At 49.6% G+C, this 69,831-nt stretch overlaps 2 protein-coding genes across 3 annotated transcripts in view; both read right to left on the bottom strand.

Moving 5' to 3' along the window:
- IL6R (interleukin 6 receptor) overlaps positions 1 to 10,576 on the bottom strand; it is a 23,095-nt gene extending 12,519 nt beyond the window's left edge. The window contains exons 1-3 of the mRNA XM_081891662.1: positions 10,366 to 10,576; positions 3,067 to 3,318; positions 1,979 to 2,102 (exon numbers count right to left, since the gene is read on the bottom strand). Coding sequence (XP_081747788.1) covers positions 1,979 to 2,102; positions 3,067 to 3,318; positions 10,366 to 10,543 — 554 coding nt within the window. The 5' untranslated portion in view covers positions 10,544 to 10,576. The remainder of the gene's footprint in view (positions 1 to 1,978; positions 2,103 to 3,066; positions 3,319 to 10,365) is intronic.
- A 2,806-nt stretch (positions 10,577 to 13,382) lies between these two features.
- On the bottom strand, positions 13,383 to 66,520 carry ATP8B2 (ATPase phospholipid transporting 8B2). 2 transcript variants are annotated; one of them, XM_081891338.1, is made up of 28 exons: positions 66,388 to 66,520; positions 56,236 to 56,303; positions 53,575 to 53,633; positions 50,478 to 50,591; positions 50,209 to 50,307; positions 48,648 to 48,709; positions 47,446 to 47,518; positions 44,822 to 44,892; positions 41,992 to 42,071; positions 40,874 to 41,032; positions 39,201 to 39,289; positions 38,297 to 38,493; positions 34,654 to 34,862; positions 33,285 to 33,328; positions 31,220 to 31,385; positions 29,955 to 30,143; positions 29,317 to 29,432; positions 28,679 to 28,843; positions 27,088 to 27,199; positions 26,317 to 26,422; positions 25,136 to 25,280; positions 23,979 to 24,162; positions 22,981 to 23,204; positions 22,457 to 22,540; positions 20,838 to 21,068; positions 18,603 to 18,741; positions 17,501 to 17,631; positions 13,383 to 16,079 (listed from the first exon to the last, which is right to left on the bottom strand). In XM_081891338.1, the coding sequence occupies exons 2-28, from the start codon at positions 56,264 to 56,266 to the stop codon at positions 15,774 to 15,776; spliced, it is 3,585 nt and encodes a 1,194-aa protein (XP_081747464.1). In that variant the 5' UTR covers positions 56,267 to 56,303; positions 66,388 to 66,520; the 3' UTR covers positions 13,383 to 15,773. The 2 variants fall into 2 exon arrangements, with proteins under 2 accessions (XP_081747464.1, XP_081747463.1); XM_081891337.1 differs by lacking the exons at positions 56,236 to 56,303; positions 66,388 to 66,520 and adding an exon at positions 54,344 to 54,479.
- Positions 66,521 to 69,831: the final 3,311 nt, after the last annotated feature.

Raw genomic sequence — 69,831 nt, 5'->3', positions numbered from 1 at the left:
AGGGGACACGGGGGGGAAGTGTGATAGGAATTTTGAGGTCTTAGATATATGGCAATGTTCATAACTGCATGTACATAGATCAGCACAGGAAGACCGACCTGAAGCCATTTTGATTCCTAAACTGAGCAAATGTTTTCTACGCAGGGTCAAAGTGGAAAAGCCTCCCCATTGTCTTTTCCTTCACAAATCCTGTCTTAAGGGTATGTCTGTGTTTGAATAGGGTGTGAGCCTGTGACCTGGCCCAGGAACTAAGTATTTATCGCTGCAAAAGAATGGCCAGGCTCCCCAGGGTATCCAATCAAGTAACCTGCCAGACAGGAGATAAACAACAACAGGAGAAAACAATATTGAAATTTCTGTTTTAGACCGCCTTTTCTGTGATGTAGGTGTGATGTATCTGAGGGGTGGTCTTAGGTTGCACCCCTTCTGTGATGTATGTATGATGTTTCTGGGGGTGGTCTTGATCTACAAGGTGGCAATTTCAAAAGTCTTTATAAGGCCTTGCACAGCATTTTTCTGGGTCCCTCCTCTCTCCTGCGGATGAGGGGAGTACCCTGTTGCAACAGATCAGTAAAGATCAAGCTTACTAGCTGCTTTGCTTCTCAATATTCTCTGGTAGGTCTCTGTTATTTTCTCCTACCAATAGGGAACCTATGTAAGGACTCTATATGGGCTCTTGGATATCCCATAAGGGAAAAGGGCATTTTTTATTTACAACAAAAGAACACGGAATGGTCAGCCGGAGGAAGGGAAGACATTGGATCTCACAGCGATCGAGCATAGCTACAGCGCATGACAGCGGCCAATGAGCAGACCCTGCCTTGAAATTAACGGGTGCGCTGACAGAAGGCCGGTTGATTTCAACGGATCTTCTCTGCGGGTGATCAAGGCTGGTATGCACTGTGCATTTAAAGAACGTGTGTGTGTGTGTTTTCTATTCATCTTGCACTTAACAGCAGACCCACCTAATCTGCACTTCCCAAAACAATGTACCAATTGAAACACAGCCATGCTTTTGAAACTTGCTCTTCTCCAAATTTGGCAACGGGAACAAAAAAACCACATATACTGTACTTCAATAAGGCATGGGTAAAAATGCGCACACTGGCGAAATCGTCATGCATAATTGTACCATTCCTTTGTGCGCTCAAAAATAAAATAAAATGTGCCTATTAAGGAAAATTACATACTGTGTAATTTCACTATACTGTGCATATTAATCGCCTTCTGAGCTACCGTCTCAAGGAGATTCACACATCAGGTAAATTAAAAATAGTTAAAAGCACAAAACAACTGATGCATTTCAAACTGATACATTTCAAACAAGACGGAGACCCTAATAAACGGACCCTTGTGATTCAAGACCCGTTGATCTAGCAGGGAAAGCCTAACAGAACAAAAATGTTCTGACTCTCCTTCCCTGAAGATTCACAGTGATCAATAACTTAGTCAGTAGAGCATGAGACTTTTAATTTCAGGGTTGTGGGTTCAATTGGATACCCCATAAGGAAAAAGGAGCAGTTTTTTCCTTTTAACAAATTCTATGATTCTAACTTCTAGGTGATAGATAAGGCAGTCTGTGGCGATCACACAGGGTCTCCGGACGTTTCACCGTCTATTGATCCCTGTGCCACCACTTTATTTCTCGCTGCCACCACCCAGGCCCTACCTGGTACAATACGAGTCCAGTCAGGGTTAAAATGGAACATAAACTTCTGTTTATTTATTGCAGTTTAACAAGTGTGTGATATCACAGTCTCTCTGGTGATATCTAGTAGGGTAAATTAGCACTGGAATACGGAAGAATTCCCACCAGGATTTACTTTATCAGCGCACACTGATGTGGAAATATAGAAATGCGAACTCAAGATCGGGGTGGGAATGACAGGGTGGCCCATTGCTAACCCAACAACCCCGACATCCCTCATATCCCTCATTTAAACCCCACAGTTTAAATGTTTTCCCAGCCTCCACTCACTTTTTCTGCACCCACATCCTGGCTTTGGTGTGGGTGGACATCCCACGAGGCGTCTTCCACTCGCAGAAAATGTCCTTGGCTAAGCTCTTTCGGAAACAGGTGAAGTTTGGCGCCTCTGGCGGTTCTGAAAAGGGGGAAGAGACTGTTTACGTGGGGGCAGGATACACAGCCTTCCGCATATGCTCAGGAACTCCGGTACTGGCTAGTTAGTTCAGTTTAACAAAGTTCACCGGATTCCCTCTGTATATGCAAAGGTCTGGCTTGTTTCGTTCCACATTTCACTTGCATGCGCCACCTTCTCAAAGCTAAAACCATGCGCAAGGCTGCTTACCCTACGGGATTTATTTTTTATTTTTACAAAATTACAAAAGCATTCCTAAAGAACAAACCAACCATCAAAAAGTGTGCAACCCAACAATTTGCACATGAATCACAGTAAGATCCAAGATAAAGATATGGAACAAAGTGTATCAATAAAAGGAAAAAACAACGGTCAACAACGTTCTCCCTCGGGAGGCTGTAGACTTCTTCGTCAGAGATTTTTTAAGTAGAGGTTGGGCAGCCACCCATCATGGATGCTTTAGTCACACGGGGTGGGTCTAGATGACCCTCAAGGTCCCTTCCGATTCTACAATTTTATGATTCTATAATACCCCAGTCCAAGAGTCTGTTCAGCAGCCTCAGCTTCTGTAGCTGGAGGCAGTCAGGGTCCCAATTTGTCTATATAGAAGCTTTATTCTCTATAATGATGAAACCCACAGGTAGAGAACACTTTTATTTTTAATAATAATAATAATAATAATAATAATAATAATAATAAAAATAATAATAACCTGCCCACCCAACGGTTGCCCTAGCCATTCTGGACAGCTTCCAACAAATATAAAAGCATAATTTATTTGTTTATAGATGGAGAGGCTTGGGGGACCACATTGGGCCTGAGACCCCCCTGCCCTGGCTCAGGCCCTGAGAAATCAATTCCAAGGAAGAGGGAGGGCAGTAAATGACCCAACCGGGCGACAACAAAACCCAGGCAGAGGTGCGGCTGAGCAAAAAGGGCCCTAACCCTCTCGAAGCGTCTCCCTCACCTTCTACCATCAGGCGCAGGGAGCAAAGGAGGCGGTGGCTGTCGGTGTAGCAAGCGTAGCGGCCAGAGTCACTGAAATATACCGACGGCAGGAAGAGGCTGGGTCCGGATATCACCTGCCTGCCGGTGGACGCGCTCAGGTTCCTTCCATTGAACGTCCAGTGCACCTGAGTGATGTTCTCTAGCTCCCCCTCCAGGCAGGGCAGGGTAACGTTCATCCCGGGCTGAACCAGAATCGTATTGGGAGACACAGCTGGGGGCGGAAATAATGAGGAAAGAAGAGAGAAAAATGGTCGTCAGGTTATTTCCTCAGAGATGTTTATCCTCTCTTCCCTGAGCTGAACCAAATAGAGTAATACCTCGGGTTACATACGCTTCAGGTTACGCGTTTTCGGGTTATGGGCCGCCGAAACCCGGAAGTACTGGAACGGCTTACTTCCGGGTTTCGGTGGCCGCGCATATGCAGAAGCGCTAAATCGCACTTTGCGCATGTGCAGAAGTGCCGAATCACAAGCTGCGCATGCGCAGACGCACTGCTGTGGGTTGCGAATGCTGCGTGCTGCAAACGTGCATCCCACACGGATCACGTTCTCAACCCGAGCGTCCACTGTATACAGAAATCATAGAATTGTAGGGCTAGAAGGGACCCTGAGGATGGTCTAGTTCATGAATATGCAGCTGTCCCACACAGCAATGGAGAACCGGGCGCATCGAAAGAAGAATGGCAGACGAAATTAATGGACTATGCAGAATTGGGCAAAATGACAGGAAGGATTCGAAACCTGCTGGACCAGAGATTTACAGAAGACTGGAAGAAGTATATGAATTACTTGAAGAGCAACTGTAGTCAACAAATTATGCTAGTAGGACTACAAGAAGTAGAAAAAGATAGAGATGTTGGTTATGAGTTTGAAATGTCATAGGGAAAATAAGAAATGCAGACTAAGAGATTAGACTGGAAAATTTTCAGACAGGACTGATGGAAGTCCAAAAATTGAATAAGATGTAAAAGTATGTTTAATTACTGTTGAAAACAGTATGTTAAAAAACTAATAAAAATTAATATTAAAAAAAAAAACCGAGTGGGGAAAGTGTTGTTGCGCTCATTTCCTGTTTACATCTGTAGGCATCAGGTTGGCCACCGTGAGAACAGGACGCGGGCCTCGGATGGGCTGCTGGCCTGATCCTGCAAGCTCTTCTTCCTATTTCTAAGCTGGAGAAAGGGGCACAGCTAGCAGGCAGCTGCCATCATGAAGCAGAAGCTGTCCCAGGAGGATATGCTGCAACATTTTGTTGCAAACCCCACTTTCCCACACAGTTACATAAACAGGCCAGGCAGATTCATTCATTCTGGCTGGTTGGTAACCTGTTTGTGTGTCGGGGGGGAGGGGGGGCACAGTCACCTCTGCACTGCTTTGCCCACCCAGTAAATATTGACAAAAGCTACCTTCACCTTTCCAGGAGTGGTTTCCTAGCAACAGGAAAGGACACGCAGTGCGGGGAAATGCACCCCCCCACCTTGCTCTATGGGGCCCCTCCAGTGGCGAAATCCACCACTTAGCACGAGTGGTACCCAGGTTGCATCAGAGAGCCTCATCCACAGCATACAGTCCAAGCATATTTCATGCACATAGCTTCCCCAAAGGGATTTTGGGAAATGTAGTTTACTCTGCATATACAGGACACGGGTGACGCTGTGGGTTAAACCACAGAGCCTAGAACTTGCCAATCAGAAGGTCGGCGGTTCAAATCCCCACGACGGGGTGAGCTCCCGTTCCTCGGTCCCTGCTCCTGCCCACCTAGCAGTTCGAAAACACGTCAAAGTGCAAGTAGATAAATAGGTACCACTCCAGCAGGAAGGTAAACGGCGTTTCCGTGCACTGCTCTGGTTCGTCAGAAGCGGCTTAGTCATGCTGGGCACATGACCCGGAAGCTGTACGCTGGCTCTCTCGGCCGATAAAGCGAGATGAGCGTCGCAACCCCAGAGTCGGTCATGACTGGACCTAATGGTCAGGGGTCCCTTTACCTTTAGTTAACTCCATATAGTTAAAGCCCAGTAATGATGTATGGAAGTGAGAGCTGGACCATAAAGAAGGCTGGTCGCCAAAGAATTGATGCTCTTGGATTATGGTGCTGGAGGAGACTCTTGAGAGTCCCATGGACGGTAAGAAGATCAAACCTATCCATTCTGAAGGAAATCAGCCCTGAGTGCTCACTGGAAGGACAGATCCCAAAGCTGAGACTCCAATACTTTGGCCACCTCATGAGAAGAGAAGACTCCCTGGAAAAGACCCTGTTGTTGGGAAAGATGGAGGGCACAAGGAGAAGCGGATGACAGAGGACGAGATGGTGGGACAGTGTTCTCGAAGCTACCAGCATCAGGTTTGACCAAACTGCGGGAGGCAGTGGAAGACAGGAGTGCCTGGCATGCTCTGGTCCAGGGGGTCACGAAGAGTCGGACACCACTAAACGACTAAACAACAACAAAGTTTACTCTGCACAGAGCTACACTTCCCAGCCCATTAACAGACTATCGCTGGAAGAATTGCAGCAGCTGCCAATCAGCAATTGAAGTAAGTTCTACAGTAGATGCCGGTCTTGGCGGATAAAGCTCGGAACAAGGATACCTGAAATATTGTCTAATGTTGTTGTTGCCATATGTGACTGAATCACTGAAGGCAGTTATGTGAGAGAAAGAGCAGCCTGGATTAATAATAATAATGATTTATTATTTGTACCCCGCCCATCTGGCTGGGTCTACCCAGCCACTCTGGGCAGCTTCCAACAAAGATTGAAAATACATTAAAATGTCAAACATTAAAAACTTCCCTGAACAGGTCTGCCTTCAGATGTCTCCTAAATGTCAGGTAGTTGTTTACTCTTTGTCATCTGATGGGAGGGCGTTCCACAGGGCAGGTGCCACTACCAAGAAGGCCCTCTGCCTGGTTCCCTGTAACTTGGCTTCTCACAATGAGGGAACCGCCAGAAGGCCCTCGGCGCTGGACCTCAGTGTCCAGGCAGAACGATGGGGGTGGAGACGCTCCTTCAGGTATACTGGAGCCTCCTAACAAATGACAGCTCTCAGGATTCTTCGGGGACGGCCGGGGGTGGTGGTGGAGAACCATGCCTGCTTAAAGCGGTATGATACTGCTTTAAATGTATAGTGCAGACAGGCCTCTCCTCTCGGTCGGAGGCCTGCAGGTTTCTTGCCCTTTCTTGCAGTCTCTCCTCCCGTTGCTCCTGAGCTGAATTAATCTGCTTTTTGGGAACCTGGCTGCGCTGTCGGGGGGGGGGGGGGAGTGATTAGCATCTTGGGGGAAAGGTCATTGGGGGGTGTATCTATCTCTGAGCGAGCAACACGGCCCGCACTCCCTCCGCCTTTCCTTGCTGCGTTGCCGAAACCCGGGACGCAACGAAATGTCAACAGCCCAAAGCAAACAGTCCGTTCACCTCCCTGGGCTGGCCTCTTGGCCCTTCCTGGTCCACTGCCAAGAACAGTCGGTGCTCAGCCACGGAAAGATCACGGTGTTCTGCTAATCCGGGAGCTTTCGTCGCATGGATTTGGGGAGGAGGGACACGGTGCCCACAACCGGGCTTAGGCCCAGACTAACTGAAAGACCGTATCCTCTCATACAGACGTGCCAGGGCTCTGAGATCTTCAGGAAAGCCCTTCTCTCAGTTCCATCAGCCACACAGTCCCAAAAGGTGGGGATGTAGGACAGGGCCTTCTCAGTGGCTGCCCCCAAACTGTGGAACTCAGTTTTCCTCGGGAAGCTAGACTGGTTCCCTCCTTGCTGTTTGCCTGCCAGCAAGCAAATGCTGTTTTATTCCACTAAAGGTAAAGGTAAAGGGACCCCTGACCATTAGGTCCAGTCGTGGCCGACTCTGGGGTTGTGGCGCTCATCTTGCTTTACTGGCCGAGGGAGCCGGCGTACAGCTTCTGGGTCATGTGGCCAATATGACTAAGCCACTTCTGGCGAACCAGAGCAGCGCACGGAAACACCGTTTACCTTCCTACCTATTTATCTACTTGCACTTTGAGGTGCTTTCGAACTGCTAGGTTGGCAGGAGCAGGGACCGAGCAACGGGAGCTCACCCCGTCGTGGGGATTCGACCCGCCGACCTTCTGATCGGCAAGCCCTAGGCTCTGTGGTTTAACCCACAGCGCCACTCACGTCCCTTTATTCCAGTAGGGCTCGTGAATGTGCTTTTAACAGTCTTTTAAAAAGATTTGGGGTTTTTAAAAAATATATTGCTTTAATTTTATGATTACTCTTTGATGATGATCTTTTATATGTTTGTAGCTTTTTCATTTTTTACCTGTGTTGTTTTTCATTTTCCTAAGCCACCTTGAGCCCCAGTCTGGGGGAAAGGCTGTGTATAAATAAATATCAGCTGGATAGCTCAGTTGGCTAGAGAGTGGTGCGGATAATGCCAAGGTTGCAGGTTCAATCTGTGTAAGGGACAACTGCCTTGCAGAGGGCTGGACTAGATGTCCCTCAGTGTCCCTTCCAACTTTATGATTCTATGATGATCAATATCAAACAGGTGTGGGGAGGCTCTGGCCCTCCAGATGTGCCTAAACTACGACTCCCATCATCCCCTGCTATTACCAATGTTGGCCTTCTTTTAAAGCAAAGGCCTTTTTTTAAAAAAAGAAAAAGGTTTTAAAGTTGTGCTGAACTGTTTGGACACCTCTTCTTATTTTAATAGATTTTGTTTTATTTCGTTTTAATTCTGTTACGGCTTAATTCTTTTTAAACGAACCTCTTCTACATGTTTTTATCCCTGTTGTTTTTAATTTGTGTAAGCGGCCTCGAGTCCCGGGACTGGGAAGGATGTGAATAAATATAACAGCAGCAGAAGCTGCACGGTTTTCACAGTATGATTTGGGGCTTGATCCTGGCATATTAGCTACAGAAAGACAACACAACTGCGGTTTCGTTATCAAGAGGAGCCACACAGAAAGATTTTTTTTTAAAAAAAAGGTTTCTAAATCGAGACTCCTGCCTTCTTCCTGCTGTTGGTTTTCTTTCTTCAGAACTTAAAAGATCTGGTTTGCATGCAGGAGGTCTTGGGTTCGAATACCGACACCTCCAGGTAGTATTAGGGAAAGACTTCTAAAACCCTAGAGATCTGCTACCAATGTAGACAGAGAGAGATGGACCTGTGATTTGATCATTTTTTTAAAAAAATGGTTCATATCAATATAATAATGAGAATAAATAATAATAAATAATTCTCAAGTGCAGCAGGTCTGAACACATGTCATCTCTGGAAGCAGAGAAGGTCACTTTCCATTGACGACTGGAATATGGATGAGTCAGTTAAACTGGCAAATGTAATTAGTGCTGGAGAAAGTTGTTCAGCTGTCTGAACGGCTTAGGAGTCAGAAAACCCGTTGCTGGTTCTGCAGCAAATTGTCCTGAGATCCACCAGTTTCTGCCTGTCCTTAATGTAGTTTCATTGTTCTATAGATAAGTCAGGCAAGGTGGCGTACAACACACATCTCCCCCAAGAAAAGAACCTGGAGAACTGTAGTTTTAAGGCGCTGGGAACTGTAGGATTGTCAGAGGCAATCTACGGCTCCCGGGCTTCTGCAGGGAATGCTATGTGGTTTAGATATTTGGTGCGCCCGCAACCACAGAGAAGATAGCCCTTATCTTCCTCTATCCTGCTGCAACCACCATTCGGAGCGGCGCGATCATTCAAGAATCTCAAACCACTTCTCCCCTCCAGCCTATTCTCACAGACCGAAAACTCAGAGGTGTGTGGTCTTCCCAAAGGTGATCCCCGGACCCCATTCCGCTCTCAAGCGCTAACCACTAGGCGCCACATCTGTGCCACCGCCTCCATCCAGACCCCTAAACGCCAGCCCCTTCCCCAAGGCGCAACGACAAGTTATAGGAAGAAAAAGAAAATAGAGAACCAACAATTCAGTTTCTCCAAACTTTTGAGGGGTGGGTGCACACACAATTTGCCAGATTAAATGTGCCAAACTGAAATTGCGGAAGCTTCACCGTTCCATTCACTGCCTTATTATCCCAATAAATGCCCACCGACAGAAAGCCCATTTGAAGGAGCGTGGTGTAGTGGTTAGAGCAGCGATGGGGAGAAAAACCTGGGGGCACCTTCCATATATACCCAGGCTGCAACTCAACTCGTGTAAGAAATCAATATTTGAGCCTGGCAGCGTCTGAACTTTCTAACTCCCTGCCTATTGATGTTACCCGTTTGTTTTACTCTTTTCGGCACCTGCTATGAACATTTTTGTTTTAGTCAAGCCTGTCTAGAAACGCAGAACGTTGATGCACAAGTTTGAATCTGCTTTTTAGCTTATCGTTGGTTTTAACAATTTGTTGAATATTTTTGGATTTTTGGCTCTTTTTAACTGGCTGTTCTTAAGATGAAACATCACCCAAGGGTAAAATTGTCCTGAGGCACTTCCTTAAAAATTTCATTCTGTCAGCTTAGCCTGCGTACGTCCTTGCTGTGAGGGTCAAACGATGGAAGAAGGAACAGAGAGATCGATCATAATAAATTTAATTAAGTTCATCCTGACAAGGCAGACAATCTCTTGCTCTTAAGAAGAAACATACCCCCCAGTTAGCGTTTCCCTAACACGCCATTTTCTCTCAGCCTAACCTACCTACAGGGTTCTTGTGAGGATTAAATGAAAGGATAAATAAATCTAATAAATAAATTTAATACATTTCCTCCTTACAGGGCAGGCACCTCTTCTTCGAAACATGCCCCCAGGGTAAAAAAAAAAAAAGGGAGATCCCCCTAATTTTTCATTCTCTAAGACTAACCTACCTCACAGGGTTGTTGTGAGGATTAACCGAAAGGAGAAATAAATCTAATAAATAAATTTAATACATTTCCTCCTTACAGGAGGAACTGTTTGAAACGTGCCCCCAGGATAAAAAAGGGAGACCCCCCTAATTTTTCATTCTCTCAGCCTATCCTACCTCACAGGGTTGTTAATAGGATCAAACGAAGGAAAACATAGAAAAAAAGCTTTAAAAATTCATCTTTACAGGGCAGGCACCTCTCGTTCGAAAGATGCCTCCACGATTTATTTTTAAAGGAGATTTCCCTTTATTTTTTTCCCCTTCTCTCTCAGCCTAACCTACCCTGTGAGGCTCAAAGGGGACAGATCGCAGGGCGCAATCGTTGCAAGAAGCGCATTTTTGCAGGGCAAAGGAATGGGGGTCTGGCTCGTTTCCACAGCATCGCGCAAATATTTAAGCCGTGCCAACCAGCCATGCAATGGGCGAAACAATTCTCTTTTTCTCACCCGGCTTCGGGCACAGCTGCTCCTGGTCCACCAAGCCGCTTGCAGCCGCGACCAGCTGCGCCACCCAGGAGACCCCGAGCAGCCACATGGTGCCAGGCAGGTGCCAGCTGCTGCCGCCCCCCCGGCTTCTTCCAGCCAGACCCCGCGGGCTGCCGTGCCACCTTCGCCTTGGCACCATCCTCGCTCAAGCAGCGAAGCCTTTGAGGAACTGTCCCGAGGGGAGGCTGCTGCTGCTGCCTGCCTGGCAGGGTTGCTCTGGTTGGTTGTGCAAGCCGGGGCGGGGAGGTGGGTTGTGCAATGGGGTGGAGCTGAAAGGGGAAGCAGGGCTGGGGGGGGGGGCAGAGTGACAGCTATGGGGTGGGGAAGAACCCTCCGCAAGAGAGGCCGCCCCAAACCCCTTGGCTCAGCGTTTTCTTTTTTAACTTCTGTTTTTAAATTTGAAAGGAGAGGCGCTAGATCTCATGGAGGAAATCTGGGAAAGACCTCCTGCCGCCCAGAACCATAGAATTGCAGGGTTTGAAAGAAGGGCCGTCTAGTCCAGGAGTCAGCAAACTTTTTCAGCAGGGGGCCGGTCCACTGTTCCTCAGACCCTGTGGGGGGCCAGACTATATTTGAAAGGAGAGGCGCTAGATCTCATGGAGGAAATCTGGGAAAGACCCTGCTGCCCAGAACCATAGAATTGCAGAGCTAGAAAGAAGGGCCGTCTAGTCCAGGGGTCAGCAAACTTCTTCAGCAGGGGGCCGGTCCACGGTCCCTCAGACCTTGTGGGGGGCCGGACTATATTTTGAAAATAATATATAAATGAACGAATTCCTATGCCCCACAAATAACCAAGAGGGATGCAGGTGGCGCTGTGGGTTAAACCACAGAGCCTAGGGCTTGTCGATAAGAAGGTCAGCAGTTCGAATCCCCACAACGGGGTGAGCTCCCGTTGCTCGGTCCCTGCTCCTGCCAACCTAGTAGTTCAAAAGCATGTCAAAGTGCAAGTAGATAAATAGGTACCGCTCCAGCAGGAAGGTAAACGGCGTTTCCGTGCGCTGCTCTGGTTCGCCAGAAGCGGCTTAGTCCTGCTGGCCACATGACCCGGAAGCTGTATGCCGGCTCCCTCAGCCAATAAAGCGACATGAGCGCCGCAACCCGAGTCGGCCACAACTGGACCTAACGGTTAGGGATCCCTTTACCTTTATAAATAACCCAGAGATGCGTTTTAAATAAAAGCACACCTTCTACTCACGTAAAAACACCAGGCAGGCCCCACAAATAACCCAGAGATGCATTTTAAATAAAAGGACATATTCTTCTCTTGTAAACGCCACTAGCCAGACCATCCGCAGGCTATATTTAGAAGGCGATTGGGCCGGATCCGGCCCCTGGGCCTTAGTTTGCCTACCCATGGTCTAGTCCAAACCCCTGCAAGGCAGAGAATCTTTCACTCAATATAGGGCGTTCAAACCCTGAGATTTTAAGAGCTTCCTGCCTGCTTTATTAACTGAACTCGACCCACCTAGAAGAGGGCAGCTGCATATAATAAAACTGAGCTGCCTGCTTTCCGAAGGCGCAGGTTTGCCCTATGTGAAGCCTCCTTGGGCAGTGGCAGTGTACCTCCACACAGGCTTATTGGCTGGGAGTGGAAGTGCAAGGGGTATTTGCAACTGTGATGCTGCTCGAAACAGTCGCGGCTCCCCCTCCCCAGAGAATCCTGGGAATTGTAGTTTATTAAGGGTGCGGAGAGTTGCTAAAGGTAAAGGGACCCCTGACCACTAGTTCCAGTCGTGACTGGCTCTAGGGTTGCGGCACTCATCTCGCTTTACTGGCCGAGGAAGCCGGCGTACAGCTTCTGGGTCATGTAGCCAGCATGACTAAGCTGCTTCTGGCGAACCAGAGCAGCGCACAGAAACACTGTTTACCTCCCCACTGGAGTGGTACCTATTTATCTACTTGCACTTTGATGTGCTTTCGAACTGCTAGGTTGGCAGGAGCAGGGACCGAGAAACGGGAGTTCACCCCATTGCGGGGATTCGAACCGCCGACCTTCTGATCGGCAAGTCCTAGGCTCTGTGGTTTAACCCACAGCGCCACCCGCATTAGGAGACCCCTATTCCCCCTCACAGAGCTACAATTCCCAGAAGCGAGCAGGTGTGCCAACTTGAATAAAATATTGGGCAGGGCTGGTAAAATGGAGAGGGAGAACTAAGAACACTCTGCTAACCCAGAACTAGTGCTTCAGATTAAGAAATTTGCTTCAGGATGAGAACAGAAATTGGGCTCCGGGGGTGCGGTGGCAGCAGGAGGTCCCATTAGCTAAAGTGGTGCTTCAGGTTAAGAATAGTTTCAGGTTATGTACGGACCTCCGGAACGAATTAAGTACTTAACCTGAGATACCACTGTATAAACTTGGCCTGATCCTGGCGGGGGTTTCCCTTGCGCTTCTCCCTCCTCCTCTTGAGTAGCCCAACATGCAGGAACAGTGCGGTAATAAATCTCCAACCTACTTTGCTGCCACGAGATGGGAGGGTGGGCGAGAGCTGGCAAAGAAGCCTACCCCCAGTTGAAATCTTAAAATCGCAATGTCCAGATTCGATGGTTCTTCAGGGTTTCCGTCAGTGTGTGGGTCTGCTTGGGACATAGGTGCCAGCTCCCTGGGTGCCCAAACACCCACAAAATTCCCCACGAAGGTGCCTGGCACCCACAAAATTTGGTACCAGGGCCATGCACATCACATTGCACCCAGAGCAGGCCTGGAGAACCTCCGGCCCCCCAAAGCTCTCCACCCGGCCCTCAGGACTCTCCTGAGGCCTCCACCACCCAGCAACTCACTCTCCTTCTGGGTTTCTGGCTGAAATGTGCCCTTGACAGCATTTAGCAAAAACCATTGACTGCCAAATGAACCCCCCACCAGTTTATGCCAACAGCCAGTCGAAGGAGTGACCGCCTGAGATTTGGGGCAGATGTGCCTTTTGCCCCCTTTTCTGGACTTCCTGTCATTTAAGCAACAAACACAAAAAGACACGACGATAGCTTTTTTTGGTCTTTTTTAAGAAAATGCAATTTCTCTTTATACCCATAAAATGATACAATTCTGCCAAGTATAGAAATATGTAATAAATTATATGGAATGTCCCTCGGTCCTTGCACGGCACGGCTGCCCTGCTTATAAAGCCCCTCTCACCCTGCAACCCCCCCCCCCAAAAAAACCACACACAATAAAAATAAGGTAGTCCATGGCAATCCTCTCCCCCCCACCCGCCGTCCCCCGGTTCCCAATGAACTTTTCTCTTTGGTATCGAAGTCGGGTTTTAGGCAAGAAGGGGGACGGGTGAGAGGCAGACCTAAAATGTTGCCGCTGCAAAAACTAGCCCCCTGCCTGTGCCTCTGAGATGGGGGGGGGAGAAAGAAAATTTGAGGGATATGCTAGGAAACTTCAAAAACTGGGTGGGAGGTGGCCCAAAGTCACACAGCAGAGTAAGGAAGGAACCCACCCACAGAGAAATCTTAAATTTACTGGCTTTTCCTTATCCCGACAGTGGCAAGGAAACCTGAGGCCTCCTAGGCCCCAACATTTTGGCCTATGAGGCTGTTGGGACTGTTGTTGTGGTCAAGACTATGCATGTGTGTCTATATAGACACGACAGAGGTGTATGTATTTTAAAATTTGCCATTTAGGATTGAAGTGCAAGCCAGTGAGAGAATTACATGCTCGAAGCAGAATTTGAGGCTATCAAATCCTGACTTTCAGGCCCTGCTGGCGATCCTCTTTGTATCCACTCCAGAGTCAGACCGACTGAAACGAAATGTGCCTAAGCTGGTCACAAACATTCGCTTCAGTAGGTCTACTCTGAGTAAGGCTATCCTTACATACAACGCCCCAGTTCCTAGCATATCTCTGGAACAGTTCCACGAGGCGTGTCCTCACACAGCGACTCGCCACAAGTGCCTGGATTTATTTATTTTAAATAAACTTTTGCAGGACAAGTAAACTTTTGCAGGATGTTTGCCAGAACAAATGTTGCTTTGTGGGAGGGTGGTGAGGAAACTGGGTGCAAAGGGCTTGACGCCCTCTCACATCCTCCGCGGGCTGCAGTAGCAAAGCCCCGAGCCGAGCGCAAGGATGGGGGAAGCTGTGGCCTGAGCCCAGCCGATTCCTCATCCTTGGCCAGCACAACAGGTGAAGTCCCTTGCCGTCCCATTCTCAGCTCAACATTTGCGCCATCCAGGTAGCTCTGCTGTGATGGGTGGGCTTCTGCTGGTGGAAACCAGAAAATCGGCAAAGGTGGTTGGTTGGGTGGGTGGTTAAGAGGAGGGAGCCTGCTTGCAAGCCGAGGTCCTACGTTATATAAAAATATTTTTTCCTTTTTCTTAAACTATTTCCTGCCTTGGGAATAACAGACCCAAGGGTGTAGACTCTCTGGGGCGCAGACAAGAGGGCAAAAAATAACAAACCAAGCAGGTCCTTCGAGGGGGGGGGGCCAGAGAAAATAGCCGATGTGTTTCAAAGCTTCCCCCCCTGCAACCTCCCCCCCCCCAAAGGCAATCCATGCTCCAGGCATCTTGCTGGAGGCTAGCAACCTCGTGCCCGAATTCTTCTCCCTCGCACTTTGGGTGGCACAGCTCCTGCGGAAGCGGGAACCACGGATCTCCCAAGCCGTGCCAGTCCAACCTTGTCCTTTAAACACCGCCGCCCTGTGCCCGAGGGAGGCACGCCTAGAGAACTTCCAATGCCAATGTGGAATAGAAAAAAATAATAATCTTTTTTTTCCTCCTTTTTTTTTTTTGTAAACGTGGATCGTTTTCTTTCATATAGATCTGTATATATATATATATATATTAAAAAGACACGATTAGATGATAGGAGGACAAGGCATGGAGGGGGGGTCGAAAGCGGGGTGCAGGGCGCCCGCCCCCCAATCTTTCGCCTGCCGCCTCTTGACGGGAGGCTCCAGCCTCCGACGCACCTTTAAGCGCCCCCAACCTTCTTGCGCCTCCAAGCCAGATACATTCATGTGCGGTTCAGGGAGATGTCACTGGGTTTTTCATTCTTGGAAGAAGAAAAAAAAGACTCCCTTTTGCACAACAGTTCAGGGTAACATCAGTCTGAGGGTTGTGTGTGTGTGTGTGTGTGTTTGGGGGTTACACCTGTGCACCCCCTAACCCAGCCAGTGACCTGTTTGCCACTGTAAGCCAGCAGTCAATTATTCTTATGATTATTATCATCATCATCATCATCATCTTTTTGGTTATACGGCCACAAGCCTCCTAGGCCTCCTCGATCCATCCGGTAAGATCCGCATCTCTGCGGCTACCGGGGGAGGGCCCATTTTTGGCCCGTGGGGCAGCCCTCCCCGCCCCTCCTGAGGCAGGGAGTTCCGTCCGTTGCGTGTGTCTATCTGTCTGTCCCGGGACCTTCCTCCTCACACCTTCAGCGTCTTGTCAGGCCCACCCCCACTAGGGCTGCTGGCCACGCTGCTGTCGCCGCCGCCGCCACCGCTGCCCTTCTTCTTGCGCAAAGTCTCAATCCAGCTAGCGCTGGGGCGGCCGCTGAAGCTGGAGAGGGCGAGGGAACTGAGGCGCATGTTCTTGCCGGACATGATGAGCTCTCCGAAGCCCTCCTGGTGGGAGAAGGCGTAGCCGGAGCGGCGAGAGCCTGCCCGGCCCACCCTCCCCATGCAGCGGTGCTGGGCTTTCTGCTTCTTCCTCACCAGCTGGGTGTAGCGCACCTGAGGGGGGGGAAATGAGAAAGCGGGGAGGAGGGGAGAGTCAGAGGCAGCAAGGAAATCTGTTTCCCCCCCTCTTTCGTGGGGGCACCCATCTGCCTCCCCGTCCCCATATTCCTCACGACAACCCTGTGAGGCATGTCAGTTTGAGAGAAAGTGACTGGCCCCAAGATCACACCTGGGGATGAGTGGGGATTCGAACCCAGATCTCCCAGGTTCTAGTCTGAGACTTTTAACCACTTTTAACCCAGGCCATTGTGTCTGTAACTCTATGGGCGTGCCGGCTAGAAACTCATGGGAGTTGTAGTCGAGAAATGATCGAGCCAGCTGGGGCTGATGGGAGTTGAAGTCCACGCCGATCAGGGAGGGTGATGGGAGATGTAGTCCAAAACTTATGGAGGGCATCCGGTTGGCTGAGGCTGGCCTTGCCCAATATGGCTGCCAGCAATATCCCCAAGGATTTGGGCTGCGGACTTAAGTGAACTGGCACCTCTCAGGGCAGACAGATGAGACCTGCTAGAAGCAGAAGCTTTAATGTGGGATTATAGAATGCTTTATGATCTGGTTGGAAGAGCCTTTGGGCATTTTCTGCATGTAGCTACCTGGGCAAGAGTGCCGTCAGAACCCTTGATGTGCCACGATGGAGTGGCAAGGGCGGGTCACGAAAAGCGTTGGATCCAAAACCTTACAGATGCCCTGCTTTACGTCAGTGTCCCGTGTTATTGAGACCCTCAATAGCCACTGTCGACATAATAGATAACAACTGAACGCAAGAATGGCACTTCTTCTTTTATTCCAATCTCTCTGCGCTCTGGTTATGCTTGACAGGTGTTGAGAAATATTGAGTTGGAAGGGACCACGAGGTTCATCCAGGCCACCCCACCCCACAATGCAGGATATTTTGCCCAATGTGGGACTTGAACCCGCAACCCTGAGATTTAAGAGTCTCATGCTCTACCTGCTGAACCATCTCATTCTTTTTTTTGCTTGCATCAAAACGTATTCATTATTAAAAAAAATAATACCGTATTTTTCGCTCTATAAGACACACGTTTTCCCTCCTAAAAAGTCAGGGGAAATGTGTGTGCGTCTTATGGAGCGAATGCAGGCTGTGCAGCTATCCCAGAAGCCAGAACAGCAAGAGGGATTGCTGCTTTCACTGCACAGCGATCCCTCTCGCTGTTCTGGCTTCTGGTATTCAGAATATTTTATTTCTTGTTTTCCTCCTCCAAAAACTAGGTGTATCTTATGGCCTTAGAGTGAAAAATATGGTAATTAAAAAGAGAAGGAAATTTGGAACCTGAGTTTGCCAGGGAGAGTAGGGGCTGGCAGACAGACAAGGTGTCTACCTCGGGGGGGGCGGGGAAGGAAGGAAGGGCCTCCACCCCATCTTCCATTTGGGATCCCTCTGCACCCAAACTCACCGTATCCGAGAGCTCAGGCTTCAGGTCCAGCTTGAGGAACCGGAAGGCGACCACAGGCATGATGCAGACGACGGTGGTCAGGGCAATGGTCAGCCACACGGCAGGTTGGGCTAGTGTGTTCTGGGCATTGCCTGGGCAGAGGAAGGAAAGCAAGAGGTCAGGGAGAGAGGGAGAGATTCAGAGGCACCTCTGATCTGGGAAGCAGGGGAGCTCACGACAGCCTGGACACCAAGTCCCCCTGCCGTCCCCTCCCCTGTACAAAAGTGTAAAGGAACTTTCCCATAATGCACCTTGGCCCCCTCGCAGAAATGTCCCCTTTGTGGCTTTGGGCCCTCGTATTTACAGGACGGCCTCTCCTGGTTTGCCCCGCAGAGGACCTTAAGGTCCATGAATAATCATAGTTTAGAGGTCCCGGGCCCTAAGGAAGTTCAATGATCCTCTACCAGGGCCAGGGCCTTCTCAGTGATGGCTCCGACCTGGTGGAATGCTCTGTCCCATAAGACCAGGGCCCTGTAGGATTTAACTTCCTTCTGCAGGGCCTGAGCTATTCCGCCTGGCTTTCAACTTAGCTTGATCTTTTATTCCCCTTCCTTCCCTCCCCCTCCCCTTTTTATGAAGATTACCAGCTCTGGGATCCCACAGCTAATTCTCCCTTGGTCTCCATGCTGGCCCAAATAGGACTAATTTAGCCAGTTAGCCCTGGTGATCATCTAATGTTTATTGGATGGATTTCCCCCCTAAATTGATTTTTGAATTCTGAATTTATTGTTATTCACGTTTTATACTGTATTTTATGCTGTTTTTTGTTGCATCAGTTAAGTGTTTTAAATTTGTTGTTAGCCGCCCTGAGCCCGGCTTTTGAACCGGGAAAGGCAAGGTATAAATAAAAAAAGTATTATTATTAATGCACGGCCGCTGGCCATGCAGCCGAAATCTCCCAGAATGCACAGCCCTTGGGCCCCAGTAGAAATCTCCCAGAATGCACCACCTTTGTCAATAATAGTTCTGCAAGGAGGCAAAGAAATGAGGCATGTGTGAGAGAGGGCAGGGCGGAGAGAGAGGAAGTTGTAGACCCAAACAGAGAAGCAGTCTCCAGACTCACCCACAAAACGGAACTGGTTGGGGAAGAGCTGGAAGAGGCCGTCGCTGTGCATGGCGAAGAGGATGGCGAAGTAAACAGCCAGGCTGCCCCAGATGAAGAAATGGTTGATAGCCGTCCAGAATCCTGTATCCAGGCCAATCTGTTGGGGGGGGGGAGAGAAGGTCGGCACAGGCGCTTCCTGTGGGGCGAGGGACGGCACAGGCGCTTCCTGCCACCCCACAGTGGAGAAAGGTTCCACTGAGCATATGTAGAGTGCTTTCCCCTCACCACCAGCGGGGCAGCGGCAAATTCAGAAGCGCAGGGTCCCTTCCTGATTTTCACAGTGACACCCCCTCGCAGCCATGCCTCCTGGCAAGATTATACAGTAAACTCATAATAACGCAGTAATTACAATTGGGGATGCGTTGCAATGATCCCCTTTCACCAATGCCAAGGGCTAGCAGAAATCTCCCAGAATGCACTGCCCTTGCGGAATGGACGGAATTCAAAGACTATTTAGTTAAATATGCTAAGATAATTTAAATAGAAATACTTGCAAATAACAGATAGACTTAGGATTTAAATATGTGAAGTTATAGAATAATATGTTGGAAGTAAAGATGAAAAGAAAGAAAGATGGTGATTAAGTAAATTTTATGAGAAATTTGTTTTGGAAAACTGTTACAATGATATAGATATATATATACGTGTGTGTGTGTGTGTGTGTGTGTGTGTGTGTGTGTATATATATATATATATATATGCAGGTTTTGGTGTCCTCGGGTGTCTTCCCGTGTAAAAGTTGGGGTGTCTAGGCGACGTTTCGACGAGGTCTCACTCGTCATCTTCAGGCTGGTGCTTTCGGCTTCTCGTTACTGGAACAGAGCAGGATCTCAGTGTTTGAGTTCCTATAATTACTGTTGAGGGGGTGTGGTGTATAGCCTCCAATGTTCTGGGCAGAGAGGAAGTTCCCAGGCTAGTGTGCCTTTTCTTCTTTTGTTCCTTAATTACTTGAGGGATATCTTGAGTGATTTCTTGAGTGATATCCTGAGTACCACTTAGGTGGGTCATTAGGTGTGGATTAGTTGCTAAAGTCTTTGTGTCTTGACCTCTTGAACTTTGTGAAGAGTTTTTCTGAGAAGATGGCTGTACTGCACTTAGTTGTGCTCTGGCTTGGCTTCGTGTATAGGGGCGAGCTGTGGTTTTGTGGCCTGTGTCAGCCAGATCTGTGTAGGGAAACCAGTAGCCAAACCATGGTGGCACCTCCGGATGCTGCACCCCCCTGCAATCCCTACACAGATCTGGCTGACACAGGCCACAAAACCACAGCTCGCCCCTATACACGAAGCCAAGCCAGAGCACAACTAAGTGCAGTACAGCCATCTTCTCAGAAAAACTCTTCACAAAGTTCAAGAGGTCAAGACACAAAGACTTTAGCAACTAATCCACACCTAATGACCCACCTAAGTGGTACTCAGGATATCACTCAAGAAATCACTCAAGATATCCCTCAAGTAATTAAGGAACAAAAGAAGAAAAGGCACACTAGCCTGGGAACTTCCTCTCTGCCCAGAACATTGGAGGCTATACACCACACCCCCTCAACAGTATTTATAGGAACTCAAACACTGAGATCCTGCTCTGTTCCAGTAACAAGAAGCCGAAAGCACCAGCCTGAAGATGACGAGTGAGACCTCGTCGAAACGTCGCCTAGACACCCCAACTTTTACACGGGAAGACACCCGAGGACACCAAAACCTGCATTCCTGTACCCGTGAAAATCTACGAAAGCATATATATATATATATATATATATATATATATATATATATATATATATATATATATATATATATATTTGGCCAGGGGGATTTGAGGAAGTCACTTAACAATGTTACTAAGAGTGGATTAAATACAGCTAGGATTTATGTTTGTTTGTGTGTTTACAAATTTTGGAAAATTAATTAAAAAATTGAAGGGGAAAAAAAGAAGGCACTGCCCTTGGCCACTGAGCAAAAATCTCCCAGAATGCACTGCCTTTAGCCCCCTAGCAAAAATATCCCAGAATGCACCACCCTTGGCCCCCTGGGCTCATGCAGTTGCAAATACACCTTGGGTAGAACAGCTGTTTTATTCGCAGCAGATAAGGACTAGAAAGCCAGGACTTGTGGGAGATATATATAAAAATATATCTATATATATATAGATATCTAGATATATATGTTGTTGTTGGGGTGGGTGAGTTTGTTGTCCTACCTGCACGCTGACGACGATGACGAGGGAGGTCGCCACGGTGACGGCAAAGGACTGGTAGTCGGCCAGGTGGGAGTTGTCGCTGAAGACCCCGTAGGGGATGAAGAACATGAAGACGGAGGTGTAGATCCCTTGAGCGATGCAGATGAAGAACTCCCGCTTGTTGAAGAGCAGGTTGAGCTGCCCCGGTTCGTACAGCTTGGGGTACTCCAAACTGCGATGCTCAGGCACATCCTAGCAAAAGGGAGTGGGACAGGGCTAAGCCTTTAGGCCTGAGCGCAGGACCACCCCAAGTGGGGCACACAGGCCAGGGACAGACAGGAACAAAAATTGGGTGTGGCACACTCAACGCAGACTCGCCAGAGGGGATAGACACACACGCACAGAGAGACACAAACCAGAATAAGTTGGCCATTCAGGCAAAGGGGGCACTGCTCCGTCAATATCTAACCCAGGGGTTCCGAAAGAAGAAGAAGAGTTTGGATTTGATATCCCGCTTTATCACTACCCTAAGGAGTCTCAAAGCGGCTAACATTCTCCTTTCCCTTCCTCCCCCTCAACAAACACTCTGTGAGGTGAGTGGGGCTGAGAGACTTCAGTGAAGTGCGACTGGCCCAGGGTCACCCAGCAGCTGCATGTGGAGGAGCGGAGACGCGAACCCGGTTCCCCAGATTACGAGACTACCGCTCTTAACCACTACATCACACTGCCCCCCGGGGGATGGTGGGATTACCCGGGGGAGGGTGTTAGGAGGCAAGGGGGCTGCTTGGGGATGCTGGAGGTGTAAAGGACTTTGAAAAGCTGGTATCGCTGGATCAAGCCCATTTATTGAATTAAACGAAATACTTCTAACTGGATTTTTAATAAAAGTGCCATAATGCAACTTTTATCTTCCCTGGTAGGTCATGCAAACTGCAGTTCTCAGTACAGTGGTACCTCGGGTTAAGAACTTAATTCGTTCTGGAGGTCTGTTCTTAACCTGAAACTGTTCTTAACCTGAAGCACCACTTTAGCTAATGGGGCCTCCTGCTGCCGCTGTGCCACTGCACGATTTCTGTTCTCATCCTGAAGCAAAGTTCTTAACCCGTGGTATTATTTTCTGGTTAGCGGAGTCTGTAACCTGAAGCGTCTGTAACCCGAGGTACCACTGTAATGCTATTTATAGGGTAGGGAGCACAGGGGGCAGTCGCTTGAACAGTTTGGGAACCACTGACCCAAGCTAAGGATCTAACCCACTGATTTAACCCTCTGGCCCTTGCTGGATTTGCAGCGTCCCTGACCACTGGGGCTCAACACCACCTTACCCCCCTGTAATTACATTTGAATTTGATAGTTCAGTAGGAAGAGCATGAAATTTTTAATGTCATGGTTGTGGGTTTGAGCCCCACAATGGGCAAAAGATTATGTTGGGCAAGATGATCCTCGTGATCCCTCCCAACTCTACAATTCTAGGATCCCTGATTGGTTGGGACATGACGGGTGGGAAAAACATGTGGGGCCCACATAGCTGAGAGAGCCCTGGGTTCACCGCCCCTGCCACTGGTCCATCTGGCTCACAGCAGCCTTTGCCAATCTGCTGCCCTCTAACCGCTATATCACACTGCGGAATTAACATGACTGACCTGGTCAAAGACACCCATGGCGAGCACTGGCAGCGAGGTGTAGACAATGTTGTACAGCGTGATGAAATATTGATCGTAGACAGTCTTTGAAAAGATAAGAGGGAGAAATTGAGAGACCAGGGAGAGGAGAACAAAAGGAGTCTTTGCTGCCCCCTGCAGGCCCGCTGGTGTAAAACAGAACCCAGTCACTCAGCTGGGTTTGCTGCATTTCCAAAACATTTTACAGTGGCTTTTTTGGGGGACTGGGAGTAGGATTTTCAAACCTCCAACTTCATCAGCCCTCAACAACATCAAGTCTCTAATCAACTCGGGACCCAAATAGCTGAAAACCAGGCCCTCCTAGTTATTTCATTGCTCTTAGATCATGGGTACTCAAACTAAGGCCCGGGGGCCAGCCATCCCTGATAGGCTACGCTCACTCAACGTGCTTCTCATCCAGGAAGCAGGACAAAGCATGAGCCTGGAGGGAGGCGCCATTGCGGACCCCCGCCCCACCCACCCCTCCGATTCGCCAGCCGAGTCACCTGGGCAGAGAAGCCGCAGAAGAAGCCGAACCAGAAGTGCACCATGGTGAAGGCGAAGTTCTTGTAGAAGAAATAGCAAAGGAATTTGCACATGCGCAGGTAGGACCAGCGCCCGTGGACCAGCAGGAGGCGCTGCAGGAACTTGAACTGCGAGAAGGAGTAGTCCGAGGCCAGCACTGCCTGGATGCCCTCCTGGCCGCTGATTCCAACACCGATGTGGGCGGCTGGCGGGAACGCAGGAAACAGGAAAAGGGGTAAGGGGAAGTCAGGCTCCTAGGGTATCCCAAGCTCAGATCCCCCACCTTCCATCTTAGGAAGGACAAAGCACACATGGTTCTCTCTGTTTCTAAAACAGGAGAGAGGAGCCTTTTCCCCATATAGGTAAAGGGACCCCTGACCATTAGGTCCAGTCGTGGCCAGCTCTGGGGCTGTGGCGCTCATCTCGCTTTATTGGCCGAAGGAGCCGGCATGCAGCTTCCGGGTCATGTGGCCAGCATGACTAAGTCGCTTCTGGCGAACCAGAGCAGCGCGCGGAAAAAGCCGTTTACCTTCCCACCGGAGTGGTACCTATTTATCTACTTGCACTTTGACGTGCTTTCGAACTGCCAGGTTGGCAGGAACAGGGACCGAGAAACGGGAGTTCACCCCGTCGCGGGGATTTCAACTGCCAACCTTCTGATCGGCAAGTCGTAGGCCCACAGCGCCACCCGCGTCCCTCTTTTTCCCATATAGAAGACCACATTTGCTTCCAAGAGGCCACATTTTAATTATAGGCAGGGCCAGAGCAGGGAAGCAGGTGCCTCAATCCATCAGGGCAGCCAACTGGCTCTGCCTCTCTCTGGAACTTTCCCACCCTGCAAAGGCCTTCGTCACAGAAGTCTGCTTATTTCCTCCTCCCTCCCAACGCGTTTTCCTTTTGTGCTGTGGCATTTTTAAAAAAAACGCATCCGCAGAACTAAAAGGACGAAAGCTCACGCAAGCGCCGCCTCGGGACTCACTCTTGATCATGCTGACATCGTTGGCCCCGTCGCCAATGGCCAGCGTGACGGCCTTCTTGTACTTTTTCACCAGCTCCACCACCTGAGCCTTCTGCAAGGGGGTGACGCGGCAGCAGATGACAGCTTTGCAGGCACAGGCCGTCTCCAGGAACTCCAGCTCCATGTCGGCCTCCAGGGCATGTGCCTGTGGGGAGAGAGGAGAGTGAGGGACGCAATCCCACATATCTATCATCCAGACAAGCAAATAACCACTTCAGGAAAATTATTATTACTATTATTATTATTATTATTTACAGCCCTTCATCCAAAGATCACAGGGTGGTTCACAACACGAAAACACAAAATTAAGAATTAAGATCAATTCAACAGTGTAAATAACTTTTGATGGATGTAATAATGGAATACTGAATGGCTCGATTTATTTAAAATATGCAGGGATTTATGTTATGCAAAATGAACCATGGAAGAAGGGAAGTCACTGATATTTTACGGTTGGTTAAATGAATATTCTGAATTTTAAAGCAGAAAATTTAATAACAAATACACACACACACACACACACACCCAAAAGAGAAAACAAAATGAATAATAAAACAAAAACAAACCAGCAATCTGCCTCCCACAAAAAGACCATACGTAGAATGTGTAACTGTAGCTGCGAGGGGCAATATTGTCTCCCAAGAACTCTCTGGGCCCTTAAACTACAGCTCCAAGGATTCTATGTTTAAAGAGGTATTAAAGTGCTTTGGGACACTGGTGGCGCTGTGGGTTACACCACAGAGCATAGGACTTGCCAATCAGAAGGTCGGCGGTTCGAATCCCCGCAACGGGGTGAGCTCCCATTGCTCGGTCCCTGCTCCTGCCAACCTAGCAGTTCGAAAGCACGTCAATGTGCAAGTAGATAAATAGGTACCACTCCGGCGGGAAGGTAAACAGCGTTTCCGTGCGCTGGTCTGGTTTGCCAGAAGCGGCTAAGTCATGCTGGCCACATGACCCAGAAGCTGTACGCCGGCTCCCTCGGCCAGTAAAGCGAGATGAGTGCCACAACCCCAGAGTCGATCACGACTGGACCTAATGGTCAGGGGTCCCTTTACCTAAAGTGCTTTAAATGTATGGTGTGAATGCGGCCTAGGTACCCCCCCAAGGCGCCCACTTACCAGGCTGTGCCCATTGATCACCAGGGCGTACTCCCCAGCCACAGCCTCCAGCACGGACGTCAGCTTCGAGGCAGAGAGCTTCTCCTGGTAGGTGAACCCATTGCCCACGGAGCGGGAAGAGTCCACCAATTTCTCTCGAGCCTTCCTGCCGGAGAAGGTGGGGAGGAAAGTGGGCGGGGGAAAGGATTTGAGAAGCAGCCACGGAAAACCAGCCAAGGACTCATCTGCCTTCTTTCCAAACCCTCTAGGGGCAGATTCGGCAGGTCAGAGGGAACTACCGCAAACCATTCCTGTGGGTTTTTGTTGTTGTTGTTCATTGGGCTTAAATTTTTTGAATGTTACCTTTCCGCTTGTGTGGCTTGGAAAGGGGCAACGGGTAGCACAGGGACCAGAGAGAAGGAAGGAAGGAAGGAAGGAAGGAAGGAAGGAAGGAAGGAAGGAAGGAAGGAAGGAAGGAAGGAAGGAAGGAAAGGAGAGAGAAGGAGTAGCAGAGAGAAGTGTGGAAATGAGAGGGAGAAAAAAGAGAGAAAGAGAGAGAAAATAATAGAATAGAATAGAATAGAATAGAATAGAATAGAATAGAATAGCATAGCATAGCATAGCATAGCATAGCATAGCATAGCATAGCATAGCATAGCATAGCATAGCATAGCATAGCATAGAATAGAATAGAATAGAATTTATTATTTATACCCCGCCCATCTGACTGGGTTTCCCCAGCCACTCTGGGCGGCTTCCAACAAAGCATTAAAATACAGTAGTCTGTTAAAGATTAAAAGCTTCCCTAAAGAGGGCTGCCTTCAGATGTCTTCTAAAAGAGAGAGAGAGAGAGAGAGAAAGAAACAAAGAAAGAAAGAAAGAAAAAGAAAGAAAGAAAGAAAGAAAGAAAGAAAGAAAGAAAGAAAGGGAGAGAGAAGGGTTGCCCCTGACCATTTCTGGTTTTTGCTCCATCCACTGCTGTCTTTAGACCTGTCCATTTCACAAATCCGGCCCCAAGAGATCACCACTGCTGGAACAACACCAGTAGCAGGTAATGTGTTCCCTCCACACCTTGACTAGCTAACAGAGCAGCACTTTCTGCTTGCACTCAATGTTTGGTGCCAGAGAAATGGAAAAGCAGAGAAAGCTCCCTAATGGAGGGGCCACCACCAAGTGGGCCACGCCCGCGGGCCTCCACTCACCGCAACTCCTGCCGCACCTCCAAAACCGTGTGCCCCGTGATGATGAAGACCTCCGTCATCTCGTCCGTCAGCATCTTGCAGGAGTAGCCGATGTTCACGGCCGTCTCTGAGGGAGGAGAGAGAGAGGACAGGCCCGAATCAAAACCCAAACCCTCCAGGAGTCAAAATTTTCAAAAAAACCCTCTGAAACAATTAACAGAAGTGGAATACAAAAAGGGAGGTGCGAGGAGGTCGTTGAAATAAGCGAATGAAGGATAGGATGATGAAATTGTATGATGTGTTGTAAATTGTTTTTATTTTGTTGTGTTAGTTTAATATGTTAGTGTTCTGTGGTGTTTTTGTATTGTATTGTATTGTCTATTTTGTTTTGTAATGTCTGTAATGTTTAAATTGTTGGAAAAGTAATAAATATTATTTTATTAAAAAAAACCAAAATTTTCAAAACGGGGCCCCGAGAACCTATCTTGAACAGCAGAGCCAGAGTACCCTGGAAAGGGGGACTGATGGTTAAGCCAGTCTGGGACTGCAGCTCTGTGAGGGAAATAGGCAAGGGGGGGTCTCCTAACAACCGTCAGCAGCCTTCACAAAATGGCAGCTCCCAGAATCCTTTGGGGGAAGCCCTGACAGTTTACAATGGTATTGCAGCACTTTGAATGTACAGTGTGAAAGTGGATTTAGCAGGCTGTGCCGTAATAAAGAGTTGCGAGGACATTCCTGGGTCGGGCTGCAAAACGGGACACGTTCCGCCGGCATTTGGAATGGCCGCCTCACCTTGCTTGTCTCCCGTCAACACCCAGATTTTGATGTTTGCCAGCGTGAGGAGGGCAATGGTCTCCGGGACGCCCTGCTGCAGCTTATCTTCGATGGCGGTGGCCCCCAGCAGCTGGAGGGAGACAGAAACAAAAGGCCAAGTTACCTGACGCCACAAAATGGGAGACGTCTGACTCCCGGGTCCAAATTTGGCCCGTGAGGAAGCTCCTCGCAAACCGCAGCCACCTGTCGGCATCTGCGACCTCTCACGAATGACAGGAACACATGCAGCGGCAAAGGAAAGATCAGGAGCTTAAAACGAGGGGCTTCTTTGGAACCTCCCGATTAAAAAAAGGGCACTTATTTATTTAAAGCAGTTGATGTGGTTCCTTCCAGATATATTGCTGGACTCCCGGCTCCCATCATCCCCGCCCACTAGGCAAAACTGTCACGAGGCTGATGGAAATATGGAGGGCTATTCCTGTCAGGCTACCCCCCGATATGAATCATTTGTAGGTGGGTTTTCAGGGTTAAGCCTCCCAAAGAGTTATTTCGGCATGTTGTTGTTTAGTCGTTTCCGACTCTTCGTGACCCCCTGGACCAGAGCACACCAGGCAATTCTGTCTTTCACGGCCTCCCGCAGTTTGGTCAGACTCATGTTTGTGCCTTCGAGAACACTGTCCCACCATCTCGTCCTCTGTTGTCCCCTTCTCCTTGGGCCCTCCATCTTTCCCGACATCCAGGGTCTTTTCCAGGGAGTCTTCTCTACTCATGAGGTGGCCAAAGTCTTGGAGCCTCAGCTTCAGGATCTGTCCTTCCAGTGAGCACTCAGGGCTGATTTCCTTCAGAATGGAGAGGTTTGATCTTCTTGCAGTCCATGGGACTCTCAAGGGTCTCCTCCAGCACCAGAATTCAAAAGCATCAATTCTTCGGCGATCAGCTTTCTTTATGGTCCAGCTCTCACTTCCATACAACCAACACGAATTTTAAAAATCCCTTTCTTGTTTGTTTGTTTAAAAAAGGGTTATCTAAGGTATCTAACTGTTGGAGATGCAATAGGGATAATGCTTCTCTAAAACATGTTTGTTTATAAAATGGCTTTTAGATTTTAGCGGAAAAATTCCCTCCAAAGAGGAGTGGATATATAAAGTGAGTGACTATACAGTGGTACCTTGGTTTACAACCATAATCCGTTCCAGAGGTCCGGTTGTAAATCAAAACAGGTTGTAACCCAAGGTGAGCTTTCACCAATGGGGCCTCCCCCCAAAAATGTGTTGTAAGAAAAAGAGGGGGCGTTGTAATCCAAAATAAGGGACACACACTTCCGGGTTTGATGTGGTTGTAATCCAATATGGTTGTAATCGAAACCAAGGTACCACTGTATACAATTGGCAAAAATAAAAGCAGCTAATTCCTGAAGGAGCGTCTCCACCCCCATCATGCTACCCGGACACTGAGGTCCAGTGCTGAGGGCCTTCTGGCGGTTCCCTTGCTGCGAGAAGCCAAGTTACAGGGAACCAGGCAGAGGGCCTTCTCGGTGGTGGCACCCGCCCTGTGGAACACGCTCCCACCAGATGTCAAAAAGAACAACACAGAGGTGAAAAACACCAACCATCATGTCGTTCTCTACTTCCTCGTAAAGCCGGGCCAATCTCTCCTCGCGACCCTCGCCGGCGGAACTGGCTCGCTTCAGGCGCTCAGCCCAGCCTGTGTAGTAGCTCTCTTCAAGGTCGCGATAGGCAAGCACCAACGTCCGCAGACCCTCACCGGCATATTCCTGGGGGTGGAGAGGAGAAGAGAAGGAGGAGGTGGAAAAGCCGGAAGCACTTTTTGCAGATCACCGTGGTTTGCCCCTAACTCAGTACGATTCTAGTTAATCGTCGCCGCTTCTTTTTTTAAACACGAAAGCATCCGAAAGGGGTTTAGAATGCAAGAAGAGCAACAGGAAACCAAACGGAAAAACAGCCTTTGAACAAGAACCTAAAAATGCTGATCCGCAGAGAATATGTCAAGAGGATGGCTCACACCCCACCCCACCCCGTTAAAAGCAAAAAAACAGAGGACACATACGCATTCCCAATCCCTCTTCAAATTAAGGCCCAAATGCCCAAGCCAAAAAGAAAAGAAAAAAGTTTGGCATCTAAAACGCCTCTATTCAAGTTGCCCAAACTGGCAACCATCACTAGCCCCACAGAACGGCAGTCTTGCTTTCCACTCACCCCCTCTCTTGCTCCCCCCAAAACTACTTACATTCAGATGGTCAGTGGTGACGTTATACAGCTCCTGGTGTCCCGGGTGAAGCCTGTCCAGCAAAATGGTGTCTGCTCCTTTGCAGTACAGCCGGATTTGCCCCTCGTGGTTCCGTACTTATGGGGAGCAGGGAGGGGAGGCAAAGGGAGAGGAGACAAAAACCCCACAGATTTTAAGCACAAGCAGGTTGAAATTTCTTTATTGCTGTTTTAGCTCGTTTTTCCCCCAATGAGCTAGAGGTGGAATATATGTAGTTTCAAGTTGAAAAAAAATGTTTAAAGACACCTGCTTCTTGGGAGAAAAGCAATGACAAACCTAGACAGCATCTTAAAAAGTAGAGACATCACCTTGCCCACAAAGGTCTGTATGGTTAAAGACATGGTTTTCCCAGTAGTGATGTATGGAAGTGAGAGCTGGACCATCAAGAAGGCTGATCGCCGAAGAACTGATGCTTTTGAACTATGGTGCTGGAGGAGACTCTTGAGAGTCTGCGCTGGCCTAGCCCATGGAGGATCTCTGCGGGAGTGATCCAGCCCATGTCCAGAAAGCCTTGCTGACCCCTGCACTAGGCCAAGGTTTTTGTAGCTGCTCCCCTGGCCTCCCATCCCCATCTCCACCGGCGCCTCTCCCGTTCTCACCAATGACTGACATGCGCTTGCGGACGTTGTTGAAGTCCAAGATGGCCAGAAGCTGGTAGGTGACGGGCCGCCCCAGCTCCTGGATCACGATGGTCTTGGGGGTGCGTCCGCGGAAAACGAAGCCAAAGTTGCGGGAGGCGGTCACCAGGGCGCCCTCATCTGGGGACTGGGCTTTGTAAAACAACTCCCCTGTTTGGGTAAAGAGGGAGAAGAAAGAGAGAGAGGAATCTGAAACTGGCACTGCAGAACTGCTGCATTTCCTCCTGAAATACAGTGGGCGCTCGGGTTGCGAATGTGATCTGTGCGGGAGGCACGTTTGCAACCTGCAGAGGCGCATCTGCGCATGCGCGGGTTGAGATTTGGTCTTCTGCGCATAGTGTGATTTAGCACTTCTGTGCATGCGCTGAAACCCAGAAGTAACTCATTCCAGTACTTCTGGGTTTTGGCGCATTTATAACCAGAAAACGCCCAACCTGAAACATCTGTTACCGAAGGTATGACTGTACAAGAGACCGCCATCAGCATTGGCATTCTGCGGGCTCCTAAAGTCACATCTCCTTCGCCCCTGAAGTTCATGTTGTTGTTTTAACTGCTTTTTACTCGCTGGAATAGCTCAGTTGTTGGGTTAAAGCCCTGCGCTGGGCTAGACGACCCTCGTGTCCGTTCCAACTCTACAATTCTATGATTAACCAATTTAATTGTTATGCTTCTTAAACCGCTTCACTGCATGTTTTAGGTTAAGGGTGGTTTTGGCGCATCCCTTATCTCCCTCTTGATCGCTTGCCGATCAGCAGCTCAGCGGCTTCGTTTCAACACCCCCTTCCCTCTTGTTTGCCTTAGCGTCTTTTCCTTAGCTGGAGCAGTTTTTTGCTCCTCCTTTTCTTCTAACTTCTTTCCTCATTGCTTGTTTTAGTATTCCTGTCTCCTCTCCTTGCAAGTTCACTGTCTTTACCTCCCCACTCCCAGGCAGCCTCCTTTATCGCTAGCGTCCCTTATCTCCCTCTCAATCGCTTGCCAATCGTTTCAACACACCCTTCCCTCTTTAAAAAAAAAAAAAAGCACAATCTGCTTTTCGCCCCTGGGCAATTCGGCTCCATTTCCCCTTACTTTTTAGGAGGAAAAAAGTGCATCTTATGGAGCGAAAAATACGGTAGTTCTCCTTCAAGGAATAACATGCTGTAAACTTCAGAAGACTTTCCACCCCTGTAGCAGGACCAACACCTCCTCCTCTTCCCCCTGATTTTTTAAAAGACCCCAATCCCAACCTGGGCTCTTCTCCTCGGACATGACCGTGTGGCAGAGGGAGAGGAGGCGGAAGAACTCGTGTACATGAGGGTCACCGAGCTTGACCGCTTCCAGCAGCGCTGCATCCCAGAAGGTGAACTTGGGGTCCGCCAGGGGATTGAAAGAGAAGTCCACTGGTTCCGTCTTCTGGGGGAGGCCGGGAGAGAGGAGGAGAAGAAAGGGTTACAGTGGTGGCTGGGTGAGCATGGGGACTGGTAGGGTGAGAGGCCGGGAGCTCGACAGTAGGGGGCGCCAGAGGCAATGGCAGGTGGAGCCAATGAATGCAGTTTCGTCACCATTCTCCTATTCCTGATCCCTGCCGAGTTCTGACATGATCAAAACTGAGAGGAAGGAGGGGGAAGATGTTGAGAGGCAGAAACACCTCTGGACTGGATGTAAGAAAGAAGGTGTTAGGATATTTCCGTTCCACCTTAAAAGGGAGCAGGCTTTGTGAGTCACAGAGTCTGCGTGTTTCCTGTTCACAGGGTGTTTCTGTTGTGTCTATGCTTTTGTTTCTCTCTGTGCCTGAGCATACCGAAGCAGGCAGTCATGTTTTTTCTTTGTTCTGACCAACGTTGAATAAACTTCTCAATAATGCTCTCCTGCGTGCAACTTTCACTGTGCGAACTCTGCTGATAGAGCGTGCATCAGTTCTGGAATGTGGCAAGCTATTTTCTGGAGCTCGTGTCGCTAATTGCTGATACTGTATCTACGGGAGATCGATGGATCGTCCGGAGGCGACGTGGGGGCCATGATGGGCCATATCTCCCTGGCAGTATCCCAACAGAAGGTAGGCAGGTGGGGAGCTGGCGGAGAGCAGAGCGAAGCTGGTGGGGCACAGCTGACATTTGCCCAAATACAGCAGCCTCCAGTGGCCAGCAATATCACCCAAAATAACAGTTGCCTCTTTTTTTATTCTATTATTGGATTGTTGTGGGACGCGGGTGGCGCTGTGGGTTAAACCACAGACCCTAGGACTTGCCGATCAGAAGGTCGGCGGTTCGAATCCCCGCGACGGGGTGAGCTCCCGTTGCTCAGTCCCTGCTCCTGCCAACCTAGCAGTTCGAAAGCACGTCAAAATGCAAGTAGATAAATAGGTACCGCTCTGGCGGGAAGGTAAACGGCGTTTCCGTGCGCTGCTCTGGTTCGCCAGAAGCGGCTTAGTCCTGCTGGCCACATGACCCAGAAGCTGTAGGATGGCTCCCTCGGCCAACAGAGTGAGATGAGCGCCGCAACCCCAGAGTCGGCCACGACTGGACCTAATGGTCAGGGGTCCCTTTACCTTTACCCTTATTGGATTGTTGGAATTGAAAACTAATAAAACTAATAAAAACTTGACCTTTTTATCCCCAAAAAAGTTTTTGATTGAGTTTCCACTGAAATGAGGCTGCATTTTAATGTTTTAATGTTGTATTTTAATCTTGTTTCTTAAGCTGTATTTCAATTGATTGTTTTTAGTATATTTGGTGTTAGCCACCCTGAGCCCAGTCTTGGCTGGGGAGGGCGGGGTATAAATATCTAAAAAATAAAAAATTAAATAAAAATTATTATAAAATAATAATAATGCCTATTTTGACGAGGCCTAATGGAGGGCATATAAAAAGCCACCCTACATAAACATTTTTTGGGGGGGGGGTGATCTGCAGCGAAGGTTTCATTTGGTCCACGTTTTTAAGTCAATAGGACATTTCTGCTTCCAGGACAAATATGCCTTTCGAACGATGGATTTTCTTCCTCCAGACGGGACATTGGGGAGTTTAAGATTATTATTATTTTTTAATAGATTGTAAGTTCATTGGGGCAGGGACTTTGTCCTTTTACGCACTGTGGAATGCCATGCATCCTAATGGGAGTATATAAATTAATGAGGTGACCATTATCACTGTTATTATTCCCGATAACAGGGGGCAGCTCTGCAGGTGGGTGTTTCCGCCACCACTTTCCTTCCCCCTCCCCGCCTCACCCCCCCACTCCCCTTAATAAAACCCCTTTCCTCGCTCCTTTCTGCCATCCATCTCATCGCCAAGATTCTCCCACAGCTCCTACCTCTCCGAGCTCAGCCTTGTAACCCAGAACATCCAGGACATCACCTGCGAAACAGAGAAAAATAAAGAGCGAGGGTTATGACCCAGGAGGGCGCGAGAGAGAGAGAAGGTATTGACACACCATAGTAGGATACTACCATAGTAGAACACCATCGCTGTTCTGGCTTCAGCGATAGCTGCGCAGCCTGCATTCGCTCCATAAGACGCACACACATCTCCCCTTACTTTTTAGGAGGGAAAAAGTGCGTCTTATAGAGCGAAAAATACAGTAGTTGTTTATTGCCTTGACATCTGGTGGGAGGGCGTTCCACAGGGCGGGCGCCACTACCAAGAAGGCCCTCTGCCTGGTTCCCTGTAACCTCACTTCTCGCAGCAAGGGAACTGCCAGAAGGCCCTCGGCGCTGGACCTCAGTGTCTGGGCTGGATAATGGGGGTGGAGACGCTCCTTCAGGTATACTGGACCGAAGCCATTTAGAACGAGCTCCATCTGCCCCTCACTTCCCTCTACAGCATGTGCAGAAACTACTTTCTTGACCATTGGGCCCATTATTGGTCTTGTCCGTTCAATCCGCTGAAATCTGTCTTTACATGCAGTGAAAGTCCCTAACTCACTGGAGTTTGAAACCCATTGGCTACCCTTGTCTGGTGTAGCCAGTCAGTTGAACAGTACAGTGGTACTTTGGTACTCAGACAGCTTGGCTCCCGAACAAATTGGCTCCCAAACGCCGCAAACCCAGAGGTGTTCTGGTTTGTGAACATTTTTCGGAAGCTGAACACCCGACACTGAGTGCAGGAAGCTCCTGCAGCCAATCGAAAGCCACACCTTGGTTTTTGAATGGTTTGGGGAGTCGAACGGACTCCCGGAACGGATTAAGTTCAAGATCCAAGGTACCACTGTAGTGAGGAAGAAGAAAAAGAAGAAGAAAAAGAAGAAGAACCACCAATAACAGCAACTAATAATTTGAAAGAGAGGAAGAAGAACCAATAACAGCAACTAATACAGTGGTACTTCGGGTTAAGTACTTAATTCGTTCCAGAGGTCTGTACTTAACCTGAAACTGTTCTTAACCTGAAGCACCACTTTAGCTAATGGGGCCTCCTGCTGCCACCGCCAGAGCACGATTTCTGTGCTCATCCTGAAGCAAAGTTCTTAACCTGAAGCACTATTTCTGGGTTAGCGGAGTCTGTAACCTGAAGCGTATGTAACCCGAGATACCACTGTAATTTGAAGAAGAACCAATAACAGCAACTAATAATTTGAAGAAGAACCAATATCAGCAACTAATATTTTTTTTAAAAAACACCCTAGTCATAATGACAACAAAACTGGTTTCGAACCCGGTGCCTGCATTTTGGGCCACCTGGCTTACCGTAGCTGCGCCCGTTCACAGAGCACTTGCTGAAGACCATGATGTTCTGGGTGAGGGTGCCCGTCTTGTCAGAGAAGATGTACTCCACCTGCCCCAACTCCTCATTGAGGGTCGTGGTCCGGGCCTCGGCCGGCGTGCACCTCTTCACGCAATACATCTTCTTATCCCAGTTGATGAAGTAGCTGTGCCCGAGGCGAATCACCTCCACGCTGCGCAGACACGGGAGGAGGAAGAGGTTAGCGCAGGGACAGAAACCAGCCCACTGCACCAAGGTAAAATTCATTCCCCGGCTCTCTCTTTCTGCCTCTGGCCCAGACTACCACTGGTAAGTGGCTCTCAAAAACATGCCCAGAAAGGCCCTCAAGTTGGAAAGTGTTCCTTGCCTCTGGATTGGGGCCAGGGCCTGGAGAGATCCACCAAATGCCCCCCCCCCCCCGGCCTGCCTGGAGGCTCCTCAAAAACACAGATTTACAGACAGGGGGGTGTAAAAGCTGCTTTGAGGCCGCGAGATAGAAGTCTGACGAATGAACGAAGAAACAAACAGAAGCCCCGAGAAATGAGAGGAAGATCTCGGAATCGGCTACTCACAAGGCCTTAAACGCTCTCCCCTACCAGGGTTCGGGGAAGGGGTGGAAAGATAGCAGACTATACCTTATAGACTCATATATTGAGTCAGGTCATTTGGTCCATCTACCTTGGTACAGGCAACTCCCCATTTAAAAAAGGTAAAGGGATCCTTGTCCATTAGGTCCAGTCGTGGCCGACTCTGGGGTTGCGGCGCTCATCTCACTTTATTGGCTGAGGGAGCCGGCGTACAGCTTCCAGGTCATGTGGCCAGCATGACTAAGCCGCTTCTGGCAAACCAGAGCAGCCGTTTACCTTCCCGCTGGAGTGGTACCTCTTTATCTACTTGTACTTGATGTGCTTTCGAACTGCTAGGTTGGCAGGAGCAGGGACTGAGCAACAGGAGCTCACCCCGTTGCGGGGATTCGAAATGCGACCTTCTGATCGGCAAGCCCAAGAGGCTCTGTGGTTTAACCCGCAGCGCCACCCGCGTCCCTACTCCCCATTTACAAGTGACATTTTTGCATGCAACTGTGCACACTTGCAGTACCAGGAACCTGGAAATGGGGAGCACCCTGGAGAGTCCAACTGCCTTGCGAGGAAAGTAAAGGACCCCCTGACGGTAAAGTCCAGTCAAAGGTAGGATTGCAGCGCTCATCTTGCTTCAGGCCGAGGGAGCCGGCGTTTGTCCACAGACAGCTTACCAGGTCATGTGGCCAGCAGGACTAAGCCGCTTCTGGTGCAACGGAACACCATGATGGAAACCAGAGCGCACAGAAATGTTGTTTACCTTCCCACCACAATGGTACCTATTTATCTACTTGCACAGGTGTGCTTTTGAACTGCTAGGTTGACAGGAGCTGGGACGGAGCAACGGGAGCTCACTCCATCGCAGGGATTCGAACCGCCGACCTTCTGATCGGCAAGCCCAAGAGGCTCAGTGGTTTAGACCACAGCACCACCTGCATGCCCTGGCTCGTGAGCAGACCCTCCACAGAGTCCAATGGTCTTTTCGCGAGCTGGAGGCCTCACTGCTTAACACATGAGCAAGCCCCACTGCCCCCCAGGCTTGTGCAAGCCAGAGGGGCAGAGGAGGTCTTCTTGACCAGCTCAGCTGATGGGCAGGGAAGCTGCTTCCCTGTGTGTCAGCTGTGCAAGCTGGAGATGTCACTGGGATTGAACCCGGATCCTTTGGCAAGCAAAGCAGTTGCTCTATTACAGAGCTATGGCCTTCCCTTAAAAATAATTGCTTGTGGAACTGAACTAGGCTGCCTTATACCGGTGTATCGTTTATCTATCCAGGTCAGCACTGTCAAGACTGACCGGCAGAGTCTCTCCAGGTTTTAAGGCAGAAGATGCTCTCATCTGCACCTGGGAGATGCCAGGATTTGAACCTGGAACCTTCTGCATGCTGTAACCACTAAGCTACATCCCTTATGCAGCTCACAGGATGTTATGGAACGGGACGTCCCGCTCACCCCCTACCTCACCATAAGCTGCAAGGATCCAAGCAAAGCGGGAAGAGGATTTCGGGTGGCGGCGCATGCTCTTACCTGGGGGCTAAGGGTGTGAGAGAGAAAGAGAAATTCGTGCTGAAGAATTCAAAAGAAAAAGAGAAATTAAACCAACAAAAAAAAAGAACAGACACAGATAGCAGGGTTGCAGGCAGAAAGGCAGGGGGGGAATAAGATGAAACCAAAAAATAGGAATGTGGCAGTGCAGCGATCAGGACATACTAAATGTGTATGACAGAGGCATCGTTAGGAGAAGGTGGGAGAGCTAAAACTGGTCAGATCATTCCTGATAATAGCATCAGATGCCTGCTTCCTAAAATTCTGCCTGCTCACCTCTTTTAGAATCACAGAGCTGGAAGGGGACCCGAGGGTCATCTAGTCCAACCCGCTGCAATGCAGGAATCTCAACGCGCAGGCCCCCATCCAACTTGGAACCATACCGGACCCTGCTTAGCTTTGCAAAGCTGCAAGCAGTTTCATCGCTGCACCACCAGGAGGATCCTAACTCTCAATTCCGTCTCCTCCTGAAGTTATAGGTTGGTTTCGAGGGAGCTCAAGGGTCTGGACACTGCCTGTCTAAAGACTCTGGGACGAGATTGAGGATTCAGGGACAGCAGCTAATAAGCAAAAGCCGCAGTTGCAAACTCAGCTGTGAACTCATTGGAGGTGAAGCAGTAGGCAAGTCACTCGACCTCAACCTTCCCCATCTGTAATAGGGGTGTAATAAATGCTGGCCATGTCTTACAGGGGTTGATGCAAGGGTTGTTGACCTGTATTACATAGGGGCTGTGCCTGCACGAAGCTGCAGAAGGATCAGTTTCAATGACCATTTCTGTCTGCAAGGAGGAGAATGGGAAATTTAGCTTTCATTTTAGACACCTTGCAGTTTGTCGTGACATCCAAAACCGGGCAGATTACCGTCAGTTGAAACTATGTGCAGCAGAAGCAAGCTACCTCCAAACCCTGGTTTATGAAGCTGGCTTGCTTTCCCTAACCATGGTTAACAGTAACCATGGCTAAGATTAACCATGGTTAACCACAGGCCCTTTTTAACAAGTCAAGGCAACCGTATGTCAGGCCTGTACCCCGTTAATATATTAAAGGTAAAGGGACCCCTGACCATTATGTCCAGTCGTGGCCGACTCTGGGGTTGCGCGCTCATCTCACTCTATAGGCCGAGGGAGCCGGCGTACATGTGGCCAGCATGACTAAGCCGCTTCTGGCGAACCAGAGCAGCGCACGGAAATGCCGTTTACCTTCCCTCCGGAGTGGTACCTATTTATCTACTTGCACTTTGAGGTGCTTTCGAACTGCTAGGTTGGCAGGAGCAGGGACTGAGCAACGGGAGCTCACCCCGTTGTGGGGATTCGAACTGCCAACCTTCTAATCCGCAAGTCCTAGGCTCTGTGGTTTAGCCCGCAGTGCTACCCGCGTTAATATATTACTACCCCCTTATTGGAGAACTAAGCTACTGAGAATACTGAAAGGCACATCCCATAATGGCTAGGAATTATTATTAAGGGCGACAAAAACAGTGGGAGGGGGATGAGAGTGCCCCCAAATACCTGACGTAGAGGGAGATGGGGACGACCGTGTTCAGGATGATGATGTAGGACCAGAAGGAGAGGAAGCCAGAGAAAAAGGCACTGTCGACCGCCTCGTCCCAGGGTAGGTAGATCTGGAAGCAGGCGCCCACCTCGTACTCCCAGATGGAGTTGCCGATGGCCAGGATGATGCCCATGCACACGAGAAAGCCGAAGATCTGCCGGGCGAAGGTGCACGGAGTATTAAAAGTAGACAAAGAAAACACACAAAGAGAGGGCAGGATCTTCTATGCTCAGGTGGAACAGGAGGGGAGACTCCTTGCTTAAAAACCGTGGAGAGAAAGGAGCCCTCCTGTGGCGCAACGAGTCAATGCATCCGGCTGTTAACCAGAAGGTTGGTGGTTCGAGCCCAACCAGGGACAGCGGCAGGCAGAATTCCTGCATCACAGGGGGTTGATCAGGGGTTGGCAACGTGCAGCCCATGGGCCGGATGCAGCCCACGAAGACCGTTTTACCAACCCACGAGCTGCCCCCAAACTTAGCCGCCCACTCAGCAAGTCCCCCACGCGCTGCACTAAACCGGTGCAGCGCAACGCGGGGACTCACCAAGCGGCGCCAGAAATCACGTCTCTGCATGCACAGATACTGGAAATCACGTCTGCGCATGTCCAGACGCCGGAAATCGCTTCTGCACAGGTGTGATTTCCGGTGTCTGGGCATGCGCAGAAGCAATTTCCAGCGCTGCGGACATGCGCAGGCGTGATTTCTGGCGCTGCGCCAGTCCGGCCCACGGACAATCTCCATGGGAGTGATCCAGCCCACGGCCAGTAAACCTTGCTGATCCCTGGTCTAGATGACCCTCAGAGGGTCTCATCCAACTCTAGAATTCTAGGAAGGGAGGGAGAGAGCAGGGAGCTTTACGTACCCAAAGCACCAAGGTGTTCATCAAGCGGTCAATGCTCGTTCTCTTGAATTTCGTGCGGCCGCTGTTCTGCATCAGTTTGGTGTCTGGGCCTGTAGGAGCCAGAGAAATAAACATACAGGACGAACATGATGTAATTTACAGTGGTACCTCGGGTTAAGAACTTAATTCATTCCAGAAGTCTGTTTTTAACCCGAAACCGTTCTTAACCTGAGGCACGCTTTAGCTGCCACCGCGCCGTGCGATTTCTGTTCTCACCCTGAGGTAAAGTTCTTAATCCGAGGTACTACTTCCGGGTTAGCGGAGTCTGTAACCCAAAGTGTTTGTAACCCAAGGTGTTTGTAACCCGAGGTACCACTGTAATGTGACTCCAGAATTTAAAACATTTGCGCTGGCTGCCCATCTACGCCTGAGCCAGGCCCCAGGTCCTTGTCTTAAGTTACGAAGCCCCAAACAAATTAAGATCCAAGGTACCGCAGTTGCTGCTTTGAGGATTTGCACCCATAACAATCTAGATTTTCTGCATTGGCCTAGATCAGGCACGTCCAACTATCTTTTTTAGGGGGAGAGACCATGGTTGTTGAGCATTTTCTCCCCCTTTCCTATCCTTTTTGGGGGGGGCGGGGGAGCTAACAATCGCTTAGGATCAACCAGGAACATCCCGCAATCGACCAGTAGATCGCGATCGACCAGTTGGACTTGCCTGGCCTAAATGACCCTTGTGGTTCCTTTTCAACTCTCCAATGGTTCCATGAAATGAAATGTAAAAAATAAGTCAAGGATCGAGGGGCACTGACTTTCCCCCATTTTTGTGACCTTGTGAAAAAATTCTTCGTTTTTTCAACCAGATCTTGATGGAGCTTCAGGAGACCATGAGAGATCAAGTGAGGGAGGGACAATAACCCCCATCTTTTTTCCTTGCGTGTGCTGGGCCCAGGGGTAACCTGTGAAATGCGGTCCAAGACCGGACCAGAATCCGAAGGTTCCCCTGGGAGTCAGTCCGAGAGGGCCAAGGCAGGAAACCAGGCAAGGACAGGTACAGGATCTCAGGCAGGATCTAGCATACAACCTGGGGCGGGGTCCGACAGCCTTTTATCTTTGTCAGGGTAACGGCTGGTCCTGATCCCCCGGTGACTCACCTCCCTGTCTCGCCTGAAGGCGAGCACTCCTCCTGCGAGTACTCAGGTCTCTCCTTCTCTCAGACCTGAGTCTCTGCAGCTCAGGAGACGTCGGTGGGTTACTAGACCCAGAGGCTGCCTCAGCCTCTCCTGACCCAACTGGTAGTGGAGCAGCTGCAAGTGATGGCCCAGCTGAAGGCAACGAGATCATCCCCACATCTGGAGCCAGGGCAGGCTCAGGCCCCTGACTCAGCCCAGCTGGTGTTTGTTGCAGGGGAACCTGTGCAGACTGGGACTCTTCAGGATCAGGCCCCAGACTTGGTTCAGATGATGCCTGAGGCAAAGGGTCTGGTGCAGACTGAGACTCCTCTGGTTCCGAGTCTGAGCCCGAGTCCCAGGCCATCACAGCATGTTGGGTCTTCCCAGATTGTGCACCGAAGAGCAGGCTGGTTTGGGGGGTGGGGAGGCAAGGTGTTCTGGATGAGGCTCCTTGGCTGAAGAGCAGGGTATCAACCGCTTTAAGGAAAACTGAAATAAGCTGAAAATAACCTCACGCACCTGCAAAGATGACAAGGCCAAAACACCACTCCGTATTGCGGAGGACGCAGCCACGAAGCAGCATGTTCTGGTTGCTCAAGGAGTGTTTGCTGTCCTTCCAGTAGAGCGTCCCGCTGAACTTGTCCAGCTTATTGTTGGGCGGCTCACAGATCACCTCCCCTGAAGTCGAAAGGCATCAATTCAGAGCAAATTCCCCAGCCTTGCATTTCCTCCAAGCTAGGAAATTTTGCTGGGTGCAGTGAGCAGAGGCTGGAGGTGCCCATTGGGTGGCAGGCAGGGAGGCCAACAGCAGGTGGCGCCAGAGCCAATGAGAGACTAAGAGGAAGCTCAGCTATTCCTGGTACACCTAAACGGCTCGGCCCAGTATACCTGAAGGAGCGTCTCCACCCGCATCGTTCAGCCCGGACACTGAGGCCCAGCTCCGAGGGCCTTCTGGCAGTTTCCTGACCGCGAGAAGTGAGGTTACAGGGAACCAGGCAGAGGGCCTTCTCGGTGGTGGCCCCCACCCTGTGGAAAGCCCTCCCATCAGATGTCAAGGAAATAAACAACTATCTGACTTTTAGAAGACATCTGAAGGTAGCCCTGTTTAGGGAAGCTTTTAATGTTTGAAGTTTTATCGTGATTTTAATATTCTGTTGGAAGCTGCCCAAAGTGGCTGGGGAAATCCAGCTGGATGGGCGGGGTATAAATTAATTAATTCATTATTTATTATTATTATTATTATCATCATCGTCGTCGTCGTCGTCGTTATTATCATCATCACCTTGCCCTCAGTCTCTTTTCCAATTCAACGAAACTTCAGATCTGGAAGATCCTCGGGGCAGAGACTTATCTGGTTGGAGTTTTATTGAGGATGCTCCCCTTGCCCTCCACCTGTTCCCTCATCATTTTATAATGTAAGCTACCTGGGGCAGGGACCCGGCCCTTTGCAACCTGCAAAGCACTGGTGGCACCAGGCAAACCAGAGGTGGGGAGCGTTTCTCAGCGCCAAGAGACGAAGGACTGTCGGCCCAGGCAGGGGAAAACACATGCAAGGAGGGAGGGGGTGTCCCGAGGGCCAGGTAGGAAAACCTGCATGCTCCGTGTCCCACGCAAAACTTTGCCCCCCCCCCACTCACCATCAAAGTGTGCAAGCTTGCTGGTGTCACTCAGCTCTGACGTCACTGGGATGGCCTGACGGACCTTCATGTTGGTCTCCCTGGAGGCAAAAGCAGCATTAAACATGGAGGGGGGGTCCAAGGAGCAGGCCCAGGCGCCTAGGTCCTGGATTCCTGCCCGGGGGGGGGCAATCTTTGTACTCAAGCCTACCCCCAATGAAAAGAGGCACAGTAAGAACCGGATCAGGATGAAGGGATCCAAGATGCACAGTGTCCTGCTCATCACAGGTTGAATCCTGACTGAGGTTGAATCCTGACAAGACAGAAGTACTGTTTTGGGGGGACAGGAGGCGGGCAGGTGTGGAGGACTCCCTGGTCCTGAATGGGGGAACTGTGCTCCTGAAGGACCAGGGGCACAGCCTGGGATTCATTGTGGACTCACAGCTGCCCATGGAGGCACAGGTCAATTCTGTGTCCAGGGCAGCTGTTTATCAGCTCCATCTGGTACGCAGGATGAGACCCTACCTGCCCGCAGACTGTCTCGCCAGAGTGGTGCATGCTCTGGATATCTCATGCTTGGACTACTGCAGTGCGCTCTATGTGGGGCTATCTTTGAAGGTGACCTGGAAACTACAACTAACCCAGAATGCGGCAGCTAGACTGGTGACAGGGGCAGCCGCGGAGACCACATAACACCGGTCTTGAAAGACCTACATTGGGTCCCAGTACGTTTCCGAGCACAATTCAAAATGTTGGTGCTGACCTTTAAAGCCCTAAACGGCCTCGGCCCAGTATACCCGAAGGAGCATCTCCACCCCCATTGTTCTGCCCGGACACTGAGGTCCAGCGCCGAGGGCCTTCTGGCGGTTCCCTCACTGCAAGATGCCAAGTTTCAGGGAACCAAGCAGAGGGCCTTCTCAGTGGTGGCACCCGCCCTGTGGAACGCCCTCCCACCCGCCCTGTGGAACTGCTAGGTTGGCAGGAGCAGGGACCGAGGAACAGGAGCTCACCCTGTCGCAGGGATTCGAACCACTGACCTTCTGATCGGCAAGTCTTAGCTCTGTGGTTTAACCCACAGCGCCACCCGTGTCCTACTCTGTTTAAACGTAAGCAGTACATAAATGGGATGAATGAAATGAACTATGTTAGCGGTTCAAATCGCATTGGAATAAAAATAGCTGACATGCCAAAAACAGCCACCCTATGGAACTCCCTGCCTTTTGACAACAGCCAGCCATCTTCACTAAAAACATTTTTATTTAAGCAAGTCTATCCAGACATGTGGAACGCTGACATGTGCTTCAATTTGGTTTTCAGCTTTTTGGTTTAAATTATTTTTTGGAGGTTTCAAATTGTTGCTTTTAAATGTTTTCTTGTCATTGTTCTATTCCTCTTGTAAACTGCTTTGGGGTTTTGTTTTCAGAATTAAGCAATATATTGATTTTATTGGGGGGGGGATAATAAAGTATCATTTTATTCATTTACTTCGTGCATATCCCGCCTTTTCTTCCAAGGAACTCAAGGTGGTAGGAATCATACAATTCTGGAGTTGGAAGGGACCCCTAGAGTCATCTAGTCTGACCCCCCCCCCCCCGCAACACATGAATCTCAAATAGAAAACGTTTTACTATGTTTTATATGTGCTGTAAAGCTGCCTGAAGTGGCTGGGGAAACCCAGGCAGATGAACAGAGCATAAATAAAATATACTAAGTTTTAATTTATATATATTTTTAACTGTTGCTAATTCTGTATTGTCCCTGCTATACCTAATTGCAAATTCAAATGTATCCCTATCGTGTTTTATGACTTCCTTGATATTGTACGTGGGCTGGAACTGGTCTAATAAAATTCATTCAAATAAAATATAAAATACAGTGGTGCCTCGCAAGACAAAATTAATTCGTTCTGCAAGTTTTTTCTTCTTGCGAGTTTTTCGTCTTGCGAAGCATGGTTTCCCATAGGAATGCATTGATGCGTTCCTATGGAGACCACTTGCCAGGCTGGCGGTGCGGAGAAGGGCTTTTCTCCCCACCGCAAGCCTTCAGGACAGGTACGGGAACAGAGGGGAAGGCGCGCAGTGCTTCTCCTCTGTTCCCGGGGCTTGCGGTGGGAGGAGGGTTTTTCCTCCCCACGCCAACATTCAGAACAGCATTCTGAAAGTTGGCGGTGGGAAGGAAAACCCTCCTCCCACCGCAAGTCTTCAGGACAGCCATCCGAAGGCTGGCGCGGGGAGAAGGTCTCTCTGCCCCACCGCCAGCCTTCGGAGCAGCCATCCCAAGGCTGGCGGCAGGAGGAGGTCTCTCCGCCCCACCGCCAGCCTTTGGAGGAGGTCCGAGGACAGTGGGGAAGACGCGCTGCGCTTCCCCGCTGTCCCGGAGATTTCCCGAGGGGCTTTCGTCTTGCGAAGGAAGCCCATAGGGAAATTCGTTTTGCGAAGCACCTCCAAAACGGAAAACCCTTTTGTCTAGCGGGGCACCACTGTATAAAATAACTAAAGCATCCAGGATGGATAGCCAACCAATCTCTCCCTGGTATATATGGTTTCCCCTCCTCCCAATTTTATCCTCACGACAACCCTGTGAGGTGGGGTTCGGCTGAGAGGCTGCGACTGGCCCAAGCGACCTTCGGGGCTCAGCGGGGATTTGAACCCTGGTCTCTTCCCGGTCCCAGTCTGGCACCTTAACCACTATACCATGCTAGCAGTCCCAGCCCGACGGAAACCCCCATCCAAATGAGCAGACACCTGCTTCAATGCGTAAACCCAATAGCGCAAGGCTCACTTTCCGAGACGGCCCCCTCAACTGACCCAACTGCTGAGGGGAAAGCATGGGAAATGGGGTCAGCACTCACCCGTCCAGCTCTGCCGTTTCGATGTAGCAAAGTCCGTGAGGTTCGCTGCTGGACAGGAGGAGCAAGTCAGCCTGCGGGGAGAAGAGGAGGAAAGCGGCTAAAGCAGCAAATATCAGCCACAGAGGCTGTGCCTGAATTCACACAAACGTGCAGACTGCACCCTTTATATTCCTAATCTTCTCAATGAGTATAGCGCACCACACTGGTATTGGCAAGGGGGGGGGGGAGACGTCAAATGCATTTAATATGTTGTCAAGTGCAATTTTCCAAAGCGACACCAGATGGCGACGGTGAGCTATGCCAAATTGAATGTATTTTTCAAAACGTTTTTTAAAAAAGAATTTCCACAGCATTTTTTTATGTGTGTGTAGATTCCACCTAAGAGTCTCATGTTCCACTGACTGAGCTATCCATGGTACTTTATAGTATAGTATAGTATAGTATAGTATAGTATAGTATAGTATAGTATAGTATAGTACAGTACAGGGGTCAGCAAACTTTTTCAGCAGGGGGCCGGTCCACCGTCCCTTAGACCAGTGTTCCCCAACCTTAGGCCTCCAGCTGTTTTTGGACTACAATTCCCATCATCCTTGACCACTGGTCTTGCTAGCGAGGGATGATGGGAGTTGTAGTCCAAAAACAGCTGGAGGCCCAAGGTTGGGGAACACTGCCTTAGACCATATGGTGGGCCAGACTATATTTTGGGGGGGAAATATGAATGAATTCCTATGCTCCACAAATAACCCAGAGATGCATTTTAAATAAAAACACACATTCTACTCATGTAAAAACACGCTGATTCCCGGACCGCCCACAGGCCAGATTTAGAAGGCAATTAGGCCGGATCCAGCCCCCAGGCCTTAGTTTGCCTACCCATGGTATAGTATAAAAATAATTTCTCTTTTTTGCAGACTATGGATAAATGTATTTTCACAGCGAGAGCAAGAGCATTGGCTATTCTACAGTTGCTGTGATCAGGGATTTTCAACTCTGACAAACAATTTTGTTATTTATACCCCACCCATCTGCCTCAGTTGCCCCAGCCATGGCAAGATCAGAAAAGAGAAAGGTTTCTTTGTGTGTGTGGATGAGGAAATGAGTGTTGTTTGTCTCAAATTAGACCTAATTTACATGAGATTATCCGACAAAAACAAGCTCACACCTCTCATTGAGTTTGTATACATACTTAAGGTACGTATGTAAGAGGATCATTTAGAATTATATTTTGGGAATGAGTCATGTTCTTAGGTGGCTGTGTAGTTTTATACTTTGGGAGACGTCCTACGATCATATTATAAAGTTGTTGTGTTCCACGTTACAAATCAACCACTGCTAGTAGTTGTTTGTTTTGCTCTTTGCTTCACAGTGTATTTCTCATTGATTAAAAAATGGTGTGGCACGAGCAAATTCTTACTATGAAAGTGTGGCCCAGAAGAAAAAGTTTGAGAACCACTGTCCTAATCTCTCAGTACAGTGGTACCTCGGGTTAAGTACTTAATTCGTTCCAGAGGGCTGTTCTTAACCTGAAACTGTTCTTAACCTGAAGCACCACTTTAGCTAATGGGGCCTCCTGCTGCTGCCACGCTGCCAGAGCACAATTTCTGTTCTCATCCTGAAGCAAAGTTCTTTACCTGAAGCACTATTTCTAGGTTAGTGGAGTCTGTAACCTGAAGCGTATGTAACCTGAGGTACCACTGTATAGGGACCACATAGGCTACGTTATAATTTAGGAACACAGAAAGCTGCCTTATACTGAGTCAGACCATTGGTCCATTTAGTTCAGTATTGTCTACACTGACTGGCAGAAGCTCTCTAGGATTTCAGGCAGGGAACAGTTCCCAGCCCTGCTCAGAGATGCCACTGGGGACTGAACCTTCGGCACGCAGAGCAGGTGCTATATAGTCCTTTCCCTGAAAAGAAACTAAGGTTCCAGTCCTCATGGTTCTGTGCAAAGGTGTGATTTAAGAGGAACATAAGCAATAGGAATATAAGCAAGAGCCTTATAAGGAACGCGGGTGGTGCTGTGGGTTAAACCACAGAGCCTAGGACTTGCCGATCAGAAGGTCGGCAGTTCGAATCCCCGTGACGGGGTGAGCTCCCGTTGCTCAGTCCCTGCTCCTGCCAACCTAGCAGTTCGAAAGCACCTCAAAGTGCAAGTAGATAAATAGGTACCACTCCAGCGGGAAGGTAAATGGCGTTTCCGTGCACTGCTCTGGTTCGCCAGAAGCGGCTTAGTCATGCTGGCCACATGACCCGGAAACTGTATGCCGGCTCCCTCGGCCCATAAAGCGAGATGAGCGCCGCAACCCCAGAGTCGGCCACGACTGGATCTAATGGTCAGGGGTCCCTTTACCTTTACCTTGCCTTAGTGCAAGTCAGTCCATCCATCTCAGTATTGTCTACACTGACTGGCAGCAGCTCTCCAGGCAGGGAGAGTTCCCACACCTACCTGGAGAGGCCAGGGACTGAACCTGGGACCTTCTGCACGCAAGGCAGGTGCTCTACTCACCCTTCCCCAACATGGCTCACCAGACCTTTCCTTCATTCCCAGACTTGCAGGTACTAGTGGGTCTCACTCAGCTTAAGTGGGGCAAACAGGACTGCAGGGCTGGTCTAGGACTCACCGCCACAAACTGGTTGTTCTCCAACTTTATGATGTCACCAACGCGAACATTCATCCACTGTTCCTGACGGAGGCTGTAAGGACCAGGTGTGGCGAAAATTTGGGGAGAGGGGGTTGGCAGTGGAGAAAAAGGAGGTGTGTCAAATGAAAACAGGCAGACAAGCCCAACCCCATCACTTAGGATATACCGTATTTACTTCGATCAGGTGTGGGGAACCTCTGGCCCGCCAGGTTTAGCTGAACTACAACTCCCATCAGCCGCAGCCAACATGGCCTTTTTTTTAATGCTTTCTATTGATTTTCCAAAACAAGAATAAATAAAATATATACTCTTACATTCAACATTATTGTGTCTTCTTATTTACCATCACGCCCGGACTTCCCTCCTTCCCTCCATCGGCTTTCATAATTAACATCCACTCTTACAGATTCTTATTTACATTCTGTCCATATCACAAGATTTATATTAGCCCTGCTACAGTCTTTAAGCTTCTACAATTATTCCTTATACATTCAACGACTTTACTCCATTCCTCTTCGAACTTGGTTACTTTTGGGTTCCGAATCTTATAAGTCATGTTCGCCAATTCTATGTATTCAAATGTTTTCGTCTGCCACTCCATTAAAGTTGGAATTTCCGCCCCACCCAACACGGACAATGGCCAGCGATGATGGGAGTTGCAGTCCAGCATTCCCAACACTTGTTTTAACTCGAGGATGGGGAACCACCAATCACAGGCTCCGGCTCTAACAATCAGACTCCGCCTCCACCAATCACAGGCTCCGGCTCTAACAATCACAGGCTTCTCCTCCACCAATCACAGGCTCCAGCTCTAACAATCAAAGGCTTCTCCTCCACCAATCACAGGCTCCTGCTCCACCAATCACACGCTCCAGCTGCTCTACTGTTGGGCTCCCTCCATTCTATCCATCACTCTCAATGGCCACCAACCACCCTGGTGTGTGTGTGTGTGTGTGTGTGACCCCCACAGCCCTCCAAACTTTGCTGGGCTCAAACTCACATCCTCCTCCTTGATCACCGGCCATGCTGGGTGGCTGAAGTGTGGGGTTTTGAGTCCAGGCGTATCCAGAGGGCCACAGGATTCCCATCACCCATTGCTGGCCTAACAGATTTCCCACCCCTCGCCCAGAAATCCACCGCAACAACCACCACCGACCCACAGTTGCCGTGGTAATACTCACATCCCATTGATCAGCACCTGAGACTGGCGATTGTTCACCTGGTTGTCACTCTTGTGGCGAAACTGCAGAGAGACCAGCAAGATTGCAGAATCTTAAGAGTCGGAAGGGACCCCAAGGGTCATCTAGCCCAACCCCGTGATGTAGAATGAAAGGAAGGTCCCCCGACACAATCGAGGAGGGTCAGGCGATCAGGGCCCGCCAGTCACAATGGCTATGTTCTCCCTCCACTGTCGGAGGCAAAATGCCTCTGAACGTCACTTGCTGGGAATCGCAGAGTAGAGAGAGCTGCTCTCGCACTCAGGTCCCGCTTGCGGGCTTCCCAGAGGTATTTGGTTGGCCACTGTGAGAACAGGATGCTGAACTAGATGGGCCATGGGCCTCATCCAGCAGCCAGGATCTTCTTACGCCTTTTTATATTCTTCTGCTTTGAGTGCAGAAGGTTCTGGGTTAAATCTCCAGGTAGAATAATAGTGCTGGAAGGTGTCCCAGTGGTCCAACCCTAGTCAGAAAGTTCTTTCTAACGTTTAGTCGGAGTCTCCTTGTTGTCTGAATCCATTGGTTTGGGTCCTACGCTCTGAGCAGCAGAAAACCAACTTCTGAAGATTGCTTAGTCTCTTTTCCAGGCTAAACATGCCCGGCTCCTTCAACCATTCCTCATAAGGCTTGATCATCTCGCTTGCCCTCCTCTGCACACCTTCCAGCTTGTCAATATTTTTCTTAAATTGTGTTGTCCAAAACTGGGTACAGTATTCCAGGTGTCGTCTGACTAAGGCAGAACAGAGCGGAACAGTAGTACCTCTGGTTGCAAACGGGATCCGTTCTGGAGGCCCATTCGCAACATGAAAAAAACGCAACCCACAGTAGCGCGTCTGCACACATGCGGGTTGCAATTTGCCATTTCTGCGCATGCGCGCGACGTCATTTTGCGTTTCTGCGCATGCGTGAGCAGCAAAATCCGGAAATAACCCTTTCCAGTACTTCCCGGTCACCGCGGGAAGTAACCTGAAAGAAAGTAACATGAAGCGGACGTAACATGAGGTACAGTGGTACCTCGGGTTACATACGCTTCAGGTTACAGACTCTGCTAACTCAGAAATATTACCTCGGGTTAAGAACTTTGCTTCAGGATGAGAACAGAAATCGTGCTCCGGCGGCCCGGCGGCCCCATTAGCTAAAGTGGTGCTTCAGGTTAAGAACAGTTTCAGGTTAAGAACGGACCTCCGGAACGAATTAAGTACTTAACCCGAGGTACCGCTGTACTATGACTTGATCTGGACACTCGACTTCTGTTAATGCAGCCTAGAACTGTGTTAGCCTTCTTTGCTGCTGTATCACACAGCTGCCTCATGCTAAGCAGGTCTGGGTTTGGCCAGCGCCTGGGTGGTTGACCTCCCCTTCCAAGGAACTGCCCCCTATGATCCCGCGAGTCCCACGGCAAAAAAAAGGCAGGATGTGATTTCTGGAAATTCAGCAAAGCACCGGTAAGCGGTCCAAATCGCCAGCAGCCCCAACCCAGGTCTCCCCTCTCCCCTCTGCCAGGCTCCCCCCCCCCCTTGCTTACGTAATCGTCGGTGGCATCCTTGACCGCCGTGATGGTAAGCACAAGAACCAAAGGCACTATGGTGGTGAACCACGAAAGGGAGGATATCTGTGGAATCAGCTGAGTGGAGGAAGACAGGCGAGAGGGTAAGTGAAGGCAGGGGAAGAAGAGGCGGCAGGGTGCTTCTAAGGAGTCTCCTCCACCACTCTCCAAAACCAAAATGCCGCCCACGTTAACCCTCCCAAATTCCCCTCTTGCCCCAATATGAGAGTCCCGTGAACGGGCCGCACCTGGAGAATAAGGAGGAAGAGGAAGTACGTGTTAGCCACTTCCTGGAACTGCTCAAAGAGATTGATAGGCAGGAATGTGACCACGTTGTACTTGGACGTCTTGATACAGTTACTCTGCGGGGAGAGAGGAAAGGAAACAACATTAGATGGCGAAACCCGCGGGGAGCGCGTGTCTCCGCTCTGCCCCACGGCCAGCTTTCCCACCAGTCCCCCACCCCAAAACTCCTCCAACAGATCTTCTCCGCCCTGTTTTCAACCCTTGGGGAAGGGCCGTCGAAGCTGGCAGAGCTTGGCACGCAGAATGACCCGGGTTCAAGCCCCGATAATCTCCAGGAAGAGAAATCCTGAAGAGACGCTGACAATATGGAGGCAGGTGGACTCAGAGGCGATCTGACTCGGAATAAGGCGCCTTCCTGCGTTCCTGTTTAAATCAGCCCCCCTTTTTTCCCCAGAACTGTGAGGACTACCAACTTCATTTTTGATTTGGTGGAAGGAGCGGCTGGAAAGCATGTCGGAACACGGGCCTGCTTTCTGTGTGCAAAAAGTCCCGGGTTCAATCCGTTCCCGGTAAGGTTGGGAGGGACCCCCTTCCTGAAACCCTGGAGAATTGTAGAATTCAGTTGGTCATGTGGTCCAACCCCCTGCCATGCAGAAAGAAGATTGGTTACTGCCAATCAGTGTGGACAGTACTGAGGTAGATGGAACAGGTGTCTCGCTCAGTACAAAGAAATGCCCGGTAAAGGTAAAGGGACCCCTGACCATCTGTCCCAGCTCCTGCCAAACTAGCAGTTCGAAAGCACACCAGTGCAAGTAGATAAATAGGTACCATTGCAGTGGGAAGGTAAACAGCATTTCTGTGCACTCTGGTTTCCGTCACGGTGTCCCGTTGTGCCAGAAGCGGTTTAGTCATGCTGGCCACATGACCCGGAAAGCTGTCTGTGGACAAACGCCAGATCACTCGGCCTGAAGCGAGATGAGCACCGCAACCCCATAGTTGCCTTTGACTGGACTTAACCATCCACGGGTCCCTTACGTTTACTATACCTATATAAAGGTATATACAACTATAACAAAAACATTCTAAAACCAATAACAATTTAAAGGTAAAGGGACCCCTGACCATTAGGTCCAGTCGTGACTAACTCTGGGGTTGCGGCGCTCATCTCGCTTTACTGGCCGAAGGAGCCAGCGTACAGCTTCCGGGTCATGTGGCCAGCATGACTAAGCCGCTTCTGACAAACCAGAGCACCGCACGGAAACGCCGTTTACCTTCCCGCCGGAGCAGTACCCATTTATCAACTTGCACTTCGTGCTTTTGAACTGCTAGGTTGGCAGGAGCAGGGTCCGAGCAATGGGAGCTCACCCCGTCATGGGGATTCGAACCGTCGACCTTCTGATCGGCAAGTCCTAGGCTCTGTGGTTTAACCCACAGCACCACCCACGAAACGCCCTGTGCTCCTTGTTAATTCCCTGATGAATAAAGCTGCACGGCTGTGCCATTTTTTTAGTTACCGTTCAACACACTAGGATGTGCACAAGGCTGTGGGGATAATGTGCGGGTGGACTAGGAACACAACTCACTGTTGGAGGGTAAAGACTCAAAATCTCTCTCTCCACCTTCGCTCCAGAAAGAGGAAAAAATATCCCAAAGTTTCTTTGTCTGCCTTCCACACTTAAGGCTCTATTTATAACCGCTGAGCTGGGCTCTTGTCCCTGGACAGGAAGTTATTCACAGACACACCCTAGCCAAGATACGAGGGGTCAAGCCCAGTCAGAAGGAGGGCAGTGGTGTGGGAAGAAGCTTCTAGAAAGCGTAAGGGCAGCTCAGGGTTTCCTGGGATTTCCCGCAAACCCCCCCCCCAAAAAATACTGAGAAGCAGTCGCCTCCCAATATGGGATGGGCAAATCTGATTCCGTCTCAGTTTCTCATTTTTTTCCAATCTTCGTTCCAATTCTTCACATTTACATATTTGTTTGTGGGTTTTGTTTCAAAGTTCCCTTGAAAATTCATCCGGGCTTTAGCGCAGAATACTCCTAACTCAAAACAGGGGTTTTTGTGTGCAATTTCGCCGAAGTTCTGAAAAAGGATGTTCTGTAACGGAACGTCAAATGTTCTGTAACAGATGTCAAACAGAACAACAACTACCAGACTTTTAGAAGACATCTGAAGGCAGCCCTGTTTAGGGAAGCTTTTAATGTTTGATGCATTACAGTATTTTAATATTTTTTTGGAAGCCACCCAGAGTGGCTGGGGAAGCCCAGCCAGATGGGCGGGGTATAAATAATAAATTATTATTATATTATTATTATATGCATCTTTGTAAGCTGTTTTTGCTGAAGTGAAATTTACAAGGCACGCTCCATGTGCATTTTCGTACGCTTGGTTTGGGAGAACGACGTTGCAAAATTCAGGGAATTGCAGATTTCAAAGAATGGCTGTGTTTTATTCTGTGCATCATTCCAGAAAGTGCAAATAGTAGTAGTAGTTGTAATATAACAATAATAACAATAAAAAAACAACAACATTAACAACAACAATAACAATAATAGACAACTATTTACTTCTCACATTTATATCCCCCATTTTTTCCAAGGAAATTTTAATCCAAAATACTCCCGCTACTCATTCAACCCTCACAACCACCCCGTGAAGCAAATTAGGCTGAGAGGCAGCAACTGCCTCAAGGTCACGCCCAGCCAAATGTGAATTTGAACCTTGGTCTCTCCCAGCTCCGAGTCCTACCCTCTTAACCACTGCACCGTGGGTTAGCCTTTTAAATGTTTACACCCACATCCCTAGAGCCCATCATCACCTCTGATCTCTCCCCCCCCCCGCAAAAAAAGGTCTGGGTTCTTCCTTTTCTGTACCTGCTCCCCACAAAACCCCTTTCACATCCCTCCCTATGGGGTATAAACGCAGCCCCACGCCCCTTCTCTGCCCCGCCAAAACAGATTTCGTGTTCCTGCCACGAAAAGTGGGTTGTTGTTCCACCACCACCCCTCCCTTCCCAGAAACCTCTCTCACACAATTTATTTTATTGTGACCTTAATTTTTTTATTACAGCCCCCAGCCGCAAACTCCTAACCCCGTACTTACCGCATACTGGAACTTTTCGTTATACTCTCGGGCGTTTGCTTTCACCCGCCTTTCCTCCTCTGAAAACAGAGGCCAAAAATCAGCTGCAGGCACACAACCACCCCCCCAAAAAAAATCACTGTACCCCACTTTGCCAGGCTTACCACCACCCCTCCCGCAGTTGCCCCCCTGGCTTGCTAACCATTCCAAGCTGAACACAAAGGGTAGCGGATTTGATAACCCGCTTCCCGGCCGCATGAAACTGGCTGGCTCTCTTAATTCTTTGCATGCTCCCCACCACCACAAAAAAGCACCCCAGCTTTCCCCCCCCCAACCTGTCCCAAATACTGAAATAAAACTGCTCTGGGTTTTCGCAACCCCCCCAATCCATTGTTGGAACGGACTCTGTCCCCATTTCCAAACTTGCGACTCTCGGCAGTCTCGGAAGCAAGGTCATTTGCGGGGATGGGGGGGACAGGTGGGGAGGAGGGGGGTATTCCTTTGGGTAAAAGGGGGGCTCTCCTGTGTGTGTCCCCCCCACCAAAGAAAATATAGTGCAAAGGAGAGGAGCCAGAGTTGGGGGGGGTGAAGGAAGCAGGCGCGGTATGAGGTAATGTTTGTGAAGAGAACTGCAATGACAGCTTTCTCCAAGGAGGTCGTGACAGGACAAAGGCTGGACGCGGATATTTGAGGAGCCCCCACCCCTAAAAAGCAAAAAAAACCCAAAACCCTGCTAGCCAAACCCCCCAAACTTTCACTTGTCAAACCCCCACCCCCCCCAAAAAAATACCTGTCCCCCCAGGCGTCTGTCCGCGGCTGCCCGTCGCCACGGCGACCCAGGGCCATTTCTCGGGCATCTCCTTAGGGATCGTCATGGTTACCGCCGGGCCCAGATTTGCGTGTGTTTTATGGGGAGGCCCCCCGGGCTTAGGCAGCGGCCCCCCATCGGCCTCCCCAGTCCGTGCCCCCCATTCTCCTCCTGCCTCGGCGGCTGCTGCTGCCCCCCCTCCCCACTCGCTGCAGGAGAAAACTCCACGCTGACATTGAGGGAGACGGGGGCCGCCCACCGCCACGCGGCGGCCAATGAGGGGCCGGGACGGCGTTGCTTAGGTAACCGCGGCATGGGGGGGACGAGGGGGGGCAACCTCTCTCCTGCCTGCTTCTCTTCCCCCAGCCCCACCCCCAACCCAGAAAGACCTTACGGAGTCAGTCAAAGGCATGCAAATCACTATAATGGGACCCCCCCACACACACCAAAAAAAGTCATTTTCCTTAGGTTGCTGCTCGCTATTAAATCTGTTTTTACCTCAATCCACCTCTTCTGCCAAAGAGGCAGCCACCCAACCCAACTCTCTCTCTCTCCTCACAAGAACTCTGTAAGGTAGTCCGGGTGCAGGGTTGCCAACTGACCAGGAACGAAATAAGGCACTGCGACTTGTTCCTGTGCTTTGGACAGGAGCCTGACCCAGATGAAAAAGTCATAGGCTGGTAGATTGGGAAGGGACCCCCAAAGGCCATCCAAACCCAGCCCCGCTGCTCAGCTCAGGAATTTTCACTGACTTTACAGGTAGGAAGCTAGCTTAGCAGGGAAAGAGAGGGCTGGGCTATATCTCCTTGAGGAGCTACTTGTCTACTTGCAGAACATTTGGCTGGCTTTTAACCTGGGGAACGGGGTTGAATTCAAAAACAGGACAAGACCGCCTTCTGTCTAAAGTGGTACAGTCCCTTCTGTACCGTCTAAAGCGGTACAGACCCCCTCAAACTCCTCATGCTGCTGGCAAGGGTACGTATACTCTGGATATGAAAATCTGTCACAGAGCTTTAGAATGGGAAGGCACCTTGTGTGGTCATCCAGTCTGACCCCAATCCCGCGAGGGACGCAGGAATCTTGCAACTATGCACCCCTGACAAACGATTGTCTGGCCTCTGTTTAAATACTTCCAGCAAGGAAGAGCCAATCGCCTTCCAGGGCACCATCAAACAGCTCTGACCATTAAAAAGGTAAAGGGACCCCTGGCCATTAGGTCCGGTCGTGGCCGACTCTGGGGTTGCGGCGCTCATCTCACTTTATTGGCTGAGGGAGCCGGCGTACAGGTTCCGGGTCATGTGGCCAGCAGGACTATGCCACTGCTGGCAAACCAGAGCAGCGCACAGAAACGCCGTTTACCTTCCCACCGGAGCGGTACCTATTTATCTACTTGCACTTTGACGTGCTTTCGAACTGCTAGGTGGGCAGGAGCAGGGACCGAGCAATGGGAGCTCACCCCGTCACGGGGATTCGAACCGCCGACCTTCTGATCGGCAAGTCCTAGGCTCTGTGGTTTAACCCACAGCGCCACGCACATCCCTTCTCTGACCATTAGGCACCTTTTAATTTATATTTTTTTTAAAAAAATTAATGCTTCATGGTCTCTTAGAGGAAGCGATTGCGAATGAAATGGAATTAAGCAAAAGCTTCTCAGAAGCACAGTTCCCCTACCAGTGGCTACACTGAGGACGCAGGGGCAGAGATCTGCTGGGAAGTTGGCAACCTTGCAGTGGCTGAGTGAGAAAAAGAGTCTGAGAAGTTAAATCACCTAATTTTTGTGGCTGATTGGGGTGGGTGGGGTGGCCCAGCCCCTGCCAGTCCCGCTCCCTTCCCCACCCCCACCCCAAAAAAACAGCCCCGTCAGAAGATCTTACCTGGAGGATGTTTCTTAGAACAAAGTTCCATGGCATTCGATGGCAGTTTATCAGGCCCATGGGAGGTGCTGTATTGGGGCGGGGAGATGGGGGGAAAGCAAAGAAATAAAAATAATTGGTTTGGGGTGGGGTGGGGCGCACACACACATACACACACCTAAAACAAACCAAAGGTTTGGGGGAGAATGTGGCCCTCAGAATGCTTCTGTCTGGCCCTCGGGTCTCCCTGCAAGCTGCACCCTTCTTCCCAGGTCACGGCCCCTCTACAATCCTGTTCCATACCCTCCCCAAGGACTTTTGCAAGCAAGTGGGAGGGGGGAGAAAGAGAAGAAACCTCAGATTTTTGCATGGCTGCAATGCATTGTACCATACAAAGGTAAGAGTCACATTCATTGCTCTGCTCACATTTTTGCTTCCGATTCCATTGGCACATTTTCCCCCAAGGGGTTTCCTAGAGAGAATGCATCCCCTGGGCAGGAAAGGGTTAACCCTGGAAACAAACTAAGGAGTAACATCATCTTTGGGGGGGGGGGGAGAGAGTGTTCAGAATTTCCCCACCTCGCTGCCTGTTACTCCTGCAGCGCCCCCAGCAAATCTTCCTTCTCCTCAATAAAGCCAAAATTGCCCTTCATCCAAACAGCGCCCAATAACTTTAAAATACGTGATAATAAAACAACACAACTCTCTTCCCTACGTGCAGCAGAACGGAAAAGGATGCAGTTATGATAGGCGTAGGGAGTCAAAGAAGCCATCAAGCCAATTTAACAGGGCCACATAAAAAATCCCTTTAAAATCTGCTGCCAGATCTCTCCAGGGGAAAGCACTCCAAAGAGCGATCTGGAAACAGAACAGGAAAAGTTTCCCGCAGGAATTTTTTCCACAAACAGAACATCGCCTAGAAAATCTCCTAATCCGCCTGCAGGAAATTTTCCGTTTAAATGAGCTCATTAGCTAACAGCTACCGATTGCAAATCCTCAGGGTTAGCGCCCATTGCGTCTGGTGGGGCAGGAGCCAGGGAGCCCGACAGCAGGGGGCGCCAGAGCCAATGAGAGTTGGAGCCAACTCATCCTAATTTTGTCCCTATCCTCCTCCACCTCCTCCCTGCTGAGTTCTACAAGTTCTGCAACCCTGAGACGTGGTCGCAGTTGGACCCGCGCCAGTGGCAAAATGCGCCTGGCACCTGGCTAATTTCTAACACTAGGGCAGGGTTCCCCACCCCCCAAAGGAAGTGATTTAAAAGGCAGTCAACTGAATCACATGAACCTTCCAGCCCAGTCCACTATTGTCCGTTCCTTTCTAGAACGGACCGCAATGCTGCTACAGAACCTGGCTCCAAGTCCAACAGACGAGATGGCTCAAGACCACGCTGAGGACTAGAATGCTGGAGAGGCCTGTGGGCTCCTCTAGCGATGGTGGTGGTTTCCCTAAAAGGGCTAGTATGCCGACACATCCACCACCGACCAGCCAGACAGCTACACCGGTGCCAACAGCTGCTACGCCCGAGTCCCCGCTTCACCTCAACGGCAAAAGACACCTCTTCTAAGTGTTTCCTGCTCCATTTCCTGTTTTGCTCCTGGTGGCTGATTTGTGGCGAGGAGCACAGAGAGAAACCTAACATCCGGGGGCACTTCAGAGAAGACAGCAGAAGATCTTCCAATCAGTGTCAGGAGAGATGCTCTTCCTTGTTGAACATGTTGTTGTTGTTATTTAGTCGCCTCCGACTCTTCGTGACCCCCTGGACCAGAGCCCGCCAGGCACTCCTGTCTTCCACTGCCTCCCGCAGTTTGGTCAAACTCATGCTGGTAGCTTTGAGAACACCGTCCAACCACCTCGTCCTCTGTCGTCCCCTTCTCCTTGTGCCCTCCATCTTTTCCAACATCAGGGTCTTTTCCAGGGAGTCTTCTCTTCTCATGAGGTGGCCAAAGTATGGGAGCCTCAGCTTCAGGATCTGTCCTTCCAGTGAGCACTCAGGGCTGATTTCCTTCAGAATGGAGAGGTTTGATCTTCTTGCAGTCCATGGGACTCTCAAGAGTCTCCTCCAGCACCAGAATTCAAAAGCATCAATTCTTCGGCGATCAGCTTTCTTGATGGTCCAGCTCTCACTTCCATACATCACTACTGGGAAAACCATAGCTTTTACTATACGGACCTTTGTTGGCAAGGTGATGTCTCTGCTTTTTAAGATGCTGTCTAGGTTTGTCATTGCTTTTCTCCCAAGAAGCAGGCGTCTTTTAATTTCGTGGCTGCTCTCACCATCTGCAGTGATCATGGAGCCCAAGAAAGTAAAATCTCTCACTGCCTCCATTTCTTCCCCTTCTATTTGCCAGGAGGTGATGGGACCAGTGGCCATGATCTTCATTTTTTGATGTTGAGCTTCAGACCATATTTTGCGCTCTCCCCTTTCACCCTCATTAAAAGGTTCTTTAATTCCTCCTCACTTTCTGCCATCAAGGTTGTGTCATCTGCATATCGGAGGTTGTTGATATTTCTTCCGGCAATCTTAATTCCGTCTTGGGATTCATCCAGCCCAGCCTTTCGCATGATGAATTCTGCATGTAAGTTAAATAAGCAGGGAGACAATATACAGCCTTGTCGTACTCCTTTCCCAATTTTGAACCAATCAGTTGTTACATATCCAGTTCTAACTGTAGCTTCTTGTCCCACATAAAGATTTCTCAGGAGACAGATGAGGTGATCGGGCACTCCCATTTCTTTAAGAACTTGCCATAGTTTGCCGTCAAGGCAGTGATCCATGAAGGGGCTTGTCGAACATGCAACCCCGCAACGCCACATATGATAGAATCATGCAAGAGTGTGGGAGGAGGAGGGGATGAAATCCCCAAAAAGGATGTTAATTTTTTTCCCCTGTATGCCACAACAGCTGCAAGAATATTACTAGCAAAGAATTAGAAGAAACAAGATTTACCAACTATCGAAGAATGGCAGATGAAGATGATGGACTATATGGAACTTGCCGAACTGTCTGGGAGACCGCGAGACGAAAGAGAAGAGACGGTGGAAGAAGATTGGAAGAAGTTTAAAGAATATTTTTTTAAAAAATATGTTAATATTTAAATCTTAAAATAGCTTTGTAAGCTAGGGGTGATGGGAGTTGTAGTTCAACAACATCTGGGGACCCACAGGTTGAGAAGCGCTGCTTCAGAGAGTTCTAGGTGCTTGGTGGAATCAAGCAAGGCCTTCTCTTCCAGCCTAGCCCACTTCGCTGGGTTGTTGTGAGAATAAAAGGATTTTTAAAGATATCAGCCGTGACGAGGGATACGTTCCTGTGTGACCAATTTCCCGCACAGTTCCCAACTTGCAGAGCCGTCGGGAGACACAGCTCACACAAGAGAGGAGTGCTTTTTAAAATCCCAGAATCTTAACACAAAGAGAGTCCGACTGGATCAGGCCAGTGGCCCAACTAGTCTAGCATCCTGTTCTCACAGTGACCGACAAGATTCCCCTATGGAAAAACCCGTAAGCAGGATTCGAACTCAAGAGCAACTCTCCCAATTCTCTGGCGTTCAGAGGTACATCACTGACTCCGACAGCGGAGGGAGAAAATAGCAAATATGGCTGGTGGAAACCTTTGAACACCCACCCAAAAGCATCGATAGGTGAAAGCGGAAGTCAGAAAGGTTACTCTCTTTTCCAACTCTATGGTGCTTCTCAAGGCTGAGATTGGTACCCATTTAATAATAATAATAATAATAATAATAATAATAATAATAATAATAATAATAATTTGTTATTTATACCCCGCCCATCTGGCTGGGTTTCCCCAGCCACTCTGGGCGGCTTCCAACAAAACACTAAAATGCAATAACCCGTTAAACATTAAAAGCTTCCCTAAATAGGGCTGCCTTTAGATGTCTTCTAAAAGTCTGGTAGTTGTTGTTCTCTTTGACATCTGGTGGGAGGGCATTCCACAGGGCGGGTGCCACTACCAAGAAGGCCCTCTGCCTGGTTCCCTGTAACTTGGCTTCTTGCAGCGAGGGAACCACCAGAAGGCCCTCGGTGCTGGACCTCAGTGTCCGGGCAGAACGATGGAGGTGGAGACGCTCCTTCAGGTCTACTAGACTGAGACCATTTAGGGCTTTGAATTGTGCTCAGAAACGTACTGGGAGCCAATGTACCATAGGTCTTTCAAGACCGGTGTTATATGGTCTTGGCGGCTGCCCCCAGTCACCAGTCTAGCTGCCGCATTCTGGATTAGTTGTAGTTTCCAGGGCACCCTCAAAGGTAGCCCCACATAGAGCGCATTGCAGTAGTCCAAGCGGGAGATAAATAGAGCATGCACCACTCTGGCGAGACAGTTCGCGGGCAGGAAGGGTCTCAGCCTGCGTACCAGATGGAGCTGGTAAACAGTTGCCCTGGACACAGATTTGACCTGCGCCTCAAGGTGTTCCGGCACAGAGATGGGATGTATTTGCACCGTAAGGAAGCACCAATTTGATCTGACCGCATGGGAACAAGAGAAGAGACACTTGCAAAGATGGGGAACAGAAATGAGGTGTTGAGCTGTGCTATTTAGGCTATTATCATTGTGCAGGCCGGAAGCTGAGATGAGCCTCAGGCAACCACAGAGCGTAAAAACCAGAGAGGAAACCCCAACCAGTCCATTTCTTTGACTCAGGGCTCTGCTGCTGGAGAAAGGGCGGTACTTTTTGGGTAGGGAGTGAGCAGCCAATCCCAATTGCCACCTCCCCAGGCACCGAGCCACCCAAACTCCAGGGAATGTTTATTTTTCAAAGCCACAGACACACACACACACAAAAGTTTCCAGGCAGGCAAAGACACAGATGCCACAAACTCCCTTTGCCCCACCCAGATCCCCTCCCTCTCGCCTAATCCCAGATCACAAAAGACACAAGGACAACAAAGTTGAAAAGCACTCTGTGCGAGTCCCAGAAAACCGTCCTCTGCCCCATCATTTCACACATTCCAGACGTGAAAATAAAATCCAGTTTGAGCAAAATAAAGAGTTTGGGATCTAGGGCAAAAGATGGGGAGGGGGCGTGTAGGAGAGTGAGGCACACACAGAGTTCTCCTTTGGCAGTTGCCCCCTCCATAATGTCTGGGGCATGTCAAAAATAGAGAGGGCCAAATTCATAGAATCACAGAGTCTAAAGGGACCCCACGAGTCATCTAGTCCAACCCCCTGCAAGGAATCACAGCTCTAGAATCCCCGGCAGACGGACGCCCAACCTCTGTTAAAAAACCTCCAGCGAAGGATTGTCCTCCATCTTCCCAGGTAGGCCAGCTTCACCTTGTTTAGTAGCACAGAGCTTTGCCTAAGAAGGTCGATGTCACACAGGTAAAGCAGAGGCACAGAGAACGCTGTCTCCTACCAAATCCAACCGTGTAGCCCAGTAAGGTCCACACTGCCTGGCAGCAGCTCTGCAGGGCGAATCTCTCCCAGATGCTTGGGACCGAACCCCAGGACCTTCTGCACACAGATTCTTCTACCATTCCGCTGTGTCCTTTCCTCCAAAAATAAAGCAAGATTCCAGTCCTCATGGTTCTGAATAAAGGCCCTGATTTAAACAGTAAACGCCAGAAGCTGGCTTATTCCCACTCAGAACAATGGGCCACCTAGCTCAGTAATGTCCACACTGGCTGGCAGCAGCTCTCCAGGGTTTTCACGCTCTCCAGGGTCTTTCTGCTTGGAGATGCCAGTGCGGATCAAACCTAGAAGCTTCTGCAGATGCTTTGCCACTGATCAGCTCACCTTCCCAAACACTGGAGGTCAGTCCTGGGATAGCTCAGCAGGCAAGAGCACATGGCACTTAAATCTCTTCGAGCACCACGTTGGCAAGATATCCCTGCATTGCAGCGGGTTGCACTAGACGGCGACTCTTTTAAGATTCCATGGAGCTAATATTGCCTGCACTGACTGGCAGCAGCTCTCCAGGATTTCAGAGGAGGGTCTTTCAAATGCTCTACCGCTGAAACTGGAGACAGAACTGCTAGAACCTAAGACCAAGGTACTTTCAAAAATGTATAACTTGCTGCTGAAATGGAACACACAAGACGAATTGGTTAAATCGGCTATGATAAAGTGGGCCCAGGATATTGGGCACAACATTATGTTTGAGGACTGGGAAAGGTTATGGACCACCGGGCTGAACTTCACAGCATGTAATGCTCTGAAGGAAAATGTAATGAAAATGATATATAGATGGTACATGACCCCAGTGAAATTGGCTAAAATATACCATTCGTCTGATAACAAATGTTGGAAATGTAAGGAAAATGAAGGAACATTCTTTCACCTCTGGTGGACCTGCCCTAAAGTGAAGGCCTTTTGGGAAATGATATACAATGAGTTAAAAAAGGTATTTAAGTATACCTTCACCAAGAAACCAGAGGCCTTCCTTCTGGGCATGGTCGGCCAGAACGTGTTAAAGAAGGACAGAACATTTTTTATGTACGCTACAACGGCGGCAAGGATACTTATTGCTAAGAGCTGGAAAACCCAAGATCTACCAACACTGGAAGAATGGCAGATGCAGCTGATGGACTATATGCAACTGGCTGAGATGACTGGCAGAATCCGCGACCTGGGAGAGGAGAGGGTTGAAGAAGACTGGAAGAAATTTAAGATTTATTTACAAAAGTACTGTAATTTGGTTGAATCCTAACAAGGAAGCCAGAGCAGAAATAACTGTCTACCATTAAATTATAATTTTTTATTTGAGTTTAACCTAAATATTGTAATTAAGAGCATAAACAAGATGATAATTTGCTTGGAAAAATTCGTTTTTAATGATGAAAGTGGAAGCGGGAGACGTGAGGGAGTCCGCAATAGAATGAAAGGATGTTATGAAACCTATTCTGTTTGTTAATCTGTAAAAAATCTTAATAAAAATTTTTATAAAAAAAAAAAAAAAAACAAATGCTCTACCGCTGAGCTACAACCCTTCAATCCATATATACAGGTAGCGGGAAAGAGGCTGGTGTGTTTAGATAAAGCGGCCAAGGCTCTCCTGCCCAGGAGGAGAGCAGTGCTGTCCCTCTCCCGGAATACCCCGTCTACTGCCTCCATTTGGTGCCAAACTGGCTTCTTTGGGCATCTGGCTAAGGCTTGGGGGGGGGGGAGAAGGAAGCGGTGCGTGGACATAGGGAGAGATTGCTGGTTCGAGATCGCTGGCCATGCCGAGAAGATGACACGAAAGCAAGGTCTGGCTCCCGCCGGCAACATCTGGAAGGGAGGGCATTATGCCAAGGAAGAGAGGAACTGTGGGCGGGCAGCAGGCGGGCGGGCAGGATATTACAGGGGCAGGATCCAGAACGTGGAAATGGGGCAGCGGGGAGGTGGAGGGTAAGATATCTCAGCATCAGCAGTTGGGGAACCGGTGGGGTTGCAGAGGGAGTGAGAATTTGGGCCCAGGAAAAGGATACAGGCTTGGAAATCCAAATTGAGCGGTTTAAGATATCTCAGCATCAGCATCTAGGGAGAGGGGCCACCCAAGCAAATGGATTTTTTGTTGGGGGGGGGGGGTGAGGAAGAGGGACCAGGGAAGAAACTGGGAGTGAGACAAAGCAGGATCCGGAACGTGTGGGGAGATAATTGGAAGGAGGGGTAGTTGTTTTCTACTGTGCTAAGGCAAGGAATGAAGATAGAATATCAAGGCATCAGCATTTGGGGGAAGGAGGGAGGAGGAGTTCGAGGAGGGGCTGGAGAGCAGGGAAGAGATATGGGGCAGCTAAGGAAGGAGGGTGGGGGGGTCACACTAGGACAGAGGGACACAGAAACCTGCCTCCGCTAAGTAAAAAAAACCTAAGACTCCAGTCCTCATGGCTTTGAATAAACGGCTGGTTTAAATAGGAACCCAGAGAGCTGTTTTATAGCATTGGTCACAGGAACAGTCCATCTTGCTCAGTAATGTTTACACTGGCTGGCAGCAGCTCTACAGGGTTTCAGGCAGGGATTGAAGTTGGGGTCTTCCGCATGCAAGCCGGACACACTACGGCCCTTCCCCAACATGGCGCCCTAAAGACATTAATTGAGGTTTCCAGCTCCCATCAACCGCACCCCCTACACCCAGAAATGATGGGAGGCAGAATGCACCAGTGGGCACCAGGTTGGTTAGCCCTGCGTCAGGTAAAGAGAGGAATAAGGGTTCAGAGCACCCCCAGCAATTGTGTGTGCAGTGGGGAGAAGGAAGGGGGGAGAAGGACCCAGAGTTCAGGTGGGACTGGGAGAGGTCAGATCTTGGAACACACCAGCAAAGAACCCCTGGAAGGGTGGTTTGCCAATAAACTGGGGGAGAGAAAGGCTTCAATATTTAAGGCTACATTTAAAGCACATTGATCCACACACACACCCCCCAAGAATCCTGGGAACTGTAGTTCACTCCTCCCAGAACTGCAATTCCCAGCGCCCTCCACAAACTACAGTTCCCAGGATTCTTTGCAGGATGGCGTGAAGAATGTGCTTTAGATGTACTGTATGGTGCGTAAGCAGCCTAAGAGGTAAGGTAAAGGTAAAGGGACCCGTGACCGACTCTGGGGTTGCGGCTTTATTGGCCGAGGGAGCCGGCGTACAGCTTCCGGGTCATGTGGCCAGCATGACTAAGCCGCTTCTGGCGAACCAGAGCAGCGCACGGAAACACCGTTTACCTTCCCACCGGAGCGGTACCTATTTATCTACTTGCACTTTGACGTGCTTTTGAACTGCTAGGTTGGCAGGAGCTGGGACCGAGCAACGGGAGCTCACCCCGTCATGGGGATTCGAACCGCTGGCCTTCTGATCAGCAAGTCCTAGGCTCTGTGGTTTAACCCACAGCGCCACCTGCGTCCCTTACAGCCTAAGAGAGGCACCCATAAATGACTTGTTTTTTTGGAGGGGAGGACTGAAGGATCCAGAGCATGCATTAGAAAATTACTATGCAACTGAGAGCTCTAGGCATGAGCATTCGAGCAGGGATCTAGGTAAGAGTCTAGAAGAATCTGGAGCGAATATCTAGAAGAAGGAAAGGAGATAAGCAGGAGAGATATGGAGCTGTGAGCCTTTCAGGTACTTCCCAGTGGGGGGGGGGGAGTAAGCACCACTGATCTGAAAAAAGCTTACTTTTGGACCCCTTAGGGGGTTGCAACCTGATTTAAGGCAGGTCGCCACAGAAGCACTCGCAAATATATGGTAAAAATTTAAGGCATGTTTGGGTTAAAAGGGAGCCCTGGTTGGGAAAAGATACCTAGCCCATGTTTTTTTGGGGGGGGCATAAACCTTCCCATGGGGGTCAAGGGTGGGGGAGGTTAAAGGTCAAAAGAGAGGGGATCCAAGAGGGTGTTCAAAAGTTAAGGGAAGGGAATGGGGGAAGGGAATTCTCCAAAATTCATTCCCTTCTCCCCAGTTAAGATACTAAAAGAACTATAAAAAACAGAGAAATAATCTGGGGTGGGGAATCTCCAAACCTCAACCCCCCCCCCACAGACACACCAGAAACTAAAATAATAATTATGCAAACATTGGAAGTATTTAGAGAGGCGGTCTCCCAAAATTCACCCCCACCCCAATAACTAATAAAATACGGATAACATGGAAGGATGGAGGGGGGGGGAATCTCCCAAAATTCACCCCCAATAGCTAAAAAATATATAATAAGATGGAGGGGAGCAATCTACAATATCCACTCTCAGTAACTTAAAAACAAATAAAGACGATGGAAATATTTGGGGTGGGGAATTTCCCCCCCCTAACAACAACAAAAAAGATAGTATAGAAGTACAGTATTGGGGGGGGAGGAATCTCCCAAATTAACTAAAAAGAGACAGAGATACAACACAGAAGCATTCATGGGGGAGAAAATGCCCCAAACCTACCCCCCCACACACACAACTACATAAAAAGCAATATGACATGAAAATATTTAGGAGGAGAGAAACCTCAAAAAATATATTTATTTGGAGACGGGTTGTTGTTGTTTTTTGAGGTTTCTCTCCTAAATACTTTCATGTCATCTTGCTTTTTATGTCAAAAAATTGAAATAACTACAGTTGAGAGCACCATCTCCCCCAACCCCGCTCCGGTCCCCTTGCCCGGCCGGCTCCCTTTCCAACCGAGCGTCGGAGGAAGGCGAGCTCCGGGCCGCCCCCCCCCAAAACTCGGCCGGATCCCCCCGCGCCGTCGCCGCCGCGTGGCGCACCTTAACGAGCCGCCTCCGGGCGCCCCTCGCCTCCGCTGCTGCTGGTGCCGCCGCCGCGCTCCATCCCCGGGCCAGAGCCGCTACGCCCTCCTGGAAGCGGCCCGCGCCCGTGCGCCCTGGCCGCGCCCGCCGGCCCGCCGTGCGCCCTGGCCCATGGCTGCGCTGCCGCCGACGCGCCCGGCCCCGAATTGCCTGGCTGGCTTGGCGGTGGCGGCGGCGGCGGCTGGGCTGCTTTCCCCCCCTCCCCGTTTCCCGGGCGGGGATGGATGGAGAGGAGGAGGAGGAGGGAAGGAGGAGGGGGGACGGAAGTGATGAAAGGGACCGCCGATCTCGGGGGCTGCTCCTCCGAGAAGCAGCTCCGGGTGGAAAAAGCGCCGCCGAGCGCTGTGCGCGCTTTTACGCACGGGGAGGAAGCCTCGCGTTTCCTCGGGAGTCAGCCTCTCCATCTCCTCCAGCCAAGCTTTCCTTGGCAGGAGGCGCTGGATTGTCCCCCGCCCTCCCAAATCCAGACTGATATTGGGCCCTGGGCCGGATCCAGCTTTTCTCACGAGTAGACCCATGGCAATGAATGGAGCGCAATTGGCCTGGCGCGTTCGCTTTCAGTAGCCCATTTGACTCCCTCTCCCCTGCAAGAATCCTGGGAATTGTAGTATCTTGCTCAGGGTGCTGGGCACTGTAGCTTTGCAATGGGTGAACTACAGTTCCCAGGATTTTGGGAAGGCGAGAATGTGCTCTGACTGTAATGGTTGCATATGCAGCCGGGCTAAAAATGGGCAGCCCCCATATTTTCTAGCTACTCGCCCCATTTTTCTAACATCATGGTGCACAGAGTAGCATGCAGGCGGATCTCATCTGGACACTGCCCAGACCAGCTTAAGTTCAGCAGGGCGGTGGCCTCCTGAGCCTTCTGGGATGGGAACCTGGGGCTCTCCAGATGTTGCCTTGGGACTCCAGCACCTTCGAGGTCAGGGGTTGGGGTATGAGGTGAGTTGAACATCTGGAAGGCCGCCAGATGAGAAGGCTGCGGTATCTGGTGATGTGGGTAGTGCATGGGTAGGCAAACTAAGGCCCAGGGGCCGGATCCGGCCCAATCACCTTCTCAATTCGGCCTGCGGATTGTCTGGGAATCAGCGTGTTTTTACATGAGTAGAATGTTTGCTTTTATTTAAAATGCATCTCTGGGTTATTTGTGGGGCATAGGAATTTGTTAATTTTTAATTTTTTCTCTCCAAAATATAGTCCGGCCCTCCACAAGGTCTGAGGGACAGTGGACCGGCCCCTTGCTGAAAACGTTTGCTGAGCTGTTTTCTTTTTTCCCCTTTTTCTGTCATTTTTGGAAAATTAATAAAATGTTAAAAATAAATAAATAAGGAAGGTAGGATTGGGCAAATTTGTGGAGGGGTTGTCAGTGGCTTCCAATCCTATGCTTTGACAAGCCAGGCTCTTTTTCTGTTCTTATTTAATATCCCCACATTTATACCAGCACGGCAAAAATGAAAACAGGTACTGTACAACTAAAAAACCCAGTAAATAAAAATCTACAGATGGAAGGTGGTATACTACTACTAATATTAATAATAATAATTTAAATATAGCCCTATTAAAAGCAGCGCTAAAAACGCTTAAAGCTATTTAAAAGCACACACACCTCCAGGAGACCTTGCCACAGCAGCTGGTTAGTGGCCAAAGGCTTGTCTGAAAGACAAATTAAAAAGTCTGCTTGCCAAGGAAAGCAGAGGGAGCCTCCCATGGAAGGGAATTCCACAATCTGGGGGCAGCCACCAACAAGGCCCCGCCTCATATCATCACCAGGCACAGCCCTAGAGGACAGGTGGGTGTCTCCCATTACCTGCCATGAGCCAAATTTGATTGGTGGGTGGTGCTGACCTATATGAGTTCAGGTGATTGGCAGGTGGGCGTGGCTTGGCCGAGAGGCCCAGGGATGAGACTCAGAGACTAGGCAGCTTCACACCACCCATCAATGTGTGAATATGCTTTTTTAAAATAACAAACACACCCTGCAAACAAGTGACAGCAAGTACAGTGGTACCTCAGGTTAAGTACTTAATTCGTTCCGGAGGTCCATACTTAACCTGAAACTGTTCTTAATCTGAAGCACCACTTTAGCTAATGGGGCCTCCTGCTGCTGCCGCGCCGCCGGAGCACGATTTCTGTTCTCATCCTGAAGCAAAGTTCTTAACCTGAAGCAATATTTCTGGGTTAGTGGAGTCTGTAACCTGAAGCGTATGTAACCTGAGGTACCACTGTAGTGTGTGTGTGTGTAATGAAAACTATAGCAGGACGTCACACAGACAGATTTGCTTTTGTGACTACGGTCCCTGGAGGCCCCATCCGCACTATCGATTTAAAGCAGTGTCATATCACTTTAAATACTCATGAATTCCCCCCTCCAAGAATCTTGGGAACTGTAGTTTGTTAGGGGTGCTCTTAGGAGGACTCTGCCTCCATTCTCACACAGCTGAAATTCCCAGAGTGGCTTAACCATCAATCCTTCCTCCCAGGGAACTCTGGGAATTGTAGTGCTGAGAGGGTAATACTGTGGGGGGGTGCGTGTCCTAACAAGCAACCTCAGTTCACTACAATTCCCAGAATTCTTTGAGGGAAGCCACGACTGCTTATAAGTGGTGTCGCCCTGCTTTAAATGTACAGCGGGGCGCGGGCAGCACAGTGGTCTAAACCACTGAGCCTCTTGGGCTTGCTGATCAGAAGGTCGGCAGTTCGAATCCCCGCAACGGGGTGAGCTCCCATTGCTCTGTCCCAGCTCCTGCCAACCTAGCAGTTCGAAAGTACACCAGTGGGAGTAGATAAATAGGTACCACTGCAGAGGGAAGGCAAACGGTGTTTCTGTGCGCTCTGGTTTCCGTCACGATGTTCTGCTGCGCCAGAAGCGGTTTAGTCATGCTGGCCACATGACCCGGAAAGCTGTCTGTGGACAAACGCCGGCTCCCTCGGCCTGAAAGCGAGATGAGCGGCGCAACCCCATAGTCGCCTTTGACTGGACTTAATCGTCCAGGGTCCTTTACCTTTTACCTTAAATGTATAGCTCAGTGGGCCATGGAGAGGTTCCGCATGAAGGAAATTTTCAACCCTGTAAATGGCTTTCTTGGAGCAAAGGAACTTTAAAGAGAGGCTGCAATGTGAAATGGCGAAATTGCAATACATCCATAGTTTAAATGCTATCACTTGAGGAAGGAACGGAAACAAAGGGGTTTTCAATGCATACGTGCTAAACGGCTTACCAATGCCAGGATATCTCTTTTTATCAAGAGCTGTTTTGCAAAACCTTGCTGTCGATCACGCAGTTATCGCTGTCTCTGATTCTCTGCATCTCATCTCCCCCTGACCTCTCTGTTTACAAAACCCCACCCTGCTGCCAGCCATGAGTTTACAGTGGTACCTCGGATTAAGAACATAATTCGTTCC

This window comes from Podarcis melisellensis, assembly GCF_964234715.1.
Source record: "Podarcis melisellensis genome assembly, chromosome: 16".
Lineage (NCBI taxonomy): Eukaryota > Metazoa > Chordata > Lepidosauria > Squamata > Lacertidae > Podarcis > Podarcis melisellensis.
The sequence above is the reverse complement of the archived record's forward strand: the minus strand, read 5'-3'. Positions and strand labels throughout refer to the sequence as shown.

What these genes read in the sequence shown, in the direction of transcription:
- ATP8B2 (XM_081891337.1), bottom strand. Translation starts at nt 54,428, where the DNA reads ATGACGATCCCTAAGGAGATGCCCGAGAAATGGCCCTGGGTCGCCGTG. An exon ending in TCTTCCTCCTTATTCTCCAG is followed by an intron (nt 50,308 to 50,477) that starts GTGCGGCCCGTT and finishes TCCTCCACTCAG; the next exon opens with CTGATTCCACAGATATCCTC. An exon ending in CAGGTGCTGATCAATGGGAT is followed by an intron (nt 47,519 to 48,647) that starts GTGAGTATTACC and finishes TGGTCCTTACAG; the next exon opens with CCTCCGTCAGGAACAGTGGA.